The following is a 72,089-nucleotide window of genomic DNA, read 5'->3' as shown; positions in this document are numbered from 1 at the left end:
CTGGGAAAGGCAAAACTATGGAGACCATGAAAGGTCAGTGGTTGCCAGGGGCTGAAGGGTACGGGAACGATAAATAGGCAAAACATAGGATTTTTAGGGCAGTAAAAATACTCTGTATGATACCGTAATGATGGGCATGTTTCATTACACATTTGTCCAAACCTATAGAATGTACAACACCAAGAGTGAGCTGTAATGTAAACCATGGAGTTTGGGTGATTATAATGTGTCAATGTAGGTTCATCAATTGTAACAAATGGTAACTCTGGTAGGAGATATTAATAATGGGAGGCTATGCATGTGTGGGGGCAAGGAATACATGGGAAATCTCTGTACCTTCCTCCTCAATTTTTCTGTGAACCTAAAACTGCTTTCAAAAAATAAAGTAAAAAAAAAAAAAAAACAAGAAGCTCTATATGCTTGCTAATATGGAATCATATATGAGATAAATTGTTATAAGAAAAAATATAGAATCATGTGGATGGCACACTACCATTTGATTTTTAAAGGAAGAAAAAGGTATGTAGATGTATTTGTTTTTATATATACATAAACACACATACATATATATATATGTATATCTTTGAAAAAATACATGAGACTAATAATAACACTGTTGGTCTATTAGAGAAAGAACTGGATGATTCAGGGACAGAGGTGTGAGAGAGAGTACTGACTAAATGACCTTTTAAGCTTTAAAAAAATTTAAGCATGAGAATATATGATCTATTCGGTTATTCTCTTCCAACAAATAAAAAGCAACACAGCGATAAGAATAATTCTGGAAGGAAAATATATGCTTTTTTACATTTTCTTTACCAAATTTGAGATGAGAAATTTTCAAGAATGTGCTAAGAACTGGTCCCAACTTGAGTTTTTGCTTTTGACTAAACCTTGGCGGCTAAATAATAGATTTCACATTTCTCTCTTTTGATGAGTGAAAAAAGTTGGGACACAGTTTGTGTTTACTCTCTCCGAAGACTGTATTTTAATTATTTACCCAGTAAACAGAAAAATACTTCCAATTCACAACCTATTGAAAATAAGAAAAGCTGTGGTTCAGAATAAAACATTTGTATAGAAGCTTTTTATTTCTTTTCCAATTTGAGAAGAAAAGATTCCTCTGGCACTCACATTTAGGCACTGCTGAGGAAAATAAAAGAATAATCACATTACAGGGATTTCTTTATAGGGAGAAAAACACTGGAAGAAAAAAATTTTCTAGCCTTCGCTCTATTATAAACACACTGCCAGCATAAGGTGGGGTTAGTTGCTCAGGAGTTGAACGAATCTGATTCCCATTGGTTCACTGAGTCTAGGCTGCAGCCAAAAGCTGATGCTTTATGAGAGGGAAGAAAACTATGAAAAATCAAAAAAAACTCCACAGCCTTGTTATCAAAATCCAGAAAAGCTTAAAGAATACTGCTTTTAAAAATTGCTGAAAGTGAAAAAAAAAATACTAAATGTGAACTTTGGTGAGACTTATAAAGATAATAAGAAAGAGAATTTCTTTTCCTTTTTAATAATTGCTTCCTGGTCTCCTCCTTCAACTACTTAGGAACCAGTAACTGGTTACTTACTTATTTCTTCATTATTAAAACCCACATATTCTTTGTTTTCCTTTGATTTTATTTATTAAGTTGAAGTTCCAAAGTTCAAAAGGCACAAAAAGATATATAATGAATAGTTTATCTCTGGTCTGTCTCCCAGAAACCAACATTATTAGTTTCTTGTACATCATTCCAGAGATATTCTACATGCGTACAAGAAACCCTCCTTTTTTTTTTCTTTTACACAAATGGTTGTATGGAACCAATAGTCTAAATTGAAATGAAAATCGAAGGGTCTTTATATAATCCTAACTTCTTATTCGAACGCCTTACTCTTTTCTATAAACAAATCTTTAAAAAAATAAATATATTTTCAATATCTCCCACATCAAAGTTAAAAAAGAGTTGTTTGGGTCTACAGCCATGCCACCCTGAACAAACCTGATCCCGTCTGATCTCGGAAGCTAAGCAGAGTCAGGCCTGGTTAGTACTTGGATGGGAGACCACCTAGGAAGACCAAGTGCTGTAGGTGTAAAAGATAAAAAAGGGATTGTAAGCTGACAAGGTCCTTGCAATCTGTGAGGTCAACCGAGGGTTGCCTCGCCTAAAATAAATAAATAAATATTAAAAAAATAGAAAAAAAAAAGAGTTGTTTGGCAAAAAAGAAAAAGAAATGGAGGTCTAAAGAATTAAATTTCATATGATCACACAGTAAATCAACTCACTTAACTTCTGGTCCAGGATTCTGACCCCTGAAAAAAAACCACACAGATCTTCAAAGTTCCCGCCAAGGATAGTTTTGCAGAGGTTCCACTAGCACTCCATGGAAACCTATTCTGAGGTCCAGCAGCCCCTTCATTTAAACTGAAGAGGGAGAGAAGAGGGACGTGGGAAGCTGAATTCAAATGTTTGGTTCTTGAAACAAGGAAGCGAAGGCAGACGAAAGAGAAACCATGATTGCCTTAGATCAGTTAATCAGTAACTCGCATATGCTGGCATTAAACTAGATCCTTCTGCTTTCCAGTAGCAGTTTACTAGGTAATGCATGGACTCCTGAATGACTAGACAGGTTCCTAAGTCCCTTGCTATATTCAGAAGAACCAGCCATTGAGAAAAGAGGCTGCTAGTAGGATAAGCCACAGAAAACAAACTCGCAAAGAGGAAAACCCAGAGAGGCTTCCGGAGTCCTGTGCAGTGACTGAAGCTGAGGCTGAATTCCGAAGTGGAGTCCAGCATGTTTTCAAATTGTGATGTGGCTACTAAGAACACCAGGCCAGGCATTTGCAGGCAATGTCAAGGTTCAGTCTCGACTTGGCTGTGTGAGTGTGGACGTTCCTGAGCCTTAGTTTCTTCCTAGATCAACCAGTTCAAAAACACTGCAAATCTGAAACTAGTTCAATACAGTCCAACTTCAATTTCCCAACACCACAGCAGAGCAGTTTTAGGAGCAGCAAAACTCCAGCTTCTGGCATAAGCTTAGAAATTTTCAGCAACTGTCCAAGGTGATTCTGGTCTCCAATTAGAAAAAATTATAGGAAGACACAATCTGGTTCTATCCAGCAGTAAGTCTCTCAAAACTTTTTCAAGAAAAATAAGTGAGCAAAGTTTATGTAAGATAAAACCAATATCTAAGTCTTGGAATGCCAGAAAACACATAAAAATCATGAGGGGTTCTCTTAGACCACTGCAATTTGACAGCAGTTTGACAACAATTCTGAAGTGATACGTGGCCCACTTTGATGTGGATAAGTATCTGCAGATGAGAACCTAAACACCACTCACTTCTAAACAAATAGTCAACACAGTTTATAAACAAAGTCTTGAATGTTTTTCTGGAACCAGGCCTGAATTTATAACCTCCTAACCTCCAAATAAGAAATGCAGCTTCTCCACTCACCAAAAAGCTGATCAAAAACACTTCTTACCTGTCTGTACTTTGTATGGAATGGTGAATTTAAAAAGAAACTGACCTCTCTGAGCCTCATCAGTAATATGGGATAATAATTCCTGCATCTCTTGATTATTATGAGTTTTAAGTGACATAAAGTAAATGCCTAAGAACATGGTGAAATGAATTAACGTTCATTTCCTCCTTTTCTTCCAGAACTCCTTGTATAACTGGTGAGTAACTGGACAGTTACTGGGCAGTAATCAGAAAAATTGTTACCCTTTATTAAATCATAATCATGCCAAAATTGATACTGAGAAAGACACTTTGCATTTATGCATGTGCACCATATACATTCTCATGACACACACAGGCTTAAAACCAATTATATAATCAGAAGGTACCCACTGTCGATTCCACTCAATGAAGTTAGATTAAATCATATAACATTGCTAATGCTTGATCATTTTATATCTACAGCTATAGCAATTTCATATAGCTATAAATACCAAGTCTAGAGCAAGAATTTCCTATCTGCCTGCCCTAGACTTCCTGGAAACAACAGGATCATTACAAATCAGAAATTTGGCATTTTCATCTTCGTTCTGCCATTTATCAGCTGTGTGACTTTAAGAAAGTCATTTAGCAACCTTGGAACCTGGTTTCCTGATTTATATAACAAACATGGTAGAGGTCTTTTCCTGTGCTGTAATTTTATGACAGTTTTAAACAGGCATGTAGATTAGTGCATCTAAAATGCAGAGTTGGTGAGAACGTTTTTTAACTTTGCTATAAAAGTTTTCTTAGTTGTCCCTTCTGTATCCATCCTGCCCTCTTTTCCTTTGAAGCACAGCAGACAGACCTTGATGATAATAACATAAAGCTGTGTAAACTTCTTCATGGGGTTCTTAAAACGCACTTCAAATTCCGCACACCCTACCACAGCAGTACTGGATTTCTCCTTAAACAAAAATGGTCACGGGTGTCAAAGAGATGTGAGTGAGTGTCCACTGAACTGTGTCTAAATGATTTTCCTTGTGAGCAAAGCCAGCCTGGAATAAGCCCCCATGAGTGAGAAGAGAGAACACGCTTCCCAGGCCGGGGAGGCATTGTTCTGCACCACTTGGTCTACGATTCACAGCTGAGTCTGATTTCCCTAGACAAAGAGCAATAACCAAATGGGGATGCTCTTCAGCAAGCTTCCCTGAGCTGATAATCGGGAGATGGTAAAGGAGACTAGTCTCCCTAACTTGACAAGAGGAAAGGTTTGTCAACCTTGGTCAGTATTAGGCCAGGTTTGTCATGGTTGTAATGGATTTCAACAGTCCGAACTCACTAAAAATGCCTGAAATTATTCCAGCTCAAGTGTTAAAATGTTTAAATGCTCTATCGAATTCCTTTTATCCATTATAATTGTATATGACCTTTTTTTTTTTTCCCCTCAGAGAAGTGCTGATCCTTTTAAGCATGCAGACTAGACCAACACTATTCTTAGAAGGGAGCTGCAGGAGGTTTATTATGTCTTGATACACAGAGCCAGAACAAAGGACTACTGAATCACTCACCTTATCTCCACCTAAGAAACCTGAGAATTTCAGGGGTTCTCTGTTCTTCCCAAACTCAAGAGCAGCACTTGCCAAGACTGTAGGTTTTGGGGCTGAGTCTGTACTACAAAAATGTAAGAAGATAGGTGCACGTATTGCTTTTTATCATGTATAGAGAAATTCTTATCTATCTAAAATACTCAAAAATAAGGTTGGGATTTTTTTCAATCAAAATTTCAGCATTTGTTTCTGAATCTAGAAGTCTGATTGCTCAGCACTAAATCAACTGTTCTCCTTAAGAGAACCATAGGTAATATCTTCACCCTGAAAACCTGAAAAGCATTAGATTTATTTCAGAACTCGCAACTCTTAGTTCGCTGAGGGCAGGAATCTGGATTTCTTTATCTTGCCTTATACATAATTAGTTTTCAATAAATATCTGCTGACTAAATGAATAAATTAAGTAGAAAACGTTTAAGTTTTCCTAGTACATTATGGCACCCTAAGATAAAGCACCTTTATCATATTATTTTTATAAATCTATTATTATTTAGAAGACTGATTCTAAAAATAAATTTAATGGATGTTGATGATGTGGGAAAATGTATCAAACAGAAGCAATGACTTTAACAGCTTTTGTGAAGACCCTGGTACAGCTATAAATCCTGGTTCTGCCCATCAACCTTCACTCCCTTTGTCTCATTCCCACTGCCTGTCCCCAGCCTCCCCCTAAGCACTCCCAATCTCATTATTCCATGATTTGGTAAACTGTATTTTACTTCCTAGAACCAGCAGAAATACATGACACTGAGAATTAGGGAATTGGAGCTAGTTACAAACCACCAAATAGGGTCACAAAGTATCTGAACCTGAAAATTAGAAGAGGTTTTCTATTTTTCAATTATGAGAAAAGGGGAAAAAAAATTAACAGAAACATCTTTTTAACATTTGATCTAGATAGATTGCATAATGTCTAGGCATTTATAATGAATGGGGTGGGAGAGATAACTTTAACAGCATGTTATTTGCTAATCATCTGAAAAGTAATATTATGTTGACTTCATTTGCTGATGGTGGAAGGATATTGTCTGAAAACTTCTACCACTAATATACATTTGCTATTCTTGAAGGCAAATTATTTAAAAATAGGTTACAGCAAGACAGTGCTCATATATTACTTCATCGGTGTTTTTATGCCACACTTTATCCAAGAAGAGTAACTCCATCTTAAACTTTTACTAGCAGTTACGTTAATTCTAACCAATGTTTATTTAATAGTAACTAGGTATATCAATCATGCTGCCAAACATTGATGCAACCTAAGAAAAATGAGCAATGAGAAGCTCTTTCTACATACCCCTTAAGATGTGTACCCTTGCCAAATGCTAACCTGTGTGTAAACAAATGGGATTTTTAAAGGGGGGTGGAGCTGTCAAGAATCAATTTTAAGAAAAAGAAAATGACTCTCTTAACAGAAGTCTTGAGAAATCTGACTGGTTTGCTCACGGCTTCTTTAAACATTCCCTGAAGACTTAGAAGATTAACCCCCACAATGAAAAATCACCTCTTTGGGGATAGCCTTTGTTTCTTTTCACTGGCATTTTACTTTGGTCCATTTTGGAGCGCATCTCGTTCTAATAAGCATGCCATGAGGAAATATGGGTGCTGTTAGTTTGCATACACCCCGCTCTCCACCTGCAGAAAGGAGGTACAAGTCTTCCCCTTAATGCTCAAGAGCAAGTACCTGACTGAATTTTTTGAAATCCTCACCAGGAAGTAAATATATTTTATTTGTCTCCACTTCCAAGGCCAGAGGCGGGGGGTGGGGGGGCCTCGATTACTCGTCCCTATAAGCAATTTCTCATCACTTTCTTCCGTCTATAATCAAAATGGCTATGTCGGCGCGGGGTGGTGGGGGATGGGGAAGAAGGGGGATCTTTTTCAGTTTAGTTGGTTATTGTTTTAATGCTGAACTCCTACAGTCAAAAAATGAGATTATAAACTGATTCCCAGTCACAAACAATAAAGGAAAAAAGTCCCGGTGAAGAAGAGAGAGGGCGGCGCAGATGCTCCACAGGGAGCAGAGCTTTGGGGCGCGCGGGGTGGCGTCTCGGACTCGCGGCCCCGTCGCCATGGGAACCCCGCGCAGGCTCGGAGCGGGACCTGCCTCAGCCGCTGCGCGCCGCTCGGGTGCCCTCGGTTTATTCCAGGAAAAGGCAATGGAGTAAATCCTCCTCGAACTGAGAGCACCCGGTCCGATAGGGTCCTGAGTGGGGTCACCGAGCGCAGGAAGAACCGTGAGACTCCCCAAGTGTAATGGATACTACACTCCCCTTGCTGGGAAAGGCGGACCTGCTTTCTCCGCGGCGTCGGGTCAGAGACGCGTCCGGGACCCCGCGTGGGCCCACTGGATTAAACCCCACCCACCCACGAGACCTGAGAATTAAGTTATGGCGCAGGCTCACACACCCACATCCTTCCGAATTATAGGACCCCAAGACCAGCCGCTGTTCAGTACTCCGCACAGGGGCTTGCGGGATCCCACGCACAACACAATCCTAAAGAGCGTGTCCGGGTCTGGACTGCAGAGAAAGGAACTCGGGCCACCTGCTCCCTTGCACACCTGGACTAGCGGGCCAGTCCTCGTTTTCTTTCTTGTACCTCCTCGTTCCCCAAGAATCACTAACCTGCTCAACTTTGAGTGTTCGGTAGATGGATTCTTCGGAGTCTTCGGCAGAGGAGCAATCTCCAAAGGGCTGGGGCGATGAGTTATTGGCTCCTGTGACTCCAACTCCAAAATCCTGTAGAGGGACAGAAAAGTTCCCCCAGAAAAGCGCTTATCCCCACCAGCCAGCGGAAACCCCCCAAGACAAGCTGGGAAGAGCGGGGCGCAATCGCCACAACCTGCTTTCTCATTCAAATCCTCACGCTCACTCTATAGCCCCCTCCCTCCCAGCCCCGAAGCTCCCGCAGAAATCAGGAACTGGAGCTTGAGAGAGTGGACTGGAGCTCCCGCCACCTCCACGGGCCCCAGCCCGCTGAGGGTAGGGGGCCGAGAGCTGGACCTGGACCCCTAGGCCTACACCCCCTTGCAGGGCTCTCCGGCAGGCCAAAGCCGGAAGCTCTGGGAATGAAGTCTTTTTTCTCCTCAAATTTCAAAGGTTCCCAAACCCAGGGATCCCCCTCGATACTCAGTTTGGCGCTGTGTCCCAGAGAGCCTCGGTGGTGGGAGGGCAAGGGAATTGGGCGAAACGAAGTTGGAGGTGAGGGCAGAGAGAATGGGAACTGTGCGCAGCTAGCAGCAGAGTAAAAAGTGTCAGCACCTTATCTTAAAATTCGGAACCGCCCATCGTATCGCCCCTCCCATTTTTTACCGATCCAAGAAAATAGACTATGTTTTGCAGTTATGACCAAAGACATTTGCTTTGAATAAAGTGCAGCTAAGACTGAGTGAGGAAGGGGTAATGTAGGAAATACTCTACTTTTATTCCCCACCCGATGTCTAGTTTCTTCTTCCATATTCTTCTAAACGTTAAACCGCCAGCTATTCAGTGAGATTAATTCAGGGGCTGGCGGACTCGAGCGGCCAACCTGCGGTGAGTTAGAGCACAGTCATGGCAGAGGAAATTTTGCGCACAGTAGGCACTCAAATGGTCATGAAACGATGAAATCGATTGAGCGTACCGACATGGTAAGCAAGCGGGTTGGTGCAGGTGCTGGAACGCGGACCACCACCCGCCCGGGCAGCCGCGGTGTAATCCGGCGTCGGGATTCCAGGATTTACATGTATCAGCCTTCATTCAACCTGCCCTATTGTTAGTTCAAAGCCTGCCTGGGAGGGACTGCGTGCGGGACATTGCTCCTCACTCACCTTCAGTTTAAAATTCTCCACCAATAAGAAGATCCTAGAAAAGCTGGCAGCATGGGGTTGGCAGGGATTTTCTGGGCTTAGTGACAACATAAAGTCATTTTCTTTTTCACGCGTGAATTTGTTCAGGAAGTTACAAATGAGTGCCGGAGCTTGAAGAGGGGGTCCTGGCTGCCGGTACACTTTGATGGACAGTTAGTGTGTGCGTGCGTGAGTGCGTGTGTGTGTGTGTGTGTGTGTGTGTGTGTGTGTGTGTGTGTGTGTTGGGGGGGCGGTAAACACCGTGACCTCTTCAGCATAAGATCTAGGGTTTCACCTTTTCATCCCACTTAGCTGATACCATAGAAACAACCCATTTGTATTATTCAATTCAACAGAGGCAATTACAATGTCACAGCAAAGCACCATGGGCAAGAAGAAACTTTATCCTGAAAGTAATCCTGGACTCTCAGAAAAAAAGCAAAAGCCACCAGATAGTCGCTTGAATTTCTTCCTGCCAGGATACCGGGAAGAAATCAGTTTGGCAAAAGACACATAAGGTATTTTAGTTCTATAGAAAGACACCTCCTCCGATTTTTTTTTTTTTACATGCTCACACAAATTTATCAGAAATTAAACAGACAACCCTTCTACCCCCAAATTGCTATAGTTTTGTAGACGTGAGCTTTTTGGAGATTTGTTTTGCTGGAAATCTCCATGGTGAATAGGAGGGCCAAAAGAGGGGGACAAAGACAACCCCTCACACAACTTCAGAATTTATCCCCCACAACCCCCTGTGTTTGTCTTTCTCATATCTGAAAAAAACAACCACAGAGGTACATGTTGAAATAAATTCAAACACAAAATTCATAACAAGAACTCCTGTTGGGTATGCATTCTTTATCTTGATAGTTTTAATGTCCATAATTTTGTGGACTTTAAAACTTTTTAGTTATGCAGCATTTCAAACTTACCAAAATCAAACACCCATATAATACTCTTGCTTCCCCCACCCCCTCTTTTTTAAATAAAATATCACAGATACAGCTAAAATCCCTTTTCTGTCTCTCTTTCTCAGCACAGATAACCAATCTGAAGCTGGCATGAATCATACTTAAGCATGGTTTTAAAGTGTTTAGGACATATGTATATATACATAAAACTTTTAATGTAGCTTCTCCCTCTGAGCCCTTTTTATACCATTAATCAGAGAAAAATTAATTAACACCAAGAAAATACTGTTACATCGCTGTTTTTAGAAGCAGGACAGAACTATTTTTTCTGCTTGTGACAATCAGCAGGAATAATAACAAAGGGATTAGACAGTAGGTAGTAAACAGCCTCTCTAGGTTACACAAGCCCTTCCATGGTAACCAAAAAGTCAATAGAAAAACAAAATAAATAATACCCCTTTACTCCACTGGTTACAGGGGAACTGGAGAAAATGGGATCTAGGTTAACATTTATTTATTTGAGCTATATGTCCTATAAGGTAATAAAGTATCTTTTTTAAATGGTCTCTTGGTCATGTAAACTATAACCTTTTGGTAACGATTTACCACTTTTCCAATGTAAGGGACTCCTTCCTACTGGTAGCTCAATTCAAGGTTGAAATCAGCCCAGCTGAAAAGCCAAGGGTTGAATCCTCCGTTTCCTCATAGTGGAGACCTCCATCCACACAGTGAGTTAAAGAAAGCCCTTTACGGTGGTCCTTTGACTTAACCTCCTCCCATCAGTCAAAGGGCTATGAAAGCACCGGTTTTTCTTAAATGCCATTGACTGGTGAAAGACATCCTTCCCAACCCCCACTCTCTTCTCACTTCCAGAGCAATGACTCTCATTAATTATACCAGCACAGCACAGCACCGCCTGGCCTCCCTTCTAAATAGCTGCCAGATTTGTACATATCACCTCTGCCTTGATACAGAATGTGCACTGACACCAGGATCACAGAAAATCCTGTAGAAGCTGCCTGATACACAGTGAGATGATTGATGCACCTTGTGGTGGGCCCACTGTGCTACACATTGGAAGGAGTTTCTTAGGAAACTGCACTAGAAATCTGTGTTGGAAACAGATTTTTATAGCGTACAAAAATAGTGCTTTCGATTGCAAAAATAGCCATATTTAAGATACTCGGATTTAACCAACAACAATCTTTAAGTTATATCCATGAAGCAAGAAAGTGAAGATGAATATTATCCTTGTTTCAATCAATGCACCAAGCAGTTAAGAGGATGATCAAAGAGCTTAATGATTAGCAAGGAGGAGCTATCCCTCTTTCAACATATATTTCTTAGTACTTGCCATGTACCAGACACTGATCTAGATTCTAAGTCTCAGCTGGAATATAGATAGTACTGAAGTACAGAGCGGAAGCTGTCCTTATGGCCCTACTCGTTGTATTGGTTAAGACTTTTAGAGACAAATAACAAAATTCCAAATCAAACTAGCTTGAGGGGGAAAAAATTAAAAAAGAAAAAACAATGTCTAACTCCCACCTTAAGATAGGGGAAAAGATAAGGGATTCAGAAATGACTAGATCCAGGAATTCAGAATCATCATTTCTCTCTCACGCTCATTCACACTTTTGCTTTCTCTGCTTTTCCCAAAGTTTTGATCTTATTCTCTCCTGTTCCATGTGACCTTCCTCTATAGCCTGGTGGGAGTAGGGAAAGCATTACCAGGGACAGCTCCAGGCTTCCATCATCTCAGCTCCTGATCCCTGAGGGAAGAGAGGCCTTCTTGCTTTTATCATCTGTAAATAAGATTGTAGGAAAGGATTTTAATTGAGCTGGTTCAGGTCATGTATATATCCACAGATCAATTTATCTGGTCAGCAACAAGTAGAGTATATGTGTAGTCAGTCTCTGATTACATACCCACCCCTATAGCCAGGGAGATGGGGTAGTATGAATAGCCGCCCCAGAACTGCTAGAAGATAACATAGGGAGGATTTGTTCCCCATAGGACAGTAGAAAGGGATTCTGGCAGATAAGAAGAGCAGGTGTTTCCTACAGTGCCCCCTCCTGAACTGGCCACCAAAGAAAGACATAAACACCTTGGTACAAATTCATATGTTTATGACAGAGTTTTGTTTTGTTTTGCTTTGTTTGTTTGTTTGTTTGTTTGTTTGTTTTAATGAGAAACTTCCTGAGTCCATTAGGAAGGTTTGGGGTGGGGGAAACCAATTTAAGGGTCGACAATCTTTCCCTCCCCAGTTGGAGAGTTTTGTTTTGTTTTGTTTTGTGTTTTCATTTTTTATCACAGAAATTTCCATAGGTCCACGAAAGTAGAATTATATAATGAAGCCCTATGTATTAGTCACATTTTCAACAATTACTAATATTTTGGCAGTCTTGTATCTATTCAGGAATGTAGAAATTCACTAAAAACTTAACCCATAAATTAACACATTATTGCTGTGCTATAATCTTGATGAATAGAAGAGATGAATGCCTCCAAAATAATGAAATTAAATATGACCAATACATGTGAAGCTCTTAGCAAAATTCCTAAAAAGTACCAATTATTATTGGTAACCTATTTGAAGCTTTTAAATGCTAATAAAGTCTACTCATTGAAATGTATTTGGCCAATGAAGGGGAAAAAATTTAAAGCTAATCTTCTTACCAATAGATAACAACATTTTTATGTGATCGATTTTTAAATGTGCTATTTATGTTTTCCTATAACAAGCCTATATAATTGTTGATGTACAAAATATCCAAACCTGTAGAGAATTGTTATGAGTTTATTTAGCCAAATTGACAATTGCCAGAAAGCAAAATCTCAATACATTGAGAAAATGCTCCGGAGAACGACAGCTTTGCAGCTTATTTTACACATTAGAAAAAGGAGGAGAAGTAAAGAGCATTACATGAAATCCATTGGTGGTAGATTAAGGGGGCAAGAGAAAGCAAAACGGTGGGTAGGGGAATTGGATAAAAAGTAAAATGGAAAAACACATACTTTTACATCGATGGGTACAAGATACTTAATAATTAACATTTACAGCACATAGATATGGTATGCAGGGAGCAAGATAACTATGAGAGATTCTGTCTTGTGTTCTGGTGCCCTGAGGAGTCTGGAAAAGAAGATTACTTTGACATTTCAAAGGTATGTTATCTTAGATGCAAAAAGACAATTGGCTAACTTAAAGTTAAGATTGACCTTTGTCAGGGAAGCTAAAGGCCTAGGATGAAACTACCTGCCATCACCCACTTTTAGTTAGGAATTTTTATGTTCAGATCATCCTCTGTGGTTACTTTCGGTCTCAGAGTTTGCAGGGCCCGCCAGGCTGGCCTCCCCTGAGCTTGTCAGGTTTAGTATGTGGTCCCTTTTCATCCACAGTTCCCCGTTTTGATCATAAATCAATCCCAAGAATGCATTAATGACCAACCTCCTGGTTGGATGCTGTGGTCCCATGGTGCTCTGGAGACTTATTCCTAGGAAATCATGGCGTCATCATTTATTTGTCTTGCTGTAATAGTGTACCACTGGGGGTGGGGCAAGACGGTAATCTTGGATGGAAGTCAAGGCTGAATTTTTCTCAAAAGGGAAAGGCAAAGGCAGGTAATAGGAGGCAGTCAGGTCTTATAGGCCTTCATTAAAGAAAAAAAAACTGGATCATTTCTAACCTATAAGATATCATGATCCAAGTTTTGCTGTCCCACTTTTCTGCATTTTTCATCTAGTTTAACATTTACTATAATCTGAGGGCACAACATACATCTCTTCAGTTCTCACAATCTGACCATGCGATGGGTTCCTACTTAACGATGTTGTTGTTGTTGTTGTTGTTGTTGTTGTTGTTGTTTTGTTGTTATTTTAATATGGCCCATCTATTTCTCATTGGAAACACTCGAGTATCATTCATCATTAATCTGATTCCTGCTAGTTGTGCAATTAAGGTTTAATCAGGGCCAAGACTGTAAGAACACAATGGTGTGAATTATAATTAGCATCTAAAAATTTCCAGAGGCTAGGAGGACAGTAAACGTTTCATAAGTAAATGTCCTATGCCTCAGCAGCTGTTACAAAGGGCCATTTTTTTTTTTTATATAGCCACTTCAGCTTGCATCTGAATTAACATAGTTATTCGTCTTGATTGGGTTAGGAATAAGCATGTTCCCATAACTGGGTTCTAGCATTTATACATAAAATTCCTTTCACAAAATTCTTTTTCCACTTTCTACAACTTCCACAGTCCTTCTCACTTTGTCTCATTCAGAAATAACCAACGTATTAGGACAAACTTCTTCTTTTAACATCTCTCAAACACACACACACATCCCTTTTCTTCCTTCTTCAGTAACATTCCTTCTAAATTTCAAAAGAGAAACCATAAAAAGAGTATTATTGATAATACAAAAGTTATCTTATACACCTTCAGCAATTATTAACAGTGAGTTATATAAGAATAAAGTTTGAGAAAAGCCCAAAGAACAAGTATAACTATTATTATGACTAATATTATTAGTGGACAGGTAAAGACAATCAAACAAATTTTTTTTTAAGTTCAAGATCAATTATGTGGGGATACAGGCCTTCTGATGTCTTGGAAGAGCTGTCTACTACTGGTGTCGGTGACTTCTCATCCTTGAGGAGTCTTTGATGTCCGCTATAGACAAAGGCAAGTGTCAGACAGGGGCAGATGTCCATTTGCTGTTGGGCGCCCTTTTTAAATGAGAAATGTGAATCCATGAGTTAGTTCCTTTAAGTTTGGCTGCCCATAGATTAGCTGGTAATACCTGATAAGGTCCTTTCCAGTGAGGTTGGAGAGTCTTTAATTGCTGTCTTTTCCAATGGACAAAATCTCTTGTTGTAAGTCATGGTCCTTGAAGTTTCTATCTGCTGGGAGCACACTGTGAATGAATCAGTTACTCATTTATCAATTTCTTTAAGCTTGCTAATAAGTCCTTTTTGGTCATGCCGAATATCTCCTTTTAGTAAGACTGGTTCATAAGTGCTTTCACCCAGATGCATTGGGTGCCAGTGACTATGAGGAAAAAGGCTGTTTACCAAAAGAAGTAGATCTCAGGTAGAGAAGAACTATAGGGAGAGCTTTTGGCCAAGGGAAATTAAAAGCTTCTGAAATTTTACCTACTTGAGTTTTAATTGTACCATTATACATTCTACTAATCCAGAGGACTGGGATGATAAGCGCAATGAAAATGCTGTAGAAGAGGCCAAATATTACAAATGGATTCCATTATTTGCCCAGTGAAATGAGTCCCTCAGTCACAATGTAACTCAGAGGAAATATCCCAATTGGGGATTATTTTTTCCAATAATAATAATTTGCCTACCATTCAGGCTGTTGCTCTCCTGCAAGGGAATGCCTCAACCCAGTGAGGCAGCATACAAATCATAACTAACACATATTTGTATCCTTGAGGTGGCATCAAATGGACCTAAAGGAAGTGGGAAATGTCCTTGGGACCCATAGAGTGATTTTCCAGGGTGATATTTTGGATGGATAGAACGTCTGCTATATACTTTATGAGCTATAGTAAGAGAAAGTTCCCAGTAATATTGTTTACTCCACAAAATCATCTTTTCAGGACCCCAATGTTAGGTCATTCACGTTTTGACATACAGGCAATTGAGCCCCTATAGGGAAGGTTGGTTTCTGATTGGGTTCAAGCTGTATCTGTTTGTCTAGGTCAAAGGTTCCCCCTTTTTGTTGCCATATCCTCCTTTTCTTCTTCTGCAGCTGTCGGTCACAACTGTAAAAGAAGTGTTTTTAAATTGATTAATAGGAAGAAGAAATGTTGTCAGGTCTGGGTAATTTGGCTGCTTATCGCTGTTTGTGTAGCTGCAGATGTCAGCTAAATTTTTTCCTTTCACTCCCATGGTGGCAGCTTTAGAGTATTCTGGAATTTTGATAATTGCCAATTGTTTCGGTGACTGTATGACATCGAATAATTCTGCAAGCTGTCTTCCATACTTTATGAGCCGCCCTGAGAAAGTTAAGAAGCCTCATTGCTTCCACAACATTCCAAAGTCGTGAGCTACACCAAAGAAATAACGACTATCAGTGTAAATATTGGGTATTTGATCCTTGGCTGATTGACAAGCTCAAGTTAGCGCAATTAACTCACCTTGTTGGACATATCTTATTTCAGTCAGGTAAACTGGAAATTCAATTTTGTCCACCACGGAAGTTATTGCATATCCAGGTCACTAATATCTCTGCTCATCTTTCACATAAGATCCATCTGTAAACCAGCATTATCAACAGGAGGTTCCTATAAATCGTTCCTAGGAACAAGAAGGTGGTCAGTAAGCAAAACACAGTTGTGGATGTCTTCATCCTGCAAAGAAGGTAGCAAAGTTGCTGGGTTAAAACTGGTATATCAAGTTAAGGTAATATTAGGCACAGAAAGCAAGAGTATTTCATATGAAGACAGTTGACCGAGAGAAGTGTTGAGTATGATGAGAGTTCAGTGGAGATTCAACAGAATGAGGAACATAAAGGAGAGCCCATAACTATTTTTTCTGCTTGTTTGCATAATATAGATGTAGCCGAGATGTCTATCATACAGGGAGGGAGCCCTTTGGCTACTGGATCTAATTGCTGACTATAATATCCCTTAGGAGATAGGTCTATGATGATTGATCTCTGTCTTTGAGCTAAAACTCTTAAAGCATTTCTTTTATTTTAGTGCATAAAAAGAAAGTTTAGAATTAAGGTGTCCCAGACCTGGAGCTTCAAATAATACTTCCTCTAGAACTTCTTCAGCTTGTTTCCCTTCAGGGTTCCATTGATTTGGATTGGGTCAATCTGATTTTATATGGCATATAGAGGCTGGGCCATTAATGAAAAATTTGGAACCCAGTTGGGACAGTATCCAGTCAGATTCAGGAACCCTCTAAGCTGTTTATTTGTTTGTTTTTAGAAAAGGAAAGGATAGGATTCCTCTGAGTCTTTCCAGGTTACTTAGTAGCCCATCTTTAGATATTTTAGATAGCCAAGGTAGTTTACTTGGGGTAAACAGATTCAAAGTTTGTCCTTTGAGGCCCTTTGTCCATTTATGGCTGTCTTAATAGGTAAATAGTGCCATCTTGGGAGCCTAATATGTCCTAGAGCATAAAAGTAAATCATCTATATACTGGATTAGAGTGGAATTTCTGGGACATTCAACATCAGTCAAATCAACCTTTAATAGCTGAGAGAAATAGATGTGATTCCTTTTATTTCCCTGGGACATTACTGTCTAAGTAAACTCCCAATCTTCCCAGGTGAAAGTGAAGAGGTATTTACTCTTTATTTAAAGGAATGCTGAAAAAAGGCACTACATAAATCTATTGCTGAAAAATATTGGCAGTTTTCAGGAATAGCTGATAAGAGGGTATGTGGATTTGGAACCACAGGATGTCTGGGAAGAACTTTTATTTATAGCTATGAGATCCTGTACAAATCTCCATCCTTTCTCATTGGGTTTCTTTACTGGAAGGATAGGAGAATTACAGGGGCTCATACACAGAATTATAAACCCCATTTTTAAGTAATCTTGTATAAAGGGCTTAATTCCAGCTACTGTATCAGGCCTTAAAGAATATTGGCGTATATTAGGTAGAGGCAAAGTATTGTCAATAGTTATTTTAATAGGCGTAGCTGACTTAATCTTGCCAATATCTGTACTGGAAAGGGCCCAAAGTTGCATCAGAATATCCTGTAACAAAAGTTCAATCTCAAGATTAGTTTCTTCTTGTGGAGGTTCTTTTAAAATCATTATTTTCTCAATCGGTTCAGTATCTGATTCATTTACTTCTAAGTGTTATTTAACCCTCCTGGGAAAAGGATATCTGGGTGTCATTGGTTTCAAGAAAATCTTGCCCTATCAGGTGAATTGGGGCAGATTTGACTAGTAAAAATACATGTTGCTCCATAACTGGAAGGGAATAGGTTCTGATTTAAAACACACATTAGTGGATAAGATGTCCCTATCATTTGTACAGAAGCTTAGTCCAAGGGAGAGGGCAACGTGGAAAAGGTTAAAAACAGATAAAGCAACCCCAGTATCTATAAGGGAGTAGTTTCCCCTTTTATGGTAATTTCAATTTCTCCTAAAGTATTAGTAAGGAGAAGAGGAAATGGCCTCTCATAGTTCTTGAAGTAGCCCTAGGCTGGTTTCTGTTTCTTATCTTTTTCTAAATCCCATTTCACTTTTCTACAATCTTTTTTATGATGACCTGGCTTTTTACAGTAAAAACAGATTCCTGTTTCCCTTGTCTAAAAAACCCTTGGGGAGGTCTGCTTAATTGCTGGAGCTATAAGTTCACAATTTGGGCAGCTTGGTCTTTTTCTCTCTTTTGAATAGTTTTAGATAGTTGATCAGCCAGAATGCCAGTTCATTAGTATGTGTGGTCAACCAGTTTAATTTTGTTGTTTAATCAGAGTTATAAACTCTTCATCTAGTCCTTCTCAAAATGCCAAATTTCGTAAGGGATCATTTTGACGATCCTTAAAACTGTGAGACAGACCTGAGTATTGTTTCAAAGTTTTTTTGAAATGTTCAAAGAAGTCAAGCACTGACTCATCAATCTCTCTTTTCCATTGCTGAATCTTGATTCAGTCTATTTTCCAGGGAAAAATCTCATATATGGCTTGGTAAAGCCAGTGGGCTGATTCCTTGCATTTTTCCCAATTTGTCTGTTTTAAAAAGTCATGGACAGGAGTTTCTCAGGGAACTTTATTTAGCCATTCTGTTGCATTGTTCTCAGAAATCGATAGGAGTATTAATTGGAATTAGTCAGAATAGCCAAAATCATATGTTCTAACAGTTAAATACGATTCCTTTGTGAACACTTCAGGGTCCTAGAGGTGGATTCCTTAATTCTGTTAGGCCAAGAAATGTATACAATTGCTGGTTCCCTTCCACATGCGATCAGCTTTTCTCCAAAGGGAACTGCCAGAATTTCTATTTTGTTGAACAATAACAAAGTAAAGGATACAGTGGGGCATTTGGAGAAGAGGGAAAAGTGGGGTATTGGCACCGAGCAGCTCTGGAAGCCTTCCTTAGTTCAGAGACAGTCTCTAAGATTTTCTTATTAATTTCCTGGAGAGAAGAAAGTCTCCATGCTCCATTTCAGAGTCTTCTATCTGCCAATTGACATAAGGCTCCCATTCATTCAGTTTGATTTTAGAGCAGGCTTTTTTTTTCCTATTGAGCTAGCAAAAATATTTTAGGTGTCAAAAGAACTCTATCTCGAGCATCTCAAGTTGATATTTCTAGTTAATTTTCCCATGTTGTAAGTACTTACAAATAAAGACCTCCTACAAATTGTACATCTGCAGGAGTATTATGAAATGAGGTTAGGGGGCTGGGAGCTTGTTGGCCTTGAAGACATGATTTCTCACATTAATTTTAGTTTTCTATTGAGATCCACAGAAACTGAAAAAATTTTTCAGTATTGTGTAGTAGGCTGAAGTGTGCTGCTTATGGGTTGAGCTCCAAGGGGCTGTCATCTCCTGAGTTGCTCCAACCCCCTTATGTGTCTTAGTTTCTCTCTCCAGCTGTTAATGCAACTGTGAGGACTCCGAGCACTAGGTTTCCAGCCTTTCTGCGCATGTCCCTGGATGAGTCAGTTATTTAATTATAGTTGTGTTGGAATTCCCTATGGGGCACTGCTTGTCTTGAGGGGTACCTTCAGACACCTCTCCATGGATTCTTAGTAACCTAAGCACTCCCAAAATTTGAGCTGGAGGGAGTAAATGCCTCTCAATTTCAGAGCTGAGAGTTCAGACTCTCATTTATCTAGCAAGAGGTATTCTTCAGACTCCCAGTAAGCAATTCTAATTGAAAAGCCAAAATTAAAAACCAGCCACCCATTTTTTTCTCCTGTTACTGAGTTATCTCAGCTCTTATCTTTTAGTGCCACCTCGAGAATTTTTTTTTTTCCTAAGAACAGCTGAAATAAAGTCAGGGCCTTCTACCTTAAATTAAAACAGGGAAGTCTAGAATTCCAAGAAAAAGTCACCCAAGTTCACTTAATGCAAAGTAGGAGCCAGTGTGGCACAATGGGCCCCTGCTGGTACCTGGCCATAGGTCCAGGTCTGCAAGGTGGTCCTGGGCGGATTTCTTTGGAATCCTGCCAACTACATCAAGTAAATGTTGATGTAAGAAACATCCACACCTGTAGCAAATTTTCATGAGCTTATATGAGCCAAACTGACCATTGCCAGGAAGCAAAATCTCAATGGATTGAGAAAGTGCTCTAGAGAACAGTTTTGCAGCTTATTTTTACATTAGAATAAAAGGAGGAGAAGTAAGGAGCATACATGAAATCCATTGGTAGTAGATTAAGAGGGCAGGAGAAAGCAAAGTAGGGGGAATCTCTGGGATTGGATAAAAAATAAAATGGAGAGATACATACTTCTTCTACATTGGTGGGTACAGGATAGTTAATAATGAACATCTACAGCACATAGAGATGGTATGCAGGGAATAAGATAACGATGAAAGGTTCTTGTGGTCTTGTGCTCTAGTGCAGAGGTTGTGCCCTGAGGAGTCTAGAAAAGATGACTCCAGCATTTCAAAGGTATGTTATCTTAGATGCAACAAGACAATAGCCAGGCTCACTTAAGGTCAAGATTGACCTTTGTCAAGGAAGCTACAGGCCCAGGATGTGACTACAGGCCATGAGTCACTTTTAGTTAGGAATTTTTATGTTCAGATCATCCTCTGTGGTTACTTGCGTTCTGTAAGTTTGCAGGGCTCGCCATGGTGACCTCCCCTGAGCTTGTCAGATTTAGTATGTGGCCCCTTTTTTGTCCACATAATTGTTTCCCCTTTTACATGGAAATGTAAAACATGTTACAAGCAACTCCACCTTTCAAATAAGGAGAAAGTGCAGGTTAAATTGTCTAGCTCAGGAATGAGTTGGGACTAGATATCAGAATTGTAAACTCTAGATTACCTACTTTAATACCTTGGCAAAACAATTCATCCCATGAATGCCAGACAACGATGAAATAGCAGAGCTGCGCCTGCCTAGGTTAAGTTCTTCAATTTAACTAAGATTTCCTTATATGCCAATTACGCTTCTCAAGAGATTTTCAGTTCCCAGCACAGAATGAATACTATTTAAAAGGCAGAAATAAAATGTTAAATAAATAAACAAACAAACTGGGAAAAAATAAATAATAAATAAAAGGCAGAAAGTATGCTAATTAAAGTGAACTTTTTTTCATTTTCCATCTTTCTCTAATTTGTTTCATTGTTTTCTTTCCTGGGTAGTTAGGAGGTGGGGAATGAAGTATTTTAGAGAAAACAACAGTGTCAGAGAAGGACAGAGCCCCTTTTCTTTCTTCCTAAGAGCTTCACAACTCTGTTGTGTGCTTTGTTTCCAGAAAGATAACCCTTCCCCCAACCCCTGCCCAGAGCTAATATCTACAACTTTCAAGATGGTCTGAGCCTGCTGGGTGGGACAGACATGTAATTGAAGTACCTTCTTCAGCATAAGAAATAATTTTGAAACTCTGAAATTACATATGTCTAGTATGGATTATACTGGGTTCCCCACCCATACTACCATTAAAAATCCCTTCAGAATCCCATAATGTAATTAAAAGAATAGCATCTCTTCAAAACCTATCTAATTGCAGACCAGTCATTCGGTACAGCAATCGTTTTTATAGACACTGAACAAAAGCTTTAGGCAAATGAGCAAATCATATTGTTGAAATAAAATGAAAGAAAGAAACTAGTTAAGACAGAACGTAAATTCTAAAGCTTTGAAAGCTGGAGGGTGGGGAGTGGAAGGAAGAAAGGCGATCTACACCACAAGGAAATTCTATGTCCATACTATTTGGAATCCTAATGGAATAAGCACTCCTCATTCCCAATACCTGTTTTTTTTTTTTTGAATCTGAAAAATCACTAGGTTTTTTCACACATAGTAAAAGGGAAAACTGCATTTGAAAACCCATGTTAGTTTTGGTTTCATTTATTTGCATGTTTAAACTAAATATGTATTTAGGGGGCTTGATTTGTCCAATGTAAATATCATTTTCAAATTTGACAATTTTAAAAAATGTTCTTTCAGACCATTTAAGGCAAATTAATCTTCATAGTGTAGGATCCTAAGATGTACAGGCAACTAGTTTCCAATGAGCAAGAAACTGGGCTAAATGCTGTGGAGGGATCAGAATGATTGAAAATTTATTAAGTAATGGTTTAAGTTACAGGACCCACTATACCTTGGACAGAGAGAACACATGTAAGTAGATCAATATAATGTGACAAGTGCTAAGATAGGTATGCGTACAGTGTTGTGGAAGAACAGAAGAGGGCGCTATCACTCAATTTTATTGCTAAATTACCTACAAGCTGTGTTTTGATAACCAAAACAGAAAATGATCCCAATACCTAAATTTAAAAAAAAAAAAAATTACTGTCTGAATTATTTGTTGTCTTCACTTTAGGTATAGAAATCTATTCATCAGGTTTCTTCGAAAGAGTGTGCTAAAAATGGGATGTTCTATAGTGACTTTCAGTAACCCATATACTTTCGCATTGCAAGCCAGTACACACATTCCGATATGTTTATTTTTTTTAAATCAACAAAACAACACTTACCTTTGCTATGTGCAATACACTCCAGTATATTTTATACTCTTCTGTTCCTTTCTCTTTTTCTTTTTTATTGCTGGTGGCAGGCAACCCATTAAATTGATTTCGCATTTCCCTAATAGTTCATGCCTATAGTTAAAAAAACACAGCTTCGATATGTCCTTTAAAAATGCAAAAGCAGCAAAGCATTCTGAGCATAATGTTCAGAACAGAAACAAGTGTGGTCAACAGGACCCCAACTGCACCCCTTTTGCCCAGTAAAGTAGAAGATCTCAAAACCAAACAGGATTAGATCTCTGGAAGAAAAAATAAGGCCTGTGATTGCTCAACCCTTTCGCCATGAACCCACATCAACGGAAAAGAGCTTCTTAAATTGTCCAGCCCTCAAAGGTAGATCCTCCCCAGTGCCTACTTTTAAACAGACTGTGGAGGATACGGGCAATCTCCCAGGGAGCAGAACGGGGGGCACCCATATTGACTGACCAGGAAATTCATACACTGCCAGGGCTGGGAGTCACCATTTTCCCCATCCAGCAGGATAAGACATATGCTATTTTCCCTTCACATTGTATACTGGGCACATTGACATTTGGCCTTAGGCTTCCAGATCATGAGAACTACCACTGGACTGGACCAAAAGGAATTCTTATCACTCAGAGATCTCAAACTAGGGCATGAACTTACTTCCTATAGGAACCCCACCTTCTTTCCTAAAGAATACTGAACCCTAGAATCATCACTATCTAAATCTAATTCCACTTCATCATAGGTTGCAAAACTTCCAAATATCTAGCCAATTAAGTCACCGTCCCATTTTCCATCACTGACACCATTTTTTTCTGTTTTAATATTTTGATAGTTTGATGTAATTTGAAGGGAAGTTAAATGAATGAGCTCAATGGCCATCTCAAAAAAGAAGTATAGCTGATTCATTTTTAAGCTTTTTCACTATTTTATTTTTAAATTTGTTACCGTTTTAATTTTTAATCTTGGGTTTTTTATTTTCTTCAGTATTTTCATAAATGTGCATTACTTTCTTCCTGTGATTTGCCTTCATTGAAATAGCCGCCTAAGTAATGGCATTAGAGAAACTCGAATCACTGATAGGGTTCAGGACACACTATCCCCAAAATCTGGCATCTTGGCATAGCGAATATTTTATTTAAGCTGAAGGAGTTTGAGAAAATGGCTGAAGCAGAAAGGTCACGCTGATCTCTTTCTCCCCTGGTCCTTCTTCCCTGAAACAAGTCATAACACCCTCCCTATAGCTGGAGGAAAGAAGCATCCTTATCTCCAACGTCAGAGGGACGCCAAGAGGAATCCTAACAAACAGGCCTTGCCAGTTTCCCCCCAGGTCACCACAATTACTTCACCCCTTAAGCTACCCTGTGTACTCTTTATCAAACCTAGCACAAAATACTCAGGTCTGTTTCTTTGGGTCTTTATTTCCTTAAGAAGGCTCTTGTGTCACATAAAACTTATATTAAATAAATTTGTTTGCTTTTCTCCCGTTAATCAGTCTGTCAGTTTAATTTTCAGACCCAGCCAGGCATCCTAAGAGGGGCAAAGAAAACTCTTTCCTCCCCACACAACAAAGAAGAGTTGGGAAACCATCTCCAGCCCAACTACCCCAGCAGCTGCTGCTCCTCAGCGTACCTGCCATCCCTCTGAGTGGTGGCTTCAGCAAAAATTATTCCGCTGGTGCCTGAAACTTTGGAAATGCAGCTGTTTCCTGGCTTCTAGAGCCCTGTTGTCTCTTTACGAAAAGCCATTGTCTTCAAATCAGTGCCATATACAACCACTGATTTTGGGACAGACCGTATCAACAATAAGCCCTTGACAGTATATGGCGTTAGGTTACCCCCAAGGAGAAACTCTTATCTCAAAGACGCAAACTTCACCAGGTGAGGAAACAAATGATGCTAGAGAAATTCAGAAGAGGAGGAAACTCTGGGCCCAATACTATCTGCCTGCCTCAGATGCCACATAATCCTGTTTTCACTAAGTTGGGAAATAGTGATTATCTCTTTTGTGACATTTGCTAAGTTATTGGACCTGCCAGCACCTCATTTTCCTCAGACAAGAAGAAAGAAGCCTGACAAAAAGAGGGAAGAAAGAGGAAGGGCCCTGTGGAGAGCTTATATTCCCATCACTTAGTTTTAAAATACATGGGAAAAAAATGGTATAGATAGAGGTTCTGTTCATCCCTCTGGCAACCAAATCAAAGTTGTGACGGAAACAAGGAGCAGCAGCAAGGAAAAATCGCCTAGAATGAACAAGCCATACAACTAGGGAGAAATCCAAGAAATCACCCCGCAACGGCAGAAGGTAGGACAGGACGAAGACGCGGGGCTGCCAGGTCTCCATCGGCTGAGTGGGACGCAGGCTGCGCCAGTGGCAGAAGCCTCTTAACGGGGCCCCGTCCGTGAGTGGATTTTCATAGTGATGGACCTGCTCACTCTGAGCACCAGTGCTGATTCGGCTGCGTGCAGAGGGCACCAGGGACTTACAGAGAGACTGTTGGAGTGAGGGCCGAGGGGAGACTAGCTCTGTACAGAAGTGCTCGAGATCTCCATTGTTCCTTGTTGAGCCCTCCCTGCTCCCGGTGCACGAATATAGCGCCACCATGGCCATGAGGTCATCAGACTGGATAACGGAGGTCGCTCTGCCCAGAAGATTCCCTGAAAACCCCGCCTCCCCCAACTCACAGCCCCATCCAATCCACATCCAGGTATATCCTCAGTGAATCAGGTGCTCCTTGCTGAGCAGCACCTAGACTCACACTGGAGGCAGCTGGCCTCAGTTTCTGGTGTGGCCTTTTGAGGCAACTATAAGCATAGCATCTGTGGATTGCTTGCTGAATCTTACCAAGAGTCCCCAGAGGGGTAAGAGGCTTGGGCTAAATTTGGCCTGTAACAAACAGAGACTTAGGGACATGGATAATGGACTAGTGGTTACCAGAGGGTATGGAGTTGGGTAGGAGGGAGAAGATAGATGGGGTAAAGGGGGCCAAATGTAGGAGGGGTAAGGGGAGAGTGAAGTGGGTAAAGGGGATCAAATATATGGTAGCTGAAGAAAACTGGATTTGGGGTGCTAATCACACAATAGAATATATAGATGTCAAACTATAATGTACACCTGAAAATTATATAATTGTATTAACCAATGTTACCCCAATAAACTTAATTAAAAAAAATTTCAACACTCAAAAAAAAAATTTGGCCTGTAGCTGAACTCCTCTCAGGACTGTACCACGGGACACCTACTTCACAAATCCACAATAATAAGACCGGGAAACTTAGGAGCTTTGCTTGGTACATAGAAACAGACATGGAAAGGCAGCCAAAATGGGAAGACAAAGAAGCAGAAGCCATATAAGAGAACGGAACAGAGATCCAGATATAATGGAGTCAAGCAATCTAACAGATGCAGAGTTCAAAACACTGGTTATAAAGATGCTCGATGAACTATTGGGAAGTGTAGATAAATTCAGTGAGAACTTCAACAAAGAGATAAAAAACACAAAAATGGAAACGGAAATTATAAAAGGGAACCAGTCTGAAATGAAGAACACATTATCAGAGATGAGAAGTATATTAAAAGGAATAAACAAAGTGAATAAAGAAAAGGATCAAATGCCCTATCTAGAGGACAGGAAAGCCAAGGACATGCAATCAGAATGGCAAGAGATAAGATGACAAGACTATAAAAATAATTTAAGGAGCATATAGGACACTATTAAGGGTCTAAATGTCCGTTTGATCGGCGTACCTGAAGAAAATCAAGATGTTGAACAGCTGTTTGAAGAAATAATGATGGAAAACTTCCTAACCTGGTGAAGGAAATGTACATAAAAACCCCAAGAAGCTCAGAGAATTCCAAAAATCAGAGATCCAAAGAGGCCCACACCAAGACACATCATAATTAAAATGCCAAAGGTTAAATACAAAGAAAGAATATTAAAAGCAGCAAGAGAAATGCAGTTTACATTAACACGTTGGCTAGGTGGAGGGGCAAGGGAGGGAGGGTGCAATTGCGGGGATCATAGATGTCTAACTAATGTACTGTATACTTGAAACTAATTAATATAAATAAATTTTTAAAAAATACTTGAATTTCCATTTCGACTAACACCATGAAAAGTAGCAGGACAGAAGCAGAGTTACTAATACAATCACCTGCCCCCCAAAACACACATACACACTTAGGAGTGGCATGATTAAGTCCAGTCACCTTCCACAAACAAAAACTCACGTGTCCTTGCCATCCCAGATGGTCTTTATAAACATCATCTCCAACTACAAAGATCTAGACTCTGTAATCATCTAGTGCACATTGCCCTTGGGCCATCAAGCAAAATGGTCTACAATAGAGACCAAAGGCAGAAGCCAGAAAAGCAGAGGTTGTTGGCCCAGAAGGAAGCTGCTGGTAAATGGGATTCTTCCTCACCTTCAAGTAGGTGTTAATCCTGTCACTATCTAAGTGGAGAATGAGAATATTCAGCAAGTGGTGACTACAGATGACAGGTGTCCCATTTATCTATTTTTCCTCGTGCCCACTTTGTCCGTAAAATCAGAGTTCCCCACTACATCATCAAGGAAAAGGTTAGACCAAGTAATCTAGTCCACAGAAAGACCTGTACCAGCCTCATCTTCATACAGGTTAACTGGAAAGACAAAGGTGCACTGACTGAGCTGGTCGAGGCCATCAAAACTATAATGAGATATCACTGGGAGGCAACTTGGTAAAGAAAATGGTTCAAGGGCTTATCACAAAACTAATTTAAATGTACTCTGTTAACTACACTGTAAATAAAAATAAAACATCTCCTTAAAACAAAAAACTATTAAGGTATTAGTCCCAGGGAATAAAAACTAGGCTGTAACATCCTATCCTACCCTAAAGGTGAGGAAATAAAATCACACACAAAAAAGAATTTTTGGAAAATTTGGGACCTCATTAAAAATTACTGTCGGGAAATCCACTTTGTTATGTTTTAACCAGGAGTCAGGCAGCAGCAGTAAACGTCTTAGTCCGTACTATTGATTATAACAGGGGTCAATTATTTGGACCAGATGATACCTCTGACTTTTATCAGTATCAAAAGTCATTAAGAAGAACTTCTGTAGATATTGTGGCTGTTAGGGAATTATTGCCAGTGTTGTAAAAAAAAGCTTTGTACTGTCAGGATGATTTTAGCAGCAAGTATGTGTTTACATCCAATCTTCAAACCAACTCAAAGTGGCTTTAAAAAACAAACAAACAAACAAATTTACTATGTTGCATGAAAACTTGAGAGGCAAGATCTTTCGAGGATTGGCCACTTTAGGCTCAACAATGTCATAAGGCATCCCTATTCTTTCTATTCCCTGTGTTGCCATCCTCTGCACAGTCTTTTGTCTTGAGGATTATCTCCCTCTTGTGACAACAGGTAGAAATTGGCCATTCTTCACTACTAGGAATGGTCTGAGTGAACTTCTCTTGTAACACTGCCCCAAATTCACAAGCAGTTAGGAAGCAATCAGGAGAAAAGAATAGCCTCACACATGAAGTATAAACAGTCTTTTTATTATACTCAAAGTTGATAAAACTGAAAAAAATTAATTTTCTCTTTAAACAAAAAAATATGGATACCCAAATAAGTAAAATAACACAATGGCCAATAGTTAATCTCCCTCTTCAAAAACAGCACTACATGTATATATCCTTCAATCTGGTAACTTTTTATAGTGTTTTACTTTTCTTAAAAACATATTAATCACAATTTGTTAAATTATTCTGATATTACATTTGTAACAATCATCTCTTAAATATTTAAATACCATTAGAATACAATTTTGATCATTTCGAGAAATTTCCATTTCGACTCAATGAAAAATATCTATATATTTACATACTTTACTCTTTTCAGAGTAGGTCACCTCCAGACCTCTTGGAATATTTTACCCTTTTCTACGAAAGTGCATGCAACTCATAAGTTCTCTGAACTTCAGTATTAAGTAGTTGTCTTTCCATGCTTCATAAATACTTCTAAATTTGTCATAACCTTCTTTTTCCAGGTTGAAATCTGATCCAATTTTTTTTTAATAACTGACTTTTTTCCATATTTCTCTCCAGGAGTCTTTGAGTTTTTCCAAATAACTTTCTTTTTTAGATTCTTCCTTCCATATTCCTTCTTTTTTTTTTAAGGCTATTAGCTCAGCTTTAAGTAAGTTTCTGTGAATTTTCCAATATATTTTAGAATCGTAATTCAACCCTGGAACATGAACAGTTTTGCCAAGGCCTCTTCTCAAAATTTCTTCATTTAGATTCACACTAAAATACTTACCCTTGAATAAAAAATAACACAAATCAATTATTTAAGAATATCGTTAGTATAACCAATAACATCTATTTACTTTAAAAGCAGTCATTCAGCAACTTTAGTCTTCCAGGGAAAAGCCAAAAGTATAAAGCAAAAGAGTCCTCAAGAACTTGAAACAGCTAATGCTAAATCCAAGAATTTCATTACTGGAAGAGATCCTTGGCTCAAAGTCAACTATCACGTCTATGATATATTGTTCTCCACAGGCTAATAAGTCTCCTAACCTAAAGAAGCAAACAAGCAGCAGAGTATACATAAAGCGTTTTTTGGTTTCTTTGCTGTTGTTTGGAAGGGGAATGAAGCACAGGAGATAGGCACAATGACAGGAGGCCATAGCAGAAGAAACTAAAATGTACGCGAATGCAAAACAGAACTGAATCGTCACTGAACCATTAAATTAGGTTCAGAATTCCAGTGTTTAGGAAGGCACTGGCATGTAAATGAATTTTTAAAAGGCTTTCCACAAAATAATTAACATAAAAATGGGCTTGGCCTTGAAGCTCCGTCCTTTGGGAAATTTCATCTGTGGAACGCCTCACTTCCTAAGGACACCGGGTAACTGGGGATTTTCCCCCACTAATTAACAGTATAAAGGAGATCCTGTGTAGCTATTTGTATAGTCCTCATGGGATTTTTAACCTAAAAAGATTAATTTTAACAAAGTAGTAATAACTTCATAGCTTCATTAGGCAAGTAAGTTATAGTTAAATTCTAAAAATGTGAAAACTCCAGTTTTAAAATAGGAGATATTTTCTAGGACTATCTAAAGAAACAGTAACTTTTTACTCCTGTAAGTGCAATAACTTTGGTATATGATACTAAGGAGTTAATATAGTTTTAAAGGTTTATCATATTTTTCTCAATCTTTTACATTTTAAGAGCTCATTCCCTTAAACTAAAATCAGAAAAATTAAAATTCAACCTCACACTAGTAAAACTCAACAGATGTAAGTTACCACAATATATATAGAGCATAGTTTGGTCACCCTCTAGGAAGCAATATAAGGTGAAACACATAAGGTGAACCATGGGCTCAGGAGCCCAGGAAGAGCTGGGCTTGAATACAGGCTCTTCCGTTTGGTCACCCTGCATCTCACCTGTAAATGGGAATAAACACAGTCACTCGAGTCATAAGGTGGTTTTGAGGACAGATAAAATATACTCCTCAACTTAAAAGAGAAGATAATATTTTGTAAGGCCTTTGGCATCTTTTATATAATTTTGTATTATCAACTTACTTTTAAATGTAAGATGCTTCAAGAAATCGGTGTTGGATAATTCTTATTTTGAAAGAACTGAATATGATTTGGACATGCAAAAATTTATGGATTTCATTAGGCTATTATTAATAATTCAAAAAATTTTTAAGAATTAAAATGATTATAATTCTAATCGCGTTAATGTGAGGTTTTTTCCTTCAGATTATTCTTGTTTGTTATATAATTAGGGACTTTAAAAATAAGAAAAACTGCTCTTAATCCTGTCATAATAACATTTCAACTATTTAATTTTTCCACGTTCTTTTTTCAGTAATCATCCACCAAAAATCTAGAGGAAGGCAGTCAGGACAGTGACACAGCACACCAGGACTGAAGGATTCAGGACAGTGACACAGCAACACCAGGGCCACAGACGGACGGAGCTCTGGGCATTCCCAGTTACACAATAGCCACAGCCAATCATAAGGGTAAGAAAACTCAGATGACTAACTGCTGATCATAAACAGTATTTAAATATGTTCAACTTCAGTGTTCAAAGATTGAGCAATATTCACCTTCAGAAAATGCCCTTGCTCTTTCTAGTTTCCAGTTGACAAGTGTCACTCAACAAGTGGTTTGACATCATATACTCACACATAAATAAAAGTATAAAGATTCTCCTTAAATCAGCAATGTCGGCAATGTCCAGACTCATCGATAATTCTAAGTTTGTGTCCTTTTTCTTAATTTTCTATTTATTCAGTAATAAACATATATCACTTAAATTTTAAAATAAAATTTACATATGAAACATAGTTCTGTATAATCACTATGAGTAACATTTTAAAGACAAAAAATATTCAATCTCACTATGTATTCAAGGTTCTAATTAATGACATGTTTATATATAATAAAAAGAAGAAGACATTGCTCATTATTTCTGCACACTACTCACCTTATTCACCAAAAGATAGCAAAAGAGTGCTGAATTCTCCTTTCCAAGAAGTTGGAACCATAGTATTTGGGAAGGTTTTAGCTCTTTCTGTAACCACACCTTCCCAGTTTCAGTGAGTTCTACTCCAGCCAGCTTAACCAGCAGAAAACCATATGGCTCCTCTAAAAAAGGTTAGATAGAAGAGTTTACCTTTAATACTACTTCGCAAAAGTAGATTCCAAAATCACTTGGCCCTCAAAAAAACAAATGTTTACTTATAAATACCCAGGATATTCTAGATATAGGTCCACCTGTTTCTTTTAAATCAAGTATATAATAGATGGAATAATTTCAAAAACCCAGAACAGGATGTGGGGTTTAACCAATTTACTTTTTAAACTTTCCAGATTTATTTCTACATATTTATCATATGTATACACATAAAGCTATAGATATGCAGTTTAATATGGCTCTTACAACCAATAAAACTGTATAAACTGCTTTTCCACCTAATTTACTGAGGATAATTTCCCATCTCAATAAATATTGGTTTATTACTTTTTTATACATTTTGTAAAACTGACTTCTAGACAGAATTTTATCAATTTATATTCAAAGTAACTTAGTATTAAAGTTGTTCACCCAAACCCTTAATAAAATTTTAACCAATTTAATTTTAAGAACAGGATTTTATCTTGGAAAAAGTCTTTAACTTACCAAAAAGGGATATGGCTGACAAAAAATTTTTTAAAGTTTTTTTTTTTTTTAAAGAAATTATACATTTAACATTTGTTGGGTTCTTATAGAAGTAGTTGAAGATATAAAGTTAAATTCATCTAATCTCCAGGAAAAAAATAATACTTGAGTTTAAGAAGATGTCCAGGAACACTTCTACAATATTATTTGATAATAAAAAACGTTTTTAGGACACTGGCTTCAATTAGAAAAGTATCGAAAGGTGTAAGTAGGAAGATTATGCCCTTAGCAAAAATCTGGGATATAGTAAATATACAAATTAAAATTAGGCAAAACATACAATAAAGATTAAACTCTTATCATTGGTACTTAATGAGTTAAGGGACGCCTGAGGACTCTGAGTTCTCCAGTCCTTTTACGTCATCAGCACCAACTGCCTTCCAGTAAAACATCCTCTGGTCTTTGAGACCAAAGCTTTTGGGACCAAAGCTTTTGGGACCAAAAACAAATCTAATTTAATACTATATATCTTAAGTAATAATTTCCTAAGTCTTCATTTGACAAAAGGTCATTGAATTTCTTTAAAATTAGCAAATTCTCCATTGAGCATTTAAAATATGAGGTGGTCAATAAGATTTTTAAAATACACCTTCCAGGAACAAATCTACTGAAAAAGGTAAATAATACCCTTGATATATTTTCACCAAAACACTTGAGCTTTTTTGAAAAAGCAGATGTCACATTTAAAGTTTATAGTTTCTAATTTCAGCTTTGTTTCTGTGATTGGATCCTTCCATCTTCCCAGGTCTTCAACAAATCTTCTATGCATATATTAAAAAAAAAAAGCCCAATTCATACTGGACAGGATACCACAGGCAATGCTAAAAGGTTATGAGGGGACAGCAACATGGGCTCAGGTGCAGTGGAGCACTCTAAGGAAAGTAAGATTTGGGTTCTGCGGAATGAACAAAGCAGGGGCAGGAGTAGGGACAGAGCATGTCAGGTAAGGGACAGACCACTGGCACATGGAAAAACTGCAGACATGGGACAAATATTGAAGTCAATCATCACTACTAAGAAATTTGTTATATTTCTGCTCCATCAGGTGGATAGGAAATGTGGACTAAATGTTATCAGGGTTTTTAGAAAAATAGTGCATGATACAAAACTGATTTGTATCCTAATCATATCTCATTGAAGAGAGTAATATTCATTCGAGGGTAAAAAAACCAGAACTCCTTCCTTCATTAAATTAACAAATATTAAGATCTTTAAATATAACTAAATTAATTCATTTGACAAATTTTACCAAATCTCCACTGTCTAAAAATTATTTTTCTAGAGACTGTGAATACTGAGGTAGCCACAAGGGGGCTCATAGTTTGGTGGGAGGATATAAACCTAAATACATGATTATAGGAAAAAGTGTTTAAGTACTGTAATTGAAATGTGTAGAATTGCTGTGGGGTATAGTTAAGAGGCTCATTCTGCTTGGGAGTTAGAGAAAGTCACTGAAGAGCTGACATTTGAATCAGATACTAAAGAATCAGTTGGAGTTCAACAGGAGGAAAGAAGTGTGCCCAGGGGCATGAGAACACACATAGGCCGCAGGCCAAGTCTGTGTGGCTGGGGTCTTTAACATGAAACAGGGAGAAATGGGAACTGCAGCAGGACAGATCCAGTCCCCGCCCAGCTTTCCAATTTCCTTTGGTGACTCTTGTACCCTTCTTTCCTATGCCCACGCCACAGGAGCTATCTGTTATATGGCTTACCAAAGCCAAGCTCATTCCTGCCCATGTTCTCTCATTCTTCAGGTATCTGATGAAATACCAACTCCTCAATGAGGCTGTCTCTGACCACTTTATAGATATAGGTTCCCCTTCACATGACCTCCAATAATTCAGATCTTCGTACCTTGCTCCTTTTCTTTATAGCCCTTATGACAATTATCATTTGTTTGTTGTCTATCTTCCACCTAGACTGTAAGCTCCAAGAGGTAGAGTGGTCTTGTTTGTTTCACTCAGCACTCGCTATACAGCTAGTATAGGGCCTAGAACATAATAGATGCTCAATGTTTGTAGAATGAATGCTTAAATGTCTGAAGGAGATACTGAGTGGTTGGGGGAAAAAAGGAGATAGGAATAAAGGCAATCAAAACTAAATTAAATAGTTTCCTGTATGTGAGGCCAAGAGTGTGGAGTTATTAAAAATTAAAATATTCTTTGCTATTTTAAAAATAACTTCTAAAAAAAGGAGCACTAAAATAGTTATTTAGCCTTATTCTTGCACCTTACTTACTTCTCCATGAAGATATAATAGGTAAAGTAATGGGAACATGTTCAATTTCTAAACCATTCTCAGTTATTCGGCGTAATCGTCCACGTAATTTAACATTCTTCCTTATAAATTCTACTGGAATATCTGAAGAACTTGTAAATTTTGATGTCTGCTGATTTACAAGGAGAAAAATACATTTTATTGTTATTTTCAGTTTAAAAGTATGTCAAATTGTTATCTAAACATTTAACAAGATATAACCATTGAAAATTTTTATTTGGTTCACAATTTCATATTAACATTTTAATATAATTTAATCAAAGTGTTTATAGGAACATCATTTAGAGATTTTTGTCACTATTTTACTATCTCAGGCTATGATATGGAGAACATTAAACAGACTCCTAACTTCTAAAAGCTTACATCCTCAAAATATGACACAATTCATCAAAAAGCAGTGAGTATAGTGAATATAGATCTGTACTTGGCACCACACAAGTCTAGTTAAATAGGTACTGTTTGGAGAACATAAACAAAGCTGAGTCAAATTAAATTAAAACTCTTATTCAACAAGATTTTTTTCTTATTTTTTATCTTATAGAAGGAAAAGGTGCCCCTAAAAGGCCCACATTAGGAATTTAATTAAATATCTAACACCTAATGCCCTGGAGTTAGTAAATATTTTACACCTATGTCTTCACATTAATGTACTAGAGGAACAAACTTCATTCATAATCATGGCTAAAAATAAATGGCTTACAAAACCAGGGAGGTGTTATAAGAAAGAACCTATTATATATGAGGTTAAAAATGAGTTCAAAGCACCAAAAAAATTAGAAAAAGAAAAGAAGATAAAGGTGCTGACATGGAGTCAGGGGGAAAAGACAACAGTTCAATATAAAATAATAAATGTAGGAACTAAACATACACAGAAGCACTAAATCCATGCCAGATTGCAATGTGACACTAAAATTACATCCTATGGCAGGTATCAGTTATATTACAAAAATACTTGTAAATCTTGAAACATCAAATGAATTTCCACATGTCTATTATTAAAACATTATTGACAGGGCAAAAAACATGCTAACTGGAAGCATAATTTTTTTTTTTACTCTGTACATCTTGCTTTATTCATTGAACAATAGATCTTAAATACTCCTGCAAATCTGAAAAAGCATAAATTACTCAGTGTAAAGGGACATAATTCACCTGTGATCTGAATCTAAAACCACTATGGAAAACAGTTTTGAGATATTCTTCAACATCTGAAATGCAAAATTTAGTGATTACACCATTCTAGTGAACTAAATCCTTTTCAGATTCCTTTTTAAGCATGAAGAAAGTAATTATGGAAATAGAGGCTGTGCAATTTACTTTCCATAAAATCCTGTGGATATGTTACTTTTAAACCAAGATCTTAAAATATGTTCATTTGTTCTAAAATACTTCTATGTTCATTATTCTAAAATGCTTCTAAAATGCTTCTAATATGAATAACAAAATGATACACTGCTTGAGATTAAAACTGTCTGAAGTGAGAAAAAAATTAACTGTCTATTGCTTATCATAATGCCTTATTTTTTAACTTACCAGTCGAACACTTCTTAGAAGTAACATTATTCCAGCTATGGCCATTACAGTGCTGACGCTCTTCAGAAAGAGATTTAATGATTAATTCTCACTAATTATTATTCACAATAGTAAACGTACTAATAAGAAGGGGGAAAAAAAGACCACCCTCCCTATATCCAACTATCCAAATAAGGCATATTCTTTAATTAAAGGCCCACTTCTTCCAAAAAGCTTTCTTAACTGCCTGCCTACCCATTAATCTTCCCCTTTTTATCCCAAACAATCTGGCATGGATGGTAATTATTCACATAATATTGTATTGTTTTCTGTTGATTGTATTACTTTAACCATGAGTTCCTTGAAGGCATGAATTGGTCTTATACTTCTTGTGCAATGTCCACAGTAACTCACAGAACCCTAAGTCTACAGTGGGAATTTAAGTATTTGGTAGAAAACTTTATCGCCAAAACTTTAAAATATAGTACCTTGGGAAATATATGTGGGTAAACAGTTGGAAAAACTTGGCCATGTTTTTATAGTTTTTCATTTAAACCGAAACAGACCTAAAGGATTTTAATTTAAAAAAAAAAGAACCCTGCAACTCTCTCACCAAGAGTGATAATCTGACATGCTTTCCTTCAGTAAATACAACTTAGTATATAAGAAACGAAGTTGAAAACATACACAAGGGTGCATTCTCTGATGGCTTATTTGGCATAACCATGTGCTAACTTAATCATTGTTCCCTTGCCCAATTCTGCTGAAGTCATTTTTCAATTTGAAATAAACCATGCATCTCTTCCTGCTCACCTGGAAGAACTACAGGCCTTGTCAATTAACATATATATGTCTACTATTCATTAATGCTGCAAATGTTTATCTAGCACTAAGTGGTGGGCACTACTTTATGGACTAGAGCTGCACTAGTGAGTGAAAACAGACACGGTCCTGCCTTGCGCTGCTTGTGCAGAGTATTTGCGAAGCTAATGATCCTACTCAATTTCTCAGCAGAATTCAAGAAAGTTAATCATTCCTTCTGAAAATATTCTCTTCACTTGACTTCTAGGACACCTGGTTTTCCTCCTCCTCCCTCACTGTTCCTTCCTAATCTTTGCTGATATCCTCCTTTTCACTCCCGAAATTCTAAATGTTAAAGAGTGCCCCAGGTTTCAGTTCAAAACTAGGGACTCCTGTAGCTTTTCTGACTCGCTCCAAGATGTCATCCAAGCTTTAAAAACTACTTAAGGTTCATTCTCAAAGATATATGTCCAGTTCTCACGTCCCTTCAACGCGAGACTCCTATAACCAGTTACCCAGAACATCTACTACCTTTAGGAGTTTAATGACCATCTCCAAGTTCACACGTCTTCATTTAGAAGTCTAATACGCATCTTCAAGTTCACATGTCCAAAAAGTTCTCTAGATTTCCCCAACAAATCATTTACTAAAACTCCTGCTTATCAGCAACTTTCACCACCATCCACCCAACAGGCAGCGACCTTGATTCCTCTCTTTCTTTACACATACCCCACACCCAAACCATCCACACCACCACTCGGGTCTTGGCTACAGTCCTCTCGCGCCTGGTCATCTAAGGTGTCCCTCCCTTACTCGAACTCCAGTGACCTCAATTCGCTTAAAATTAAAAAGAAGGCAAACAAACAAAAACACAAAACTCCTTTCTCCCCAGGACCTACGTGCCGGCCGCCCGCCCCCCGCCCCCAACTCCTCTAAGGGACCCGCCGGCGCCCATAGCCGGGCTGCGTCCCGCTCTCTGAGGAGTCCCGGGGCCCAGCACGGCCCGGGGGCATCAGGCGCTGCTGGTCTTCCCGGCCGGCGGCGCCCGCCCCGCTCCGCGCAGCGAGCCAGCCCCGCCGCACGCCCCTCGCCGCCCCGCACCGGACTCCGGCGCCGCGGCCCTGCGCCCCTCCCGGCGCCGACAGCCCCCCCCCCCGGGCTTGTCGCCTTCAGGCTCGCCCCAGGCGGCCGTGCGCCCCACCCTGCCCAGCCGGCGGGGCTTGCGGTACCCGGACGAGGCGCAGGTGGTCGTCCGCCCACTGCGAGATCCGCGCCACCATGTTGGGCGCCGTTCCGTCTCGGTCGGCGGATGGCGAGGACGGGGCCGCAGGCCGCCCCGCCATGTTCCCGGCCTCTCGCGAGTCCGCGCCGCTCTCCTCCGGCGGGCGGCAGGGGGCGCCGCGCTGCTCGCGGGGCCGGCGGGAGTCACTGGCGGTCCTCCGGCTGTAGGGGGCGCCGCGCTCCTCGGGGGGACGGCGGGAGTCACTGGCGGTCCTCCGGCTGTAGGGGGTGCTGCGCCGGCTGGTAAGGGTCCTCTCCGCCCCCGCCCGCCCCCGCCTGGAGGTATCCTTGACCTCCATTCGCTCCTGGGGTCGCCTGTTTGCGGGTCTCCCAACCCGTCATGAGGCATGTTAACGATGACCCTTCAACATTTGTAGGGTGTTCTCACAGCGTGGGAGATCCCTGTGGGGCAGGAATGGGGACTGAAGGAGTTCTCAGCCGTGCTGGTGGGAAGACGATCAGTTTGTGACTTCCGTTAACCCAGCCGCGGTGTGAGTGCCACTTGTGCCATGCAAGAAAGGAAATTGAAGTAGTTCATTCTTCCACCTCCTCCCAAGTACAAAAAAATGCATGTTATGTTTGATCTGTGCTTTAAAGCTTTCGCAGTTTTGTAAGCCTATATCAGGTGCTTTAAATCTATGAACTGTTAATTGATTAAAATGTAGAGAGCTTATCATAGAAATCAATACGTGGCTGTTAACGCATGGTAATCATTTTGCATATATACATACATCAAATCATTTTTGTATTTACATCTCAATTACATCTCAATTAAAAAAAAGAACAGTACAGTTAGTATATGTTAAAACAAACAAAAATGAGGCACAGGACAATGCAAATGATATGGTAACATTTGTGTAAAAATGTGCGTGTGTGTGTGTGTGTGTGTCTCGGAACCATGAAAAGGTCTGCGGGAAACCTATAACAGTGATAGTCCCTAGGAAGAGGGATTAGGGGTAGGAATGGGAGGGAGGTTTCACTGTCAGCTCTAACAGAACATTTTAAAATTTTGCAATGATGGAAATGTTCTATATATCTGCACTGTCCAGTTTCACAGTTAATAGCCACATGTGGCTTTTGTGTGCCTGAAATATAGTGAGTGCAACTGAGGAACTAAATTTTTAATTTTATTAATTTTAGTTAATTTACATAGTCACTTATGGCTAGTGACTGCCATATTGGGCAATGCAGGTATATTGTTTGATTCTTTTTTTTTTTTACCTTATGCATATATTATCTTTAGAAGACATAGAGTATATCGTTTTCCTAACACATATAATGAGTAGTCCCTTCACGAAATGTTTTGCCTCAGTATAGTTGCTAATAGAAAGTAAATAACAATAGCTAACATTTAGATCTTGCTTACTATGGACCAGGCACTGTTCTAAATACTTTTCACATATTAACTCCCTTGATCCTCAAAGCAACTTTATGAGGTAAACAATACTATTAATCCCGATTTTAAAGAGGAGGTACGCCAGTAGCCAATGTCACCCAGCCAAGAAGTGGTGAGTGGGGATGTTGTACTGAGATGCAGCTCAGCCAGTTGGCTCAGTCTGTGCTCTTTAATCACAACGATGCCTCCCATAAAGGCAATTGGCTAAATCACATAAATCCCTATAAGTTTCCAGTAAAGGTGCAACCAAAATGATGAGAAAAATCTAATTAAAAAGATAAGCTACAACCAAAATCTTTAATCACTATTTTAAATAAACCATAAGTTCTGTATATTAATAAATTGTGAATAAAAGTTAATAAAAGGAAAAACAATTTCTTCATGGGCAATTAACTATATGCCCAATTCTGCTGCTTTTGCTTTTCAATGTCCTTTATCTTTTACCTCTTTCTGCACTTACTCTCACTGTTCAACTTAAAGCCAACTCAGTCCATTTTTCCTACTTTCCGTCCCAAATTCTTTTTTATATACTCCTATTATCAGCCACCTGGGTTGTCTCTAAGTCTTCCAGATTTTTCAAAGCGTCCTCAGTAATAGGTCAGCATTGTCCCACTGACCACTGATGTAGAAAGTGTAGTGCCTGCCCCAGGATTTCTGCAGATTAATCAGAGATTTAATATTCTCCTGGGATAGCTCCACCAAGGGACCCTACTCCTTTTTACTGATCTTTGAGGACTCACTGGATATGCTGCTTATGCTTATGCTTTTTGGGTTATACACAAAAAGCCACACTTCAATTCACTGCTCTTCCCTTGAGTATTTAATGGAGACCCCTCATGAAACACCCGTTTCTAGCCTTGATTTCCATTTTCAAAGTCAACCATTCCCTTTTTCTAGCATACCCATTGTTATGGACTAAATGTTTGTGTTCCCCCCAAAATTCATATGTTCAAATTCTAACTCTCAATGTGATGGTATTTAGGAGATGAGTTCTTTGGAGGGTGATTAGGTGAGGTCATGAGAGTAGAGCCCCTGTGATGGAATTAGTGTCTTTATAAGAAGAAGAAAGATCAGAGCTGCTTCTCCTTCTACCATGTGAGCACACGGAAAAGGTAGCAGTCTGCAAAACAGGAAGGAGCTCCTAGCAAAAACCAAATGTGCTGGCATCTTGATCTTGGACTTCCCAGCCTCCAAAATTGTGACATATAAACATCTGTTGTTTAAACTACCCAGTCTATGGTAATTTGTTATAGCAGCCTGAGATGTCTAAAAACACCTAAGTACTTCAGGATCAGGAGGAGAGGTCATAACCTCCTTGCTCCCCAAATTATTACCCTCTCCCTCTCCCTCTTCAGGTCTGGCAGTAGTGATCAAAAAGGCTGTCTTGTGATTGATCTCCTGGTCACTTTCTCCTATTCACTGATGAGTTGAGCATCTAACTTAAAATCTTTTCCTTCATCTCAATTCCTGTTCATCATTCTGATCTTGCAGTTGGTTGACTGTCTCATGCCCAATGACTTTCCTCTACCCCACTTTAGTCATCCAATCCTATGGTTATACTCTAGATCTTGTCTTCACCATGAATTAGTACATCCATAATCATAGTCCTAATGCCCTACTCTCACACCACAATTCCCGTTCTTCTGGTTCACTTGTGAAAATGCCTCTCATAGCAATTCTTTGAACTCATTAAAATGACTAATCTACTGAACCATGTCCTGTTCATCAGTCCCCTCTCATTTCAGTTCCCATCCATAATACAGGAGCTCCAGGCCCAGAACTTGCACCCAGGCTTTGGATATTCCGAAAAAATCATCAGGAGGACCAGAAGGGTGAGCCATGCTGTTTATTACTCACGAAGCAGGGGAACTCAGATGGCAGCTAGTCAGAGCTGCAAAAGCTGCTGCTGGCCAAGAGCAAGCAATGTTTTACATGCACAGGCAGAGGGAGGGGTTATCTCATTGGGGAAGCAGCCGCCTTCTCAGGCTGATGGGAGCAAGATGTGCTGCTTGGTTACAGGAGCAGATAACGTCCTTGGGAGCCAGCACTGCCAAGAGCCTTTTGTTTACTGCCTTCCTTATGGCTGCTGACCAGGCAGCCATCTGTCTTCTGAGTACATAGAGAGGCTATGTTCTGAATTAACTCCGCACCATCTTATCCAGCGAAGACTCCATGTTTAGCATTACAGTCACTCCCTTGAAAATAGCCTCGATTGCAGTTTCACTCTGCCTCCTTTGCACTTGCAAAACCCCAACAGTGAATTATACCTGAACTGCATGCACCAAGCAGTTAGTCTACTATGGAGAGATCTTCAGCTTTTTTCATGAGAAGCTGAAAATCTAGACTTTTTATATGAAATCACCCTGTTTTGAAATTAAAATGAACTTGGCAAAACACTGTGCTGAGCATAGAATATATCTCAAGGCAGAGACTAGAGACTTTCGGTTTATTACCTCTGCTTTCATGGCTTTCCATTATGCTTCAAGTAACGTCGACTCAGGCTCATGTACAAGGTGCTGCATAATCGAGGCCCTGGTTATCTCTCCAAGCTTTTCTTTCCTACTTCCTACTTCATTCATTATGCCTCCAGCATACTGAGCACACTGACCTCTTTGCTCTTCACACATGCCAAGTGCACCCCTGCCTTAGAGGCTTTGCACTTACTATTTCCTCTGCCTAGAATGCCCTGATCCCTCTTCCCTTTTACTCTCCCCGCCAGTCCACCACTATAAAGCTGAAAGATCTGTTTAAGTATCATATCCACAGAGGTCTTTTCTAAACACTGTATCTCGAATAGGTCCTCACCATACACAACATAAAATTTAACTTGTAATTTTATGGATTGACAGATAGGCTTTCTTTTTATTCCCTTCCTTCTCCACTAGCTTGTAGGTCAGGGACTGTGTCTCTCTGCTATGTCTGTGTCTAAGACTGAATAGCCAGTCCGTGCCAGGTATAGTTCAGTTCCTGATAAATAGGAGAATCTTGTTAAATATTAGCTGAGAGATATGCTTTTTGATTCTCTATACGGCAAAATCTCCATCTGTCCTCCCTCCTCTTGTTTGTCCTCATTTTCTTCCCTTCCATTTCCTTCCAGACCAATTCAGTCCCATAGCTTTTAGGGAGAGCAGAACTAGTAACATGAATTCACATAAAGAATTAAAGAGTACCAGTAAAGCTAACTACATGGGAAAATATAAAATACTGTATAAATATATTTTTGTTTATAAATCTTTTCTTTTATATGATTTAAAAGACAACTTTATAAAGCAAGAATCATAAAATTGTGTGGATGGACTTATATAAAGATAAAACTTGTATGGCAATAATAGCACAAAAGAGGGAAGAGTGAACAGAACTACATTGGAGCTAAGTTTTTGTATACTATTCCAACTGATTTTTGCACTCTATGTAAATTATACCTTGATTTTTTTTTATTTTTTATTTTTTTAATGGGTAGAGAGAAGAGTTTGGATAGTGTAACGACACTTGTAGAAATTAGGAACCTCAAGCAAATTATCAGGCAATGATCAGAAATTGCAATATAGCTAGGTCTTATATCTAGAATGGAATTTGGGCTACATGCAGGATCTACTATAGCTCTACTGAATTTAGCCGCCAACACTGCCCCCTTAGGAGCAGAAGTTCATTGATCCCTATGAATAGTATTATTAACCTATCTCCAGCAACTCAGTCTGCACCTTGCTGTATAGTTCTTACTCTCCTTTCACTACCAACACACACTTGGTATCTCTGCCACATGACTTTCTAAAAAAAAAAAAATAACTGATTTATCCAGGCATTATCATCCTTATCAAGCAACGTTTTCATGCCAACCCACCTACCGGACTGACAGCTAATCTCTAAATTGGATATCTTTCAGTCGAGGACTCACCCACCAGCACAATCAGCTAGAGTCCATATGACAAGGTTAAGTGGTCAAAAAATGGCCACTTAAGCTTAAAAAAAAAAACGCTAGAGTTGATTTGCTAAGCCTGGGGCTCTCCATTTGCCCTCAGAAGGGATGTAGGAAGCATGTAAAAGATAAAACTTCCTTTCCAGAGCATTCTCCTAAACAGTTACTCTTTGCCTCCTCTTACTTTCATGGCCCTTTTTTGCTGAGTAAATTACGAACCTCTAAAATAGACAGACATGTCAAGGAATTTTTAATCTTTTCAGTTACATTTTGCAGAAAAAATAATAAATTTGTTGAGTCAAAGTAAGAATTAAAGACTATAAGAGATTAACCAACATAATAATGATAATGTATAAATATATGCGAGTAATGTGGCTTGTAGTCTTTATATCACTAAGTGTGGAACTAAATATTCTTACAGTATTGTCCTCTTTGTAGTCCACTGCTCTTCCATTTCACTCTATCATGTAATAAGCCTAATTTAGAAAGGTGGATAGAAAAACTGAAATGTTTGCCTCCTGGGAGTATCACTACACTCTTGGCATTATTAAACTTACATGCAGTTTACTGTCACTTCAGGGCATTAATCTGGCAATTAAATCTATGTAAGGAATTTCTGGCAGGTCATTACAGTGACATATGGACAAAATCTGAAATATATTAACATATATCCCATATTTTAGCCTTTGTGGTAAAATAATACTTATTTTCGTTGAGCTCTTTTGTTGGCCAAAAATACAGAGCTTTGCTTTGTCTATAACACTACCAGCATTAGTGTATGGAGTAGAAGAGAGAAAGGAATCTCACAAAATTATCATACTAGGAATTCTAGCACCATTGAGACTCAGACACTGGAAAGTGGCCCCAGCAAAGCTTTAGGAATCACATCATCAGGGATTTACGACTCCTGTCCTAACGCTCCACTCTCCACACCTTGCCTTTTCCTCTTCTTCCATTTATACTTTCTTTCCTTCCCCCTATGAAATTGGCTTCCTTGCCCTCTTCTCTATCAGTAGGGTGACCAGACAACTTAAGATCAAAACCAGCACATTTTTCAGTGTACAAAAGTGCTAGTAATAATTTTGCCGGGACTATAAACATAAACATGTATTGTTGTAGAAACACAGGAAATTCAATGGCTCTGTTATCTGCCTCATAGTTTTTGCCTATCAGTTTCTGTTTCCTTGTAACTTCAGCTTATTTGGTGTAGCAAAAGCCTCAACCTCTACTCATTGCTTCCCAGCCAGTAACAAAGTCAGTCTCAGCATAATTGAGTGGAAATATACCAGGCCCGTGAACTACTTTATTCATGGAGAAAATTAGGGAGCAAGGCTTTAATGTACCAGCAGGGACTAGGAAAACTCTTGTGGGGGTGAATCTTATAGCTGTCAGACCAGGGAAGCAGAGTATATGGCTAGTGGACACTGAGAAGGACACGGTGGGCCAATCTTACTACACAAGTGGGATGGTTCTTTAAAGTAATGACACAATGGCAGCCCATAGTAAATGAGGTGGAGGTGTTAGAACTGCTGTGGCAATACTGACAAATGGATTGAAAGAAAGATTGGAATTTTAGAAAGGGGTTACTACATAAAACTGGAGAACCCACTCTCTGAATACATTTTCTGGAAGAGCCCACAGGATACCACCTTCACCAAAGCGATAGGAATTGTGGTATTGGAGGAAGAATAGATGTTCAAAATCACTAGCCACTAGGGAAATGCAAATTAAAACCACAAGAAGGATTCTAGTTCAAGATGGCAACAGAGGAAGACTCTGAATCAACTCCTCCTGCTGACATACTGAATCTACAGCTGCATATGGAACAATTTTCTCTGGGGAAAAAAAAAAACAAAACGAGCTGAGTAACTCTTACTCATCAGGCAAACAAGAAAAAACCCACATCGAAGCCGATAGAAAAGGCTGAGACACAATCTTGCCATAAACCCCACCCCTGGTGCAGCGACCCAGGGAGCTCAAAGCCTAGAGCTTCTCCCTGAGGAATGAAGGGTTGAAACCCACATTGGGCATCCCAACATGTAAGACTTGCACCTGAGAAATGGGCCCTCAAACTATTTAGCTTTGAATTCCAAGGGGACTCACATCCACGAGACTAACAAGGCTATAGTTAACTCAGAAAGTCAGAAAACTAGTCTAACTAACCCCATCTCAAAATTTTGTTATCCTTATGTCCAACATTTTGTCTTTTTATTTGAATTTCCTCACCCTTCAGTTTCTTTTTTACCTTTTATTTACTCTTAAAGGGACCTTGAGTCTCATAGTATCAGATTGACCTCCACAGAGGCCAGAGACTGAGTTCAGTTATGTGGACAGTCAACCATAAATTCCCAAGAAAAGCTCTGGACACCAAGGCTGTAATTAGCTTTCGTGATTGGCAATACTCCATTCATATTAACACACATCATTGCTGGGAGGGATTAATGCTATCCGTGAATCCACACAAATAGGACAACTGGAATCTCCAGTTTTAGAACCTCCCTGGACTTTGCCTATTACATGTCTTCCCTCGACAGATTTTAATCTGTATCCTTTCCCTGTAATAACCATAACCATGAATATAACAGCTTTCACTACATTCTGTTTCAAGTCCTTCTAGTAAATTTTGCAACTGAGAATGGTCTTAAAAATCCTCAAACTCTGCAATTGGTGTCAGAAGTAAGAGCGTGTATGGGTGTATATTACCTATGTACTTATATATGCGTTTAAATTTTTCCATAATAAAATGTTAAAAAATAATTTTTGAAGATCTCCCTTATTTAACACAGGTCAATGCAAATATATGATATTGCAGATCAGTGGTTTTTTTACTGGTAAGAATGAGATTGGTATAATAGACTTATTTGAGGAGTTTAATTTTGTTCTCTAAAATTACACATGTCCAAACAATGTGTGTGTGCGCATGTGTGTACATGCACATACATGTGCACATACATGAAGATTACTGGTTTTATCATTTAGGGGAAGTAATTTCTTCTATAGAGAGTTCATAATTTCTGATTGCACTTTGGAAGAACTATAATATTTATAGTAAGGATTGTAGCCCTAATTTGAAAGAATTGAGAGTAAGGAAGCACCATCAGAAGGCTGTAGCACAACTCTAGATTGAGAGGCAGTTAGCACCTCAAAAAAATACTTTGATATTCACCAGGAGAAATAAAAATTTATATAACAAAATTCCAACTCTTAAATTTTGTTCTTATTTTTATCATGACTGGAATAATGAAGAGTTATTAAATTTGTTACATAATAAATGCTAATTTTTTTAAAAGGTCACTATTATCTTCATCCTACCTTCTCCAGAACTTTATCCTACAGATTGCTCCCTTTATTCCTTTGCACCCTTATTGGCTTCATTATTGTTTTACTCACTGAACTCAAGAGAATGCTCAAGACTCAACTCCTTAATAAAATTTTTTTGAACCGTCCCTATTTCCTACTTATAATACCACCTTCTCCCTAAAATTGCCTTCTCTTTCAAAGCTACTCCTCCACACACATTTCCTACAATCATCTACACTTGAAAGATCATATCCTTCCTTGCTTCCTATAGCAACTGGTTGTCCTTGTAATTCACTTTCACAGTCTCTGGAATCCATTTCCTCTTTTCCTTTTCCAATGCTAACATTCTAATTTAGACCCCATTTACTCTGAAAGCCTTACTGATCTCTCCTTCAATTTCATTTGATTAGAAATTGTCAATGAAAAAGGTAATCACCAATAAATCACTTCTTATAATCAGCAAAAACTTAGCTTTTGCATACTCTGACTATATACACATACAGTGCAGGCAGTATCTGATCAACAATTTTTAAATTCTGAAGACTGGAAAGAAATAAACTTTAAAAAAAAAAACCTACTTTTTCTTTCGTCACAAGGTATTAACCTAATAAACAAAAATGTTCAAAAAACTGAAAAGTGTTATTCTGAAATGTTTTTACCATTTTTTTGAAAATCTAGAGTTGATTTTATTTTTATAATAATTTTTATTTCCTGACTTACAGTGTCTGATTTCTTCACATAAACCTTCCAATTTTAACATCAACTCACACCTCACTACTGAAATGCTAGATTTAAATTTCCTCTACCCACAGGATTGGACTTTTTTTTTTTTTTAATCACCTTAAACTACTTGGATAATGTGCCCCATTTAGCCAGGAGAAAACATAAAAAAGAGACATTTAATCACTTGAGACAGAACTCTTGGTTGAAAGACCCTAGTTTTCATTATTCTAAGCCTCTAATCATAATATAACCCCAAAATATGAATTAAACAGAATATGATTTCAAGAAACACTAGATAAAATAGGTTCATCAAGGTATAGTTATTCACATTGTACTGAAAGTTTACATGAAGTTTCTGGAGCAGGGATAGATTTAATTATTAATTACTTATAATAAACACACTGGTTTCCCAATTCTCACTTGTGTGGTGACTGCTGCGAACCAGAACTATAACAGCTAATCAGACTGATAAGAGCCTACATATACTGGGGTTTGTACCATAGATGAGGAATTCAAAAACAGGAATTAGTGTCTACATAGGACAGCTGTACACAAGCCCTCCTCTCTTCCACAGAAAGGAAGAGGAATCTTATCTCCTTAATGTAAACAAATTTTGCGGGGAGGGGAAGGATCCTGGGTTCTTACCCTTTGGTATGTAAATATATGTTTTAGGAGGGAAGACAAGATTTATGTCTCCAGATTTACAACCCAGAGGTATCTCCATGGTTCCAGGTCTCATTCCCCCTTGAAATGTACATATTGGGGAAGCAAATATCTGTTATGGACTGAATTGTGCCACCTCTGAAATTCGTATGTTGAAGCCTTAAACACCAATGTGACCACATTTGGAGATAGGCCTTTTAAGGAGGTAATTAAGGTTAAGTGAAGTCACAGGGTAGGGCCTTAATTCAATAGAACTGGTATCCTTCTAAGAGGAAGACACACCAGGGATGTGTGTGCACAGAGAAAGGGTCATATGAAGACACAGCAAAAATGTGGGAGTCTTCAAACCAAGGAGAAACCTCAGGAGATCCTAAACCTGCTGCCACCTTGATCTTGGGCTTCTAAAACTGTGAGAAAATAAATTCCCATTATTTAAGCCACCTAGTCTCTATTATTTTGTTATGGCAACCCTAGCAAACACTCTGGATGGTTTCTCGCTATCAGTTCAGTCACAAATTAACTTTGAATCTTCTCTTTCAGCACAGGTCCCAAGCTTCAGTAAAACTGGCTCACAAAGCTCTAACTGTGAAGAAACAAAATATTTCCTCTATAGTCCCAAACTGTCCTTTAAAGAAATTCTTCAAAATTGTAACACCTGAAGCCAATATACAAATATGTTTTTAAAATAAGAAATTTTGAGGGAGTGGGGGAGGTAGATGGGGGGCAAAATTTAATAATTTCTTCAATAAATAAATAAATAAATAAATTTTAAAAAATAAGAAATTTCGTAATAGTTTCTCGGTGAAATTCTTCATAATCTCAAGCTATCTATACATCATCTCTTCTTGTAGGAAAAGTGTGCCTCCACTTATTCTCCCTTTTGCCCAGTTTACTAGTAGAGGATACAATCAAGTCAGCCTGGCTTCATAAGAAAAGAAAAAAAACGGTTTGGTGGTAAGTATACATGATTTGAAATTACTGTATTTGGTTTTCATTATATAATGCCAATCTAGTATAATTTTAACATGAATGATTTGAAGGTAAATTTATCTATTACTTAAAAACAAAAATATTTCATTAATGTTTTACTTTTTTAAAGCTCAATTGTGAAACACTTGTTTTGAGCATTTAAATAATTCCTTATGTAAAAATCTGGAGAATTTATTTGAAATATCTCCAAATATTTAAACAGTGCATAAATATGAAGCTTTAATGTACATCTTTTAATAAATTAACCAAATGAACATTTCACATATACCAAAACACTTAAATAATGCTTAAGCTATCAAAGCTAATGCTAGATTTTTCAAAAATGATACCAATAGAAATGATTTTGCACTGTGCATTTTTAATTAAAAATTGTACATGAATGCAATGATTTCATAAAGACCTCAACGAGACACTTTTTTTTTTCTTCAATTTTACACTATCTCTAGCAAAGGCAATATCCGAGGCCAATAGTATAGATACACAGATATAACATGACAGTGGTAATCTATCAATTTATTAAATATGCTAAAATAACTTTTTAAAATATTAAATGTTGTCCCTCATTTTATATTTTCCTAATTTTATAGATGCATGCAATAAAAAATTTCAATTTCATTAACTATAAGTCTATAAAAAGTAAACTTTCCCCCACATTTAAGGTCATTCTGACGATAAGAATAGGCCCTAGTATTTATATTTTACAATAGCGACTGATTAATTATAACCAACTAGGGCACTAAATTTTAGAGACTTATGATTATATAGTGCTATTAAATCATAAGTCTTCACACAAAATTGTTAGAAAAACGTCTATGTTGATAATAAAAAATTATTAAAATGGAGCAACCTTTTTCTGTGCTTTGAGACTTTATATAAACGATACGAATTAATATTGCTGATATTTTAATATAATCTTTTTAATTATACACTTTGCAAAATTGTTTTAAAAGATGAATTATGATTAATCATAAAATTTTCATTCTGCTACATATAACTATTTTCTCCTACAAAATGTCCACTGCTCCCCCAATTTAAAAAAAAAAAAACTTCTTAAAAGCAATCTTTATAACCCGACAATCAAATAAAAATTTCTGTTTACTTAAAGGAGAGGGCATGAGTCCTGTACATTAACTATTCTGCCCTGATAGAGGACTGCGTCTACCAAAACAGAATCCTAGTAAGGATTATTAGCTCTCCATGCCCATTCCAACTTACTAACAACTTAGAGAAGTAAAATGGAAGACTCTAATAGCAGTTTTGACAGGTAGAAAATGGAAAGGTTCTCAATCCCAAACTAAATAGTGATTATTTAAAAAATCTGGCACTGTCAAATCAGGCAGAGATTAAGCTGAAGTGGACAATAACATGGTCTGTAATAGATAATTTAAGTTTTCTAACAGAAAATCAAATTATGCCTTACCATCTACCAAAGACACTGGTTTACAAAAAGTCTCAGTAGTTACAATGCATTATATCACCCTCACCTCTGTAACTAAAATGGATATTAAACATATCAATTTAGTTCTAAGGGAATTATTTTTTAAAGTTTACTTTCTTTCTCTAATACCAAGGTAAAATACATTTTGGAAATCTGCATGGAATGTTCCCAAAAAGCTGGTTCTTTACTTTTAGCAGGGTCTGTGTTAAATAGTTTTCTCATTCTTTCAACTATATGAAAAGATATGATCCCCCGAAATGCAAAAACAAATCTGGTCTTGTGTTATATTAAATAATGATCTCCACCATTTAATATAAAACAACATACATTTTTGGGTTTCTGTTAACAAGGCAAAATACAAGTTATTCATAAGAAAAAAAAGATGAAATGACTAAGATACCTTTTGTGGGATAAAATTCACATTTATGTCCCTCTTCTACCAGTAATATCTTATCTGCTCTAATCTCTTCAAGGTTCAAGTTCAGTGCTACAAATGCAATATTTTCCAGTTTTCATCATAGATTTTTTTTTTTAACATTGTTTTCAAGATGCTTTAAACAATTAGCTTTACAACTATTACTTCAAATTTATGTTTACAATTTACAGCCCATCTTCAATATGGTCATGGCTTTTACACTTTTTTGGATCATAACCCATTTAAGATTTTAAGAGCTCTTTCCAGAAAAAAACAAAAAATTACATATCCAGAGTTTTGCAAGCAATTCAGGGCTTTCAAGGCTTTCAAGTCCACTGACACCTATTTAGGATAAAATCCCTTGGAATAAAGGGAAGAAATCAAACAATAAGTTTAGATTGCAGGTTTAGATTACAATAGTTCAATATAAAAAAAAAAATAGAAATTTATTTTAGGTGTTGAATAATTTTTTATGATTGATCAGGCAAAATTAAAATATTTGCAAAGGAAGGACCTTTAGTCTTAATCTTATAAGAATTTTTTCAAACTCATATTAGATGTATACAATTTACAACCAATGTGCAAATGGAAATATTGCTATAAAGGGATATGTTCATATTTGATATTAGCCAGTAAATACATACATTAACCGGAGGAGTTAATGGTTATACTTGAGGGTAGAGTTTATCGAGATCAATCAGTAAAGAAAAATACTCACACACAAAAATAAGTAGTATTTTCTAGTACTATTGATTTACAACATATATCCTTAGATTCAAGTAGATCATCTGTTAAGATGCCATCAGTAATCAATGTATGCAATATAATTGCACATAGCTATTAAATCATTTTGGGCACACATTACAAATATGTATCCAAATAACCAAATGACTACAATTAAAAATAATTGTTTATTTATAGAGCAAATGCGATTCGTGGCTTTCACCTTATAGTTAAAGGCTTAAAATATATTTTAAAACTTCAGTCATTAAAGATTTGTCAACTTAAAAAAAACTAGAGAACAGAAAGATTACTAAGATTAAAAAAAATTCATAGACTTAAAAGTATTTTTGAAAGTATGTATAATTTGTAATAATATGAATGGAGAAGAAATAAAATGTAACTGTGGCAATGTGAGCTACCTAATACAAAAATTAAAAATCAAAATACATTTCACATATGAGAATTAAGTGCGTTTTTTCTTTATTCAAGTAAACATGTTGATAATAATACATGATACTGGACAACCCATGTGACAAAGTGCTGTAGTCTACTGTTTGGTGAAGCCTCTTTGCCTCTAGGATGATTTTCCAGGTGATTCTTCAGGATCTGACATCAATGCCCAACACAGGCTTTCCAATGGCAATGCATGAGTTCTAGAGGCCATTGCCTCTATCCTTCTTCAAATGCTGAGTGCCATTTTCTCCCACCCATTTTATCCTCCATTATTTATTAAAAACCCACTCTAAAATTCAACCTATGTTATAAAATTAACAAAATCTGGAGTTAGTATATATTTTCCCACAAAGATAAAATTGTCAAGACTCTACTTAATCTTTTTCTTTAAACGGAGTAATATACAAGACAAAATATGCAGAGAACTTTATTACCAGGTATACGTAATATGTTAGAAATTGCTAACATACTGAAATTTAGCTTAATTCTTCTGGGATAGCAATCCTCTACTGGAAACTATAGTTTACAAACAGAAGATTGTGTTCTAGTAAGTGGAAATATAGTACCTGATTTGGTATAAAAAAATTGTGAGATCTTTTCTTACTAGTAAAGTGCTTAATGAAGAAACATTCTTTCACCACATGATTTAATTTGTCAAAGGCACAAAATGTTTTTGTCTCCTTAAAGCATTATTTTTTAAAATTATGGTATTATTCACTTAAATTTTACTTAATCTGAAAGCTTTACTGTTTTTTTTCCCCCTCTTGGTAATAAAAAATAACTACTTAAAGAAAAACATTTAATTTTTATTTTCAAAACTTTGCCACGAACATACATACAACAGTAAATTTGATCGCCTCATGAGATGTCTGTGTGCCATGAAGCACTTATGACAAAAAACATACATAAGCTTTAGGGTCAACATTAACAAGGAATCAAAATGTCCTCCAAAAAAGGATGGAGAGGGGAAACAATAAATTAAAAATCATAGCTTTCATTTTATAAAAAAATAGTTTGAATAATCTTCTTATAAATCTTTAATGCTTACAAAAGCAGGAAATACATTTAAAATAGTCTTTTAAACACAGATTCATTAGTACAATGTGGTTGTGGCCAGAAAAATAACAACTAAAATGACATTTCAGTCAGTAGCCCAAATTCTCTTCTCAGTAAATTCTACATAGAATTTAACTAATTTGCAATTCAAAATAAGATTTAACTTCCAACAGGTCAGACTAGCTGTAGTTAGTACCCAAATATCAAGCTCTGTTCCATTTAATATATTTTATCAAAATTTTAAATACAGCTCAATGATAGGAACTGATAACAATACTTGACTGCATGGTTACCACCCATGACTACTGCATTGCAGTTTAAAACATACTTTTGTTAGTAAATTAAAAAGATATAAATCAAATAACAAGGCAAGAAATGTTTTAGAATCCATTTCCTGACTTTAAGTAAACTTTAAATACATCAACAAGGCAAGGAAAAATCAAATATATGGAGAAGTCTCTATTTTTTTAACCATTTGGCATTTTATATTAATAATTTCCTTGTTTAAAACAATATTGTATACTCCTATGCACTGATTATCAGAGTCTCTGAATTAAAACTAAACTATAGTTACCTTTCTTAGAATATCCAGTAGTGAATGCATTAATTGTTTCTTTTGCACTTCCATGAAGATGGTCCTTCGTCCTGTAACTTTTTAAATTTTGGACCAAGAAAGAACCACCAAACAAATCCAATAAACACACAAATAATGGACTCCACATAATAACCATCCAGTGCTGTAATACACGAGCCACCGAGGTTTTTGCAAAGCTGTAAAAATAAAATTATAATAAATATTCCACAATTTCAAAATGGAAGTATTCAGCAATTTAAATGTTTCTACTTTGTAATTTAAAAAAATTAATCAAAAAACATTTTTGTTAAAACATTTCGTTTACTTCAAATTGCAAAACATGTTAATGTATCTTAATCTCTCTAAAGCTACTAACATGATTAAGAGCAATTTCAGCTTGTGCTGTAAGCAATACTCATTTTCACGATACAGCTCTTTATATTTGGAGATGTGAAGAAATAGTCAATGAATCTACTCCAGAAGTAAGCTAATGTTACTTTAAAATAATTTATCAACAAATTACTAACCATCTGGTTATACCTACAATTATTATATGAATAGTCAGTGAAATTTCTCTTTTGCTATCATTATAAAACTTAACTATCAATAATGCATTTATTAAGAACCAATGTGTAAGACAGAGGAAAAAAGATTGCTCCTCCCTTGCGGAGAAGCACTTTCAGTGAGCTGCTCTTGATTTTAGTGCATTACAACCCTCAGTTACGATAGAAAAGAAAAAAAATATGTAGATTTCTATATGAGAAACTATGGGCAGATATGATTTTTAAAAAAGATATAGTACTTCTGGAGGCAAAACAAGGAAATTAATATTTTAACATTAACTTAATGTTATCTAGAATGACAAAATACTTACCTTAACAGCATCAGGTGTTCGACAATTCTGGTCTGATGCTCCTACACACTCTTTCACTGTGAGGGGGTCTACTAGCCAAAGAGCTACTGTCGAAGGCCAGTTTCCTCCCAGGTTGGACACCGTATTTAAAAGGGTCATATAGGTTCCTCCAATAAGTGGATCACTAACCTTTGCATTGAAAGCCATTACAGAAACATACATGCTGTACAATGTAACCTACAAAGAAAATGTAAAACATCTGTAGTATGATTAGACTATAAAAAGCTAAGGTCTGAATTAAGAAAATTGAAATAATACATCTGAAAATTAATTTTCATGACTCTTATTAAACTCAAGTCAACAAACATTTATTGAATACTTCTTATTGGCCAGGCTTTAAGCCAGATGATGGCAATATAAAGAACACTAAGAAGAATCTCTCTGCCTTTCAAGATTTATTCTAGGCTGAGAAAATAGGGAATAAATTATTATGATGAAACTGTAAGTATTCTAAATAGAAGTATACTCATTGTGCTATGGGGGCCTAAATAAATGAGAGATTAATTCTACCATAAGTAGTCAAGGAAGGCTCAAATGAGAAAATAACAGATGAGATGGTCTTGAATGATGCATATAGCAATAAAGCAAAACCCCGTATTTATACTGTACCTAAATATACCATATATGTGTGTTTACCTATTTATATATATATATGTATGTATATGGCTATGGATATATAATACACGTAAGCACTCAAATATATTCAAGGGGATATGACTCTATAATTATTTACACATATTATTTTCTTCTACATATATAGAAGAAAAATATTTCAAAATTTATGTGACAAAATGAAGAGAAAAATCTCCTTAAAGGCAAAAGTGCTTAGAGACAAGAATTAACCCTCCATTTAAGAACATGGAAACAAACCATGTTTACAAAACAGCATTCCTTCAAATACTGTTCCATGGGATGTTCCAATATCAAATAAGACTGAGAAACACTAAGTGACACAAAATTAAACAGGTCCCTTTCACTGTATGCCTTCTGAAAGCCTTTAGGAAATATATTCATTAAGGGCAGGGATTTGGGCATGATTTTATCACTATTATATTTTACTACTTAGAATGGTTTCTGGCATGGAATAGGTATCCACTTAAAATTCATTGGAAGAATGATTAAGATGCTACATAAAGAGAGATTATGTCATGTATCATTTCTCAAATGTACTTGGCCTTGTACATTTTTTCTCACAAAGCATTTGGTTGTCTGAGATTCAATGACTACACTTTGGGAAATTCTCTAGTGAAATCCAAAAACAAACAAATGATTTTTGGACTACTACATCACAGTTTTCTTTTACTTACACAGATAGTGAACCATTTACTAAGCTAAAGCACTTCTTTTAACTTTTATTTTGTGCCTAGTATTAACTAAGCATGTGCAAAACAGGAGAAAAATGTATTTGACACCCTTGCCTCAATGATTTACAAGCACTTAGTCTAACCTGATCCACTATGGAGTTCTCCTAAATGATATAATTGTATGCAAAAAATTATTGAGATTACTTGGTGGGCATATTTTTGAGTTTCAGTTAAAAACAAAGTGAGCAGAAGGTAAATATAACTTTCAAATTTTTTGAAATTTAAGCTAGGTTCCGTAGAAAAATCCAAAGTAACTCTGAAATATACATTAGCAATAACTGCAGTTGCATCCCAAAGGTTACTGCTGGGCATCTGCCATTTACTTGAATCACTTGCCCCCAGAACAAAACTCCATTCTACAACTTACGTGAGGCTAGGGCAAAGTGGGGATCACTTTTTATGGATTACAAACATATTTAATACATAAATATTTTTAAAAAGCAGATTAATACACAGCTTCCAAAACCACAAAAAGTCATAACATTCAATACAGGATCTAAACCAAACACCTGGGACCTCTAACCCAGTAGCCCACATTATTTCTCAGTACAGAGAGAAACAATATCAGGAATAGAAGAAAGAATCCAAGTCTAGGGATGGACTGAGGAATACTTAGCAAAGGTAGAATTACTAGCTTTGGAATAAATTCTGAAATGCGAAAAATACTTGTTGAATGAACAAACAAAAAGTGAAATGAATGAACTCTCTTTCCATAAATAGAACTCATTAAATCAAAAGTTACAAGATTTAAAGTTCACTGTCAATAATTTCTTCACTGTCAGTCATGTTTAAATCTTATTATCATTACTTTAAGGCAACCACAAAAAAATGTCTTATTTTCCAAAGAACAGTTTACTTCCTGAGAAAACCACCACAAGCTTACCTGGTGTAATGCGTAACTCAGTAGCACTATGATATAGTAATATATAGGGAATCCCCCTTGATATTCTACTTTAGGAGTCCACCAAACCAGTACAGCATACTCTAATCCAAGCAATAATCTATGGAAAAAGAAAGAAACACGGAGTTGACTTCTATTTTAGGTTAAAAAAACAACAGAAACAAAAATCTGTGTCTATCCTATGAAAGAAGCCTTTATCTAACACCTGTTAGGAGGTTAAAAAGAGCTAAAAGTGCATATAAATGATATTGAAGTTAAAGATGCTTTTCAAGCCTTTTTCCATATATACTCTACACACAGATATTTGTGATATTTATGAATGTTCCTCATTTAACCTTTCTTATTTAATAAGGTTTTATTTTGTTTTTACCTGTAAGGCATGGCTTTGTAAAATATGTTTAGTGGCTGGGGACCTGCAGTGTATTTGCTGATAATCAGAGGCAATATTATCTGTAAGGGAACCATTGGAACTGCCAATAAGGCTAAATGTTCTTTGGGCACTCCTTCTTCTACCAATTTCAGTCCTGTTACTGCATCTGCTGCTGAAAACCCAATCTGCAATACAAAAACAAAAAAAATATTTTAAGTCGTGATTTGTGAAATATTTTCCTCCAAGCATATGTCAGTTCTTCAAGAACCTCAATCTCTTTATTGACCTATGCCAGTTATAAATAAACATCATATTATTATATCTGGCACAACATTCAAGTTACAAAAGTACATTTTACCCTATGAGCTACTAACAACAGTCAGTGAAAACAATTGAAAATTCAGCACTCTTAGGAACTATAGATAGCTCTAGTTACAACTAAATTTCCATTTCAAAAAGTTCAATCTCATAATAAACGGGGTCCAAATCCAAACTTACTGATTTGTATGTTTAAAGAATAAAAGAAAAGGCTTTAATTGACTCCAAATCTGTTAAAATGAAGCATCACTGCCACACATATACACATTTTTTATGATTTCTGACCGACTATATCTATATTAAAATTTCCAAAAGTCATCTAACATTTCAAAGTAATTCTGAGAAAATATATCTGAGAGGTTGAATAAAATGAGGAGGAAGAAAAAGTACAGCTAGATTAATTCTTAAAAACCAAAAAAAGTAACGATGCTAAAAGTAGTGAATAAAAAGTTTGAGATAAGATATTTAGATAGTATCAAAGTATCTCCCCATAAACTAGTTTTTAATTACAAAAGAAAAGTAACTTTATAATGGGTTAACAGAGTAATCAAAGTTAACAACAGTTAATGGAATAAAGGGACATGATATGGCTCCTGATGTAATTCCCTTGAAGATGTCACAATATTACTTCTGTGATATTTCAATAAAATAGAAAGACAACCTACTAAATGAGAGAAGATATTTGCCCATGATACATCCAAAAAGGGTTAATATCCAAAATTCATATAGAACTCATACAACTTAACACCAAAAAAACTAACAACCTAATTAAAAAATGGGCAGAGGACCTGAATAGACATTTCTCCAAAGAGAACATACAGATGACCAATAGATATATGAAAAGATGCTCAACATCACTAATCATCAGAGAAATGCAAATTAAAACCACAATGAGATATCATCTTACACCTACGAGAATGGCTATCATCAATAAATCAACAACAAGTATTGGCAAAGATGTGGAGAAATGGGAACCTTCGTGCACTGTTGCTAGGAGTGCAAATTGGTGCAGCCGATAAAGAAAATTTTAAAAATTAAAAATAGAAGTATCATATGACCCAGCAATTCCACTTCTGGGTATTTATCTGAAAAAAATCCAAAACACTAATTCAAAAAGATATATGCACCCCTATGTTCATTTCAGCATTATTTACTATAGCCAAGCTATGGAAGCAACCTAACTGCCCATCAATAAATGACTGCATAAAGAAGAGGAGGTACATATATACAATGGAATACTACTCAGCCATAAAAAGAACGGAATATTACCATTTGTGGCAACATGGATAGGCCTGGAAGGTATTATGCTAAGTAAAATAAGTCAGACAGAAAAGGACAAATACCATATAATCTCGCTTACATGTAGAATCTAAAGAACAAAATAAAACAAAAACAGACTTATAGATGCAGGGAACAAGCTGATGGTTGGGATTAGAAGGACAAACTGGTAATTATGAAATAGTCATGGGGATGTAAAGTAAAGCATAGGGAATGTAGTCAATAACATGGTAATAGCTATGTATAGTGCTAGGTGGATACTAAACTAGCCAGGGGGATCACTTCGTAAATTATATAAATGTCTGATCACTAAGCTGTGCACTTGAAACTAATATAAAATAATATGGACTATCAACTATTTGAAAAATCAAAAAAGGGGGAAAAAGACAAGAGAAATAAGAGGTTCAAACTTCCAGTATAAAACAAATAAGTAATGGAGGAATATAAGCAATAATATTGTGATAATGTTGTATGGTGTCAGATGGTTACACTTATCATGGTGATGACTTCTTTAGGTATATAAATACTGAATAACTATGTCATACACTTGAAACTAATACAATATTGTTTGTATGTTAGCTATATTATAATGAAAATCTTTTAAAAAAGAATCTTTTAGAAGGAAATATTCAGAACATCAAAAAAGTCTTATGCACAAAAATATTCATTAGTGCATTTTTATAATCAAAAAAAGTAAGCAACAGAGAAATGATTGAGCAAATTGAAAATTTATACTGTGACAATTATATACTATTAAAAATTATACTATTAAAAAGTATTTTCAAATATCATTTAATGATATAGGAATATAGAATAAGACAAAAAACAAGATAAAAATTATATACAGTATGATCTAATTACACTTTAAAGTATTTGTGTGCATATAAATATATATTATTAATACTAATTTATTGAGTATAACTAACTTATTAGTTATATTTATATATATATAAAGTATATGTATACCCACGTGCACGTATACATGCACATATAGAGGGGAATGGGGACTGGGGAAATATACCAAAAATGTTACCAAAGGTTATCTCTAAATTATGTAATTAGATAATATTACCTTCCTTGAACCTTCCAGCATTTTCTAAAGTTGAACTTGAAGTCCCTTAAATTTAAACCTTCCTAATGTTTCCTTAAAATTTAACCCACTCTATCATCAGAGGAAGAAAAATTCATTATTTCAAAACATCGAAGCTACAATTTTTACTTCAGGCTTGTCAAAAGATAGCTGTAAAGTGTTTATATAGACATGTTTAAATATATAATATGAAACTCCTATAACTGATTTTAGATTTTAGGAATATTAATTCCAACACTAGCAATAGCTCACTATAAAGAAGTATATCTACCTTTCTTTTAAGATGTCTTAAAATGTTTTATAACTATAAAATTAGGACATTTTAATACAGAACACATACAAAATAAAACAAAAATCACCAAAATCCCCATTTATTTGATGGTATATTTAATTCTAACACTTAAAAAGTTCAATTGATTTTTACATTGACTTCTAATACTCACACATTTCTATATCTTGGAAATCACATCCTAAGTAAATAATTTTACTACCTCTGAGGTTAAATGTATACTCATTATAACAGTAGAGAGCTATTTATTTTTCAAGGCATTCACTTCCATAGCACACATTAATATCATTCATTAAATTTTACATTTATTAGAATTACTTCAAATTGGCAAAATTCTCTTTAAGATCTCAAGATATGTAGCTTATGTTCAAATTATATTTGTATCATCATCCTTTTTAAAACACCTTTCATAAACCAAAATCACTGTTTTTTATTGTTAAATCCTAATAGTAATGGAAAGGGACTTATGAAAAGGCAATCGAAGTATTCCATGATATTGGTAATTATAATGGAATGGTAAATTTACTTTATAAATCTCTTACCTTTGCAGTCAGAATCAGAAGGCAAAATGTCAGAACTGCTGGCATTTTTATAATTGCAAAAAGCAGTTTGTAAGTATCTGTGATCCCTTGGGTTTCTTCTTTTTCTACTGATACTTCTTTGTTTTCTTTTTTCAGAAGGGCAACTAAAGTTGTTGTTATCAAAAATACAGTTCCCCAGAAAAAAAGGAAATCTGAAATTAAAAATGTTAAAATCTATAATTAACTTTTAAAATGATATAATTTAATTGATTCTATATAAATCACTATACAACTTTTCCTCAACTAAAACCTGTTAAAAAAAAGTTAACACTTAACATGCCTATCATGTTCAAGGCACTGTGCATACCAAGCACATAAGATGAACAAGACAGTCCTGGCTCTGTTAAACATACATTACATAGACCCAAAATAGACAGTGATTCCTAACAAGGAAAAAGAAAAGGGTCACAGATGTTTAGTGGGTTGAATGAAACAAAAGTCTATCCAGTCATTTTATTCAAGAAAAGTGCTAGGGGTTGGGAGGAGATGATATTCATATCCCATAAAATCCATCAGTCATACTGCTTAAGCACCTAAGCCATTTTAGTTCTTTATTAAATTGTGACAACTTAGACGACAAATAGATGATCATTTACATTAGATTTTCCAACTTCTATTTTGAAACTTCCTAATGTTTAAAACTGTTTAAGAATAACCTTTTCAAAACTGAGATACAGAAATAATTTCCTCATACTTGTAGGTGCACAGGGAGACACATAAAGATTACTGTTTGGGTTGTTTCAGTGAAAGATAGCTGGGTTATTAGCCATTATTTTGAACAAATTAAGCAAAGGGAGTGAACAATGTTCTGGAAGATTCTGTGTAACAGTTAAAAAAATAATAAAGGCACCATTTATTGAGTGTATATCACGTGCCGTAAGTGTGCTAAGCACTTTACATATATCATCTCCTTTACTACAACCCAATAGATTAGGTTATTACTAGCCCCGATTTAGAGAGAAAAAGGCTTAGAGATGTTATGCTTCAAGTTACATTATAAGTCAGTGATAAAATTGTGATTTTTATGCCTTATACACTTACAAAACCTATATCTCCTTAACCACCTTGAGAAATGCATCTTAGGTTACTACTACAAAATTTATTGGATACCTCATCCATAAAATAAGAGGACTTGGCTAGAAAATCCCAGATGCTTTCTAGCTCTAACATTCTAGAATTGTACTCATTTTTCTATGTGTTTACTTTTCATTTTGTTACTCATGTAGCACTGTTTATAAAGCCTCATCACCTTTTTTCAAAAACAAGTAGAGCATTCTTCTGTCAGAGCTTTTTCTTGGTATTCAGTCTTGTTCTGCCGCTGTTCTAGCTGAAGGTGATCACTACAGCTTGAACCTCACTGATGATGGAGGAATTAGTGTTATTTGTTTAGACCAATTTTCACCTTAATATTTAAATGCTCCTTTTTAATATGTTATCTCATTTGATTTTCATAGCAAACATGTGAGACAGGCAAAGCAGGTGTTACTATGTAGGCATTAGGGAAAGAAGCCCAGAATATTTCAATCTTTGCCAAAGGTCAAATTATCAAGAGGCAGAACTTGAACCTAAATCTGAATTTGGGTTTCATATTCTCTCCACTATTTCACATTGCTTGCATAAATATTTTTTTCAAAAAGTAATGCTGAAGTAAGAATTTATTAAACTTGGCTAATTATTTAGTCTCCACAAGCTTAACCCAAAACAGGGCTATTCAAATTACACAAATTAAAGAAGCTAAAACACTCTTAAGCATATACGGAAATTTGTATTCTGGGGTGAATTCTTTTCTCCAAAATGGGAAATTTATACTTAATTTTAGATACCAGAAGAAAAACACAAAACGTACTTAAACACAAAGCTAACCATTTTAAAATGCACTAATATATTCAAGTTATGCTTAAAAGTTTAGCAAAATAACATTACAACATAATTTCTAATTTATGTTAATATGGTCTTTTGAAGTCTCTGTTTAAAAGGAATGAACAACTTACGACTATTCTTACAAGTGAGGCTAATGTTCTTTATTTTTGCATTCTTAATTTCATTTGTGAAATGTGATAATGATTTGTTTACAGAATTTCATCTACAGTATTATTCTTATTCAGAAAGTTTTTGTTCATCATTTGGCTTAAATCAACTGTTTAAGAAACCCTGAAAAAAAACTGTATTATTATCACTGTCACCAGAAATTAATAGTCTTTATATAAATGTTAAGTGAAAATTTAAAGTTTTTCAGAGATCCAGTTCTCTAAGCAAAGTTTTTAAAAATTTGCTTAGTATATTTTCAATTTTAATGAACAAAATCTTCATATAGAATTTAAACACCTTGATATTAATACCAGAAGGAAAAAAAAATAAGAACAAGTTAAACAGGTTTCAGTGTTGTTTGCAGATAGGATTATTTGTAATTTCTTTGTGCTTTGAGGATAAAACACTACACATGAAAGAAGGAAATAGTAACAATGGATCATTCAAAGCCTTAAGTCAGTCTTTTTGTAGCTCACTTGAACAAAAGAATGAAGCTAATACCTCAGAAAGAGATGCTTAGCAACTGCCAGAAAATACTTTAAGTTTAATGAACATAATTACCATAAATACCGACCATTAGATGATTTACTATTGTTTATTAACACTCCTTTGAGGCTAGAAAATACACAGCCTGATATACTAACTGTAAAGATACTACCAAAAGTAATCTAAACATTTCTTTATTAATATTTTAGTTAATTTTGATTTATGTATTTTATCTACAAAAGCATTATGATATATACAATCAAAACGTCAAAGCTGACATCTAAGTTTCATACACTTGATTTTTGAGCAAGGCCTATAATACAAACTAAGTCTTCAGAACTGGCTACTAGATCTTAGCTAGTGCTCCCATGAATGCAAAAATTAAGAGCATGTAATAATTCACAAGCAACCAAGAAGGATATAATAGTTAGCTCCTAGGTGCCTATTATGCAAGACAGTGCAATAAATCTCGAAGTCACTCTTGAAGACAAACATTGTTATTCCTACTTTATATAACATGAAACGGGATAGGCCAGAAAGTGCCAGAAACTCAGATCTGATTTTAAAGCAAGAATATTTTCTACTATACTACCAAGATGTTCAAACACTTAAAGCAAATAGGCTCTTTCATTGACCACATACACCGGAGAAAAAAGGTACATAGTTTAGCTCCGACTGTGAAGTCAAGAACACAGATACTTGAACATACTTCTTTAAAGTGGCTACTTCTGTTCCTTCCCTTTCCCTACCTCCTTCTCCCCTTAAGGTAGTATGTCAAAGGATACGCAAACCCATAAGAAATAAACATGGTGCATCTTTTCTAAAGAGTTCACTGTACTCAACTTATAGGGAAACATTCTGATTTAGAAAATGTTATGGAGAAAGCAAAATTTCCAAGAATTTTTAAGATAAAACATTAGGCTAAAAAAAAAAATCAAGCTTTCAAGGTTTGGACTAGGCCCCCAGTCCCTTTGTGGTTTAGGCTAACTCTCTTCCACTATTAGAAGAGATAGAAAAATTAAGAAGCATTATTTGATAAAACCATCCTTGGCTCAGACCAGGTTCTCTTTCTCCCTAATTCTCACACTATGGAAATTAACTTTAGTCCTTCAGAAGTCTGTGGCAGAAAAATAAACTTTAGTTTCTGTTCTAAATAACTGTCAGGCCTTTCTTTCACCTTCTTGCTTTTGGCACAGCTAATTCACAAGTTAAGATCTGAAGGGACTTTAGACACCCATCATCCAGTCCAATGATCCCACTTTCACAATGGAAGAAACTAAAATAGAAATGTTATGTGTCTGACCCAGGGTAACCAGCTAAATCTTAGCAGAAAGGGACCTTTTATTCCACAAATCTCTCTCTTAAGGATTTGTTCAAAATACCCATGCTGTTGTCCATCACTCTTGGAAAATGCTGTTCTGATAATACAATATCCTCATATCTTAGGATTAGGTTCTTTAAAAGATAGCATGCAATGTAAAAATCAAGTAAATATAAAGCTAGTTTTGAAATCTTCCTAATGCTTTAGTTTTCTTAACATCTTAGGAAGATGCCATGTTTAAGATTATATATCTTTTCATTAACTTCAACAATGTCAGGTTTTCCTCCAAGCTAGAAGAGATTGTTTCTTCAATCAAGCACCACATTAAGCAGCTATCTTACTTAATGGCCATGTTGTCCCAAAACACTAAGCTTAAATTCTGCTCAGGATGAACGACTGAGGCAGAGAGGCCAATAGATTCAGTGCTCCCATCTCATGCTAACTCTGGGCCTATATCACTTGTTAATTAAACACACACACACACACACACACACACACACCACACACACCACACACACACACACACACACACACCCCCTACTCTGATGCTATGAAGAGGGTCTTACATTTAGCTTTTGTAAACACTGTATCCTGACCCCTAAATCACTTTTTGTGAGCTGAATTCAGACTTTTATAAAAACGGTTGACAATGAACATTCCAAATTATCTCATGAAGATGCAGGGTACATCAGAATAGCTAAAATAAAAAACAATGATAACACTGAATGCTGTCAATGATACAGAGAAAATGGATTACTCATACATAGATTGCTGGTAGAGAGATAAAAAGGGTATACCCCCTCAGAAAAAAAGTCTGGCAGTTCCTTTCAATACTAAAAATGGACTTACCATAACAAGCATTTGCATTCTTGTGCATTTATCTCAGAGAAATGAAGACTTATTTTTCACATAGCAATTGCCAAAACCTGGAAACTGCCTAAATCTCCTTCAATAAATGATGAAATAAACTGTGATATGTCTAACAAAAGGAATACTTCTCAGCAATAAAAAGGAATAAATCATTGCTACATGCAACAACTTCAACGAACCTCATAGAAATTATGCTGAATGAAAAGGGCCAATCTCCAAAGAATGCATACTGCATGATTTCATTTAGGTAACATTTCTGAAATAACATAATTATAAAGATGGAAAACAGATTAGTGGCAGCCAGGAGTTAAGGACAGAGAGGAAGAAATGGGTATAGCTATAAAAATGCAAAACAAAGGAGTCTTGTGTTAGATGGCATAGATGAGTATTTTGATAACCACAGGTGAGAGTAGTTATGCAAGGCTTCATATGATGAAATTGCACAAAACTACCCACACAAATACGTACACACACACAAATGAGTGCATGTATTAATTGGTGACTCTGAATAAACTCAATGGATTGTATCAATGTGAAGTTTTTGGTTATGATATTATACTATAATTATCTAATGTTAGGAGAGGAGGCGGGGGAGAGGGTGCATAGAACTTCACTAAATATTTCTTTGCAATGTCTTATGAGTCTATAATTATTATAAAATAAAGTTTAAAAAATGAATGGGAAATTTAAGAATATAAATGTTCTAAGACTGCTAGGAATGAGATATGTAGATCTGAAATGTAAAATATAAAATATAAAAAAATGGAAATCTTTTATGTATGTTGAAATTACCTATTCTGTAGCTTTAATTGATAACCACTGGACTTCAGCAAGTGAGGAATATGTTCAAAAGTGAGGGAAAAGAATGAAAAAAAAGAATCTTAGGTGACACTAAACCAAGAAGTAGAGATAGTGGAAGGTAACCGACATCTTGCTTTTTGAATATGCATTCCATCCTTAAAAATGTTTTAGCATGCACACTCACATGTAAATTATGTATTTGTGATCTCCTATACTAATATATTGTGTACAATGTAAAACATATAAATTTAAAATTTAAAAATATGAAATAATAAAAAAGAATGAAATTAAAGAACATGTACAAAATGCCAGATTTATCCAAAATTATGTCTAAAAGAACAAGTGAATCTCGGAAGCTAAGCAGGATCGGGCCTGGTTAGTACTTGGATGAGAGACTACCTAGGAAGACCAGGTGCTGTAGGCGTAAAAAATAAAAAATAAGGGATTGTAAACTGACGAGGTCCTTGCAATCTGTGAGTTTGCAGATTTTAGGCAAGGGTTGCCTCGTCTAAAAAATAGATAGATAGATAGATAGATAGATAGATAGATAGATAGATAGATAAAAGAACAGGTGAAATCAGGGTTTTTTTATTTTCATTTTTAATTTTCTAGGAACAATATCTCCTTTACTAGTTAAGTACATTTTGCTTTCTCAAATTTATAGTGTTTTTTTGAAACACTATAAACGAAAATAGGAGATATAGATGCTTGTAATTACTGAAGCCACCAGATTTACAAACTTGTTCCATTCAAGGCAAAAAGAGAGCTAAACTCAAGGATTTCATATCATTTTTACCCAGAGCTTAGCTTTGAAGGTAATGGATTAGTTTTTTTTTTAATTTTTAGAAATCTTTTTAAAATTATTACACAGTAAAACTAAATATTTTTTAGTATACAGTTCTATGAATTTTAACACATGTATAAATTTCAAATTACCACAACCATGATCAAGACTCAGAAGAGTTCCATCACTCCCCAACCTCCCTCAGGCTATCCATTTATATAGTACCTTTTCCCTCACTCACAACCCCTGGCAACTACGATCTGTTTTCCATCTCTACAGTTTTCTTTTGAGAATAGGAGAATGTTTTCAGCCTAGATAAAGATGCTAAAGAATATATTATAGCCTATATAAGAATAACTGATCTATCTAAAAATGGGTCAGTTCTACCCAAATTCTAAATAGCATTTCTAGTCGCATAAAATATATTAACGAATACCGCTTTAGAAAACAAGAGAAAGAAATGTGTCACTAAGAATTAATTGGTCCTGCTCTCTTTCTAGTTCAAAGCATAAATGTTTTACAAATACATAGTTTTTACTAGTAACATCACCAATTTGATTAGCTTCACGCTTACAGCACCAGTTTTTTCAAAGCAACATTTCTTTTTTCTCCTATATTTGTATGCTTATCTATAAACAAACTGATTCATAAATTCTAATATGTTTATCTCTCTCCTCTGGTATCAGACTATCCTACTTCCTGCCCCCAAACCCAAATTTCCCATTCCCTATCCCAATCACTTCTTCTATTCATTATTGTTACCAGTGCTTCTAAAAGAGTGGGCCTCAACTACCAGTTCAAAGGCTGGACTTGGCCAAAAGACATATTTAATGAGTTTAATTAATGTTTTTAAAATTAGGGGGAAAAAAAACAAAGAAATTTCCAGCTTCTCTTGAATACTCATCCAATCTAGTAATTCTGGGAGACTATTGTCACAAGACAATTTATTGGAGTTGCAGATCCATGCCTTTAGATGAGCATGGATTTCTCAGGTCATTACTGTCCCCTCCAATCCCTATAGTCTTGCACCAACTCACTTGACTCATCACATTATCCATTTACCCTCTCCATCATTTTGGTTTACAAACCTCCACTCTAGACTATAAATTCCTTGGGAGCAGAGAGTTTGCAGTCTCACTCATCACATGGCTAGCACCAAATAGGCACTCAATGCTAAGTAAGTGAATAACAAAACAGAAAAATTTTAAGCTGTCACTTCTGGGCATTAGATATTCCAGGAGCGGGCTGATGATTTTTAGACATCAGCAGTCAGAGTGCTACTTCTTTCCGGTAGGAAAGCCCAATCAGCACATATTATATTTTATTATGTTACATTATACAGTTAGTAGATTTAAGGAATCAGGAAACCTAAGCTGTAGGTATAGCTCTACCTCTATAGCTACTTGGCTGCAGTTTCTTCATCTATAAGAATGAAGGAATTGAAATATATGATTTTTCCAAATCATAAAACTTTAGGTTTTCATTTCTGTTCTTCTGGGTTACTGTAATCAGTTCTTGCAGCTTAAAAAGTCATCTCTTTTTGTTACTAAAAGTGTTTGAAAACTAGATATGGCAAGGATAAGAAAAGCCTACTTCTGAGTTCAGTACTGTCTTCGATCCTTGAAGGTATTAAAAAGCCAATCTCAGCATAATCAAGGTTTTGTTTCTAAGAGATTCTATTCTCATCCTATCTTTATCATTTTGTATATACTATTTAGAGTACTGCTTTCTAGATAACAAAAACTATTCTCTCACTATATTCTATCACCATGGTGTTAAAAACTGAACATATTTTAGAATTTTACAAAATAATTATGCCTACTTTTAATTTTCTGATTTTCTAAGCATCTTCCTCAATATTTGGCTCTTCTTTCATTACCTAAGCAATTTTATTTCCTTCATGATTATTTGTGCTCTTTAAATTCCTTGTACCTTAAGTTCCAAAGGTACAAGGCTATAAATGTGATATGTGCAGTCATAAAGAGACAAACGAAAATGCAGGGACTCTTCGACCCTTAACTAAAATGTCTGAACCAAAAACAGCAATCCAGTACAGATACAAAAAGCTGAATTAAAAAGTAATTTTTGCAATTTCATGGAGAACAAAGTTCAAATTCCACAGTTTTGAATTCCGAAGCTATTCAAAACAACAAACCAATGTAAATAAAACTTCCACAGCACAATTTTGACCTCATTGGGGAACAGCTGTGGCTTAAGGGAGGACTGCATCCTCCGGAATGATGTTTTGTCAGTCACTCATACCATACTTAAGAGAAAGTTCTAATTTACTTTGTTGGTAATTTAGTTTCCATAGCTTCTTAAATTTTGATTTCTCTACTGAGACTTTCCTACATTAAGTAACAGACCATCTCATTAGTCATTCTTGGTGATATGAACAGTCCCAGTACATAATCAAAAGCAAGACACGAAAAGCAACAAGGTGTTAATCTGATGCATTCGCAAATTATTTCTAGGCATACCTTTATCCAAAAAGCAGGAGTGGAACCCCAGAAGATTTAGAGACAAATCTATCTAGTGCAAAGCAATGATCTCTCAACCATATTTGGCCTCAGACCAACTGATGAAAAGTATACTTATCATTACATCAGTAGTAATGGCTCACTAGCAGTTTGAGAAGGTAAAAAGGGGTCCATTACAGGGGGTAGGGGTATACTGGGGTTGTCTAAGATTTCAGAAGATGAGTAATTCAGTTGTGAATCCCTCCTTCCTCCCCAAATATGATATAACTCTTACACTTCCCTCACCACACACCTACCCCTGACATTCACCCTGCTGGGAATCCCCAGTCTAGTACTGGAAAGATGAGAGAGTTTATCTCTGTAAATTCATCATCACTACCAGAAAGAAAAATTCTACAATAATCCTGATGTTGGTTATTCCCGATATTGGTAATTTCACTTCTGTTTCCTAGTTTTTAGGAAAGTTAAAAAAAAATCTCAGAAAACCTTACAGAGGCATGTATTTACTAATGTAGTAAAAGGGGAGAGTTTGTAGAACTTACACCCAATTTCTTACTGGGTAAACTTCAAACTCTTTCTTACAGCAATTAAAGGAAATCTTACTAATTTAGTCACAACATTTCCCAAACCAAGTCCCCGGGGTTTACTGGTGCAGGCACTTTGAACATCATAGGCTCTGTCCTGTACATTTTTGTATTTTGTTTTAGTGTATTTTCACCTGTTGTTGTGCATTCTGGAATTCCACTTATCCGCTTCATGTAATCTTATAACTCAAAAAGGTCAAATATTTGTGAAGCCTGACTCCCACAAGCAGTTAACTGGCAACTCTGAGCTGCTCTAAAATGTACATCTCTCTCATTCCCTGTGGGTTGGACTCTGCTTTATAGCAGGCCTTTAGAACTGTCACTTAGCCAATTAGTTAATGTTTGAATGAATTAATCCTTTCGCAAAGGGCTAAATGAGGACTCTTGGTATAGAATGAACCAGAAAGCATGGAGCTAGAAATCTCCATCCAAGGAAAGAAAAAAGGAAAATGTGAACAACAGATGTCAGGCTGGATTCCAGTCTTCAAACTAGCCAGACTTTTTAAAAAATATGCATCTGTGTATTAGGTAAGAACCCACAGATCCCTAGCCTGAGTTTTGTTTGTCATTCCACATGTTATTGGTTGGGTTGCCTCTCCTTGCTCACTGCAGAGTACTGATTAATTATGATTACTCCAATGCAGTCATTCTGACTGAAGCTCATTTTAGTGGAAAAGAAAACTTACCTCGGGTCATCACCCAATAAAAAGATCTCCAGTAAATTAAATAAGGAGCTTTTCTTCAAAGTCACACACTTTGTCAAAAGGATTCATAAACGTAAAATAAACCCAACTGTTTAATAGTTTAAATACACTACCTGAAAGAGTAACGATTCCCCTGGGTTGAGGCTGAAACCGCAAATATTTGTTACAAAAGTCGGCAGATTCAAGGGCCAAAAACAAAACATTGCCCAAAAAGTAGCCCGCTGTTTGGCCCACTGAATTGCAAGTAGAGGCATAACCCACGTTTTCTCGGGATAACATTGTTAACGCCCAACCATCCACAGCGATGTCCTGAGTGGCAGCCAGGAATTCAAACAAAAAGAATGTCACAGTGAGAGCAACCACATCGGGGGTTCTGCCATCAGTATTCCCGAGCAAACTGTCCACCTGAGTGGATAAATATATCATGAAAAGTCCCAGTATATACTGTGTAGGGACAAGCCAGGATTTGCGACGGCCGAAGTTCCTAAAGTAAACCGCATCAACCAATGGGGCCCAGAGCAATTTGAGACTGAAGGGCCAAAAGACAAAACTGAAGAAAGCCTGATCTGTATAGCTAACATTTTTGCTCTGTAAAATGAGTGGGATGCTTCCTGCCAGGCCCAATGGAATGCCTTGAAGCACGTAAAGAAAAAGCAACAGAAAAATGCTGCTTAATTCAGCCCGGCAGCTCCGTTGGGGTTTTGAGAAATCACCAGTATCCCGCAGAAGAGCTTCTCTGTCCCCTTCTCCTCCTACCAAGTCCAGATGACTGTCATCCCAGGCACCTGGCGGCAGAGGGCCACTCTTCATATCCAGAGAATGATTGAAAGTCCCTGGCCGTCGCTGCCGACTGTTGTCCTTGTGGGAGATGGTGGGTGACATCTCAGAGACGATGCAGATCCCCGACTGAGAGGGGCCAGGGCTGAGAGTCTCTGATTGGTCTAGTTCCAGGTCCAAGGCTGTTGATCTGGACCAGGGTCTCGATGGTATAGGTAGGGAGGCGGGGCGCGGGGTGACAAGGGGACTTCTTACTGCGGCCAGGAGTGCTGAAATCGAGTGCCAGTCCCTTGACTGGAGGCCCAGGCGATGCCCAGGTAGGTGTCCCTTGGAGCGGCGTCAAGGAGCCTGAAGGAGCCCCCCGGGCAACCGCGCCGGGCTCGGGGCTGGAGGAGGGAGCCGTGGTGCTGCGATGGAAACCGGCGCCTAACTGCGGCGAGACCGAACGGTCAGTCTCCCGACCAACCTTCAGCTCTCGCCGCCACTAGTGGGGCAGGTAGCACTTTCTCCACTGGGCTCCAGAGATACGAGATAACTTCCTGCCTCGCGCTTCCGGAAGTGGTCCTTGTCTCAAAAGAGTCCTGTCCCCGCCTCCAGAACAAGCCAATCAGGACACAGTCCCGTGGCCGAGTTGGAAAACTCCTCTTGACAGGAATCCGCAACTCTGGCGGCCCGGACCTCATGGGAGGATTAACGCAAGCGCACAGTGCGGCCGGGGCGGGGCGCTGGGAGAGCTCGGGCTCTGTGAGCGCATGCGGCAGTCTGGAAAGCGTGGGCCCAGGTCATTGGGCCCAAGCGGCCACGTGAGGGCTTGCCGGGCCAATCCTGCGTCGGCATCCAGTGTTACTACCTTCCAGCCTCTGAAGCTGCAGTGGCCAAGTGAGGGCTAGTCATTAGGCTTCGGAAGTACAATTCTTAAACTCCGAGCTGATGGTACGATGACGCTGCTTTCGTGCGCCCGGCA

The 72,089-nt window shown here is 37.0% G+C and overlaps 3 protein-coding genes and 1 pseudogene across 18 annotated transcripts in view; 1 reads left to right on the top strand and 3 right to left on the bottom strand.

The window, feature by feature from the left end:
- The window catches only part of PLCH1 (phospholipase C eta 1), a 201,525-nt gene extending 178,979 nt beyond the window's left edge, over positions 1–22,546 (bottom strand). For 5 of the 12 annotated variants that reach the window (XM_039857833.1, XM_039857841.1, XM_039857842.1 and 2 more), the window contains exons 1-5: positions 22,422–22,546; positions 15,939–16,098; positions 13,235–15,563; positions 11,514–11,587; positions 7,670–7,783 (exon numbers count right to left, since the gene is read on the bottom strand). The gene's annotated coding sequence lies outside the window, so the exon portion shown is untranslated. Of the gene's footprint in view, positions 1–2,275; positions 2,636–7,669; positions 7,784–8,173; positions 8,302–11,513; positions 11,588–13,234; positions 15,564–15,938; positions 16,099–22,421 lie in introns of those variants that run through there. The other 7 variants (XM_039857838.1, XM_039857836.1, XM_039857837.1 and 4 more) reach the window with 7 other exon arrangements.
- On the top strand, positions 1,964–2,082 carry LOC120598965 (uncharacterized; annotated as a pseudogene).
- Positions 22,547–27,962: 5,416 nt separating the features above from the next.
- Positions 27,963–37,646, bottom strand: CUNH3orf33 (chromosome unknown C3orf33 homolog). 4 transcript variants are annotated; one of them, XR_005651748.1, is made up of 7 exons: positions 37,488–37,646; positions 35,479–35,538; positions 33,907–34,057; positions 30,934–31,094; positions 30,554–30,729; positions 30,321–30,423; positions 27,963–28,744 (listed from the first exon to the last, which is right to left on the bottom strand). XR_005651748.1 is itself a non-coding variant. In XM_039857847.1 (6 exons), the coding sequence occupies exons 1-6, from the start codon at positions 37,599–37,601 to the stop codon at positions 28,740–28,742; spliced, it is 588 nt and encodes a 195-aa protein (XP_039713781.1). In that variant the 5' UTR covers positions 37,602–37,646; the 3' UTR covers positions 27,963–28,739. The 4 variants fall into 4 exon arrangements, 3 of the variants coding, with proteins under 3 accessions (XP_039713781.1, XP_039713782.1, XP_039713780.1); XM_039857847.1 differs by lacking the exon at positions 30,321–30,423 and having other exon boundaries at positions 30,633–30,729; XM_039857848.1 differs by lacking the exon at positions 30,554–30,729.
- A 13,914-nt stretch (positions 37,647–51,560) lies between these two features.
- On the bottom strand, positions 51,561–71,815 carry SLC33A1 (solute carrier family 33 member 1). Of its 2 annotated transcripts, XM_039857324.1 has the most exons (6): positions 70,462–71,648; positions 60,252–60,442; positions 56,735–56,919; positions 56,347–56,464; positions 54,061–54,276; positions 51,561–53,383 (listed from the first exon to the last, which is right to left on the bottom strand). In XM_039857324.1, exons 1-6 carry the CDS (start codon positions 71,228–71,230, stop codon positions 53,216–53,218), a joined length of 1,647 nt encoding a protein of 548 aa, XP_039713258.1. In that variant the 5' UTR covers positions 71,231–71,648; the 3' UTR covers positions 51,561–53,215. The 2 variants fall into 2 exon arrangements, with proteins under 2 accessions (XP_039713258.1, XP_039713259.1); XM_039857325.1 differs by lacking the exons at positions 56,347–56,464; positions 60,252–60,442 and having other exon boundaries at positions 70,462–71,815.
- Positions 71,816–72,089: the final 274 nt, after the last annotated feature.

This window comes from Pteropus medius, unplaced genomic scaffold (assembly GCF_902729225.1).
Source record: "Pteropus medius unplaced genomic scaffold, Ma_sr-lr_union100, whole genome shotgun sequence".
Taxonomy (NCBI): domain Eukaryota; kingdom Metazoa; phylum Chordata; class Mammalia; order Chiroptera; family Pteropodidae; genus Pteropus; species Pteropus medius.
This window is presented reverse-complemented; position numbering and strand designations above follow the sequence as displayed.

Bases quoted from the DNA above. Each gene is read 5' to 3' on its own strand.
- CUNH3orf33 (XM_039857846.1), bottom strand. From the start codon at position 37,601: ATGGCGGGGCGGCCTGCGGCCCCGTCCTCGCCATCCGCCGACCGAGAC. The intron at 31,095-33,906 runs GTAAGTAAGGTG...AACCTTTTTTAG, and splicing joins TATTATATCTTCATGGAGAA to AGGAGCCATATGGTTTTCTG. The intron at 28,745-30,933 runs GTGAGTAGTGTG...TTTTTATTCAAG, and splicing joins GCTATCTTTTGGTGAATAAG to GGTAAGTATTTTAGTGTGAA.
- SLC33A1 (XM_039857324.1), bottom strand. From the start codon at position 71,230: ATGTCACCCACCATCTCCCACAAGGACAACAGTCGGCAGCGACGGCCA. The intron at 56,465-56,734 runs GTAAAAACAAAA...CTTTTTCCATAG, and splicing joins TACAAAGCCATGCCTTACAG to ATTATTGCTTGGATTAGAGT. The intron at 53,384-54,060 runs GTAAGTATTTTG...TTATTTTTACAG, and splicing joins GAACACCTGATGCTGTTAAG to CTTTGCAAAAACCTCGGTGG.